Here is a 72089-nt window from a genome sequence, read left to right on the forward strand (position 1 = left end):
GGTGGCACACACACACCCTTTCGCAGCCAACCATTTTTTTAAGAAAGTTATTGGAGAGGCTTTCCAGCAGAGGCAGGCCTGCTATAGACCAGTTCATTTAGGATACAGAACTGCTGTAGACCAGTTCATTTAGGATCCAGTCTGGTGTTCACACTGAGTCTGAAGTGAAACTCCATAGCATTCCCTGACTTTGCTTAATGTGAAGCTTAATGTGAATCTTATCTTGGTTTACTCTGCATTAATGACATGCCCACAGAGAGGTAGATTTGCCTTTGTGTCCTGCGTATGATCTCTGTTTAGCTACTGCAAGTAGCTCAAATTGTGTATTTGATCTGTGGTTTGACTCAGTAGGGCTCTCATTCTTTTCTCATTCAATGTAAAATTTATCATGGGTTTAATATGCATTTAAGAGTGTGTTCCATATAAATCACTTCTATCTAGTGTGCCTTCCCAGAATAATGACCCCATAGCACTTTCTCCTCCAAAGCACTTTACATTTCTTTAAGTCTGCTCATATGCCCTTCCACAAACACCAGTATCACCTTCCGTTCATGTCCCAGCATTATTTCCAATTTTAACTCTACATTTGGCCTTCCCACTGTTTTTAATTATGTGTTGTTTTATTGATAATATTGTGTATCTTATTGTCTATGTGTTTTTAATTGCTTGTACTGTTGTTAGTATTGCTTGTATTGTTGTGTTTGGGCTCGGCCTCATGTAAGCCGCACCGAGTCCCTTGGGGAGATGGTAGCAGGGTACAAATAAAGTATTATTATTATTATTATTATTATTATTATTATTATTATTATCACCGGATATTAACTCAAACCCTATCCTTTTGAAATAACTCACACTGTCAAGAGGTATTCAGTGATTAACAAAATTCCTTACAACCATTTTATTCTTAATTCAAGATACTACTACTTTTCTATCTTCCTTTGGTCCCAGTAGGAACATTAGTCCCATTTAGGGAGCACTTGAATCATGCATCCCTTTATGAGAAAGATTTGCCCAGACATTGAGCTGTTTATGTAGTTTGCCCAGGCCAAAACAGGCAGTTTGGGAAGAATCTTTCAACCATGACACTTACGCCTACCTGAAATGTTATGTATATTTCACCTGATACGCCTCTTTCTCTTCGAAACCAACTTTATCTTCATCTCTTCTTTCTGCAAACAGTGGGAAATCCCATCCTGCTTTACACTTCCTATTGGCTGTACGAGATTAATAGCAGACATTAGCTCTATAGGGTTGAAAATCCATTGTTCAATTTCTTATAGGCCATGTGATTTAGAAACTAGAGCCTGCATTATGTAACTCAGAGCCTATAAAAGGAGGACTAAACTCCTAGTAGATTATTCACGTTAAGGTCTTTGTAGAGCGAGAAATTGCAAAGAAAGTGAGTGGATTTTTAATTTGTCTTTTAATGATGGATATCTGAAAGAAACTGACAAATGATATGAAGGCTGCTACCAATTCCATGTAAGAACTGGTCAACTTGCATTATGCTCAACAAATTTGATTAATTGCAAACAGGCCAGATCTTCCTACTTGATTCATTCTTCACTGATAAGCTATCTTTAGATATTAAGAGCTTTCTTTATCTGATGTTCTCATCTTTCTGTGCTTATCTTATAATTACCTCCATCTTTAACAGCTAGGTTTTTTTTTCAACAGCAGTATAATTCGTTAGTCTCTTGATCTCTTTTGTTTAACACTTTCATTAAAATGCATTTGGAAAACTATCCCCTTGAAGGCATTGTTGAAGTGTCTTGTTGACAAAAAGAAAGTGGAATTTCTGCACTTTAAAAATGATGCAAAAGAAGGGGAAATTTTGGCATGTCCAGTTTGCTATACAAGTAGGAGGAGATCTGTATTGTGATACCCTTTGCTATGGAAGTAGGTTTGCAGTTCTTTCTTCCTGGTGATACCATCATCTTCATGTTTGCATAGCATTGGATCAACTGAGTTTAGCATCAGGACAGAATTGCAAAAAGACGTTTGTGCTGGAGTACACATTTTTAATGGCATTTTTAAGCAACACTGGGAAACATTATGGGTTTTTTTTTGTCTGCATCTGTTGGAATTCTCAAGACCACATAGTCACTAGTTGGGTATTCATTCAAAAAAACAATCTTTCCAAGGACTCTTTTAAAGTAGAACTAGAAGACATGGTTTCACTGAAATCCTAGAAAGTCAGTGCAAGTCTAGATTGTTTTAGGTTTTTTCAGGCCGTGTTCTAGAGGCATTTTCTCCTGATGTTTCACCTGCATCTATGGCAAGCATCCTCAGAGGTTGTGAGGACTAACCCTAACCCTAACCTCACAACCGGTCATGAAAGCCTTCGACAATTCAGTGCAAGTCAATAGTTAGCTTTCCTTTCATTCCAATGCAAGGCAAATCAATTTGTGTAAGCTAAGAATGTCTTAACTTTTTCATTTCTGTTCTTTTAATTCTTTCCACAGAACAAACCACAAAACCATGTTGGAGTTTCTAACATTTTGTGCTTTAGTTTTGTGTGTATCACCGGCAACAACCCCCAGGCCAGTAGCACAGCAAGTTGTACAAACTTGGCACCGGAATGCCTGTTCACTGGTTGTTTGTGCACCAGCTGAGAGAGGCTTACCAGGGACAGATGGGAAAGATGGACTCCAAGGACCAAAGGGAGAAAGGGGAGAACAAGGTATGGACAAATATAACATTGTAGTGGTCTGTACTGAGATAAGCAACTGTAGTGAGATTGGGGGACATTTGGTCAGTGCATGAGAACATTGTCCTTCTTGAACACGGATCTCCTCAATAAATGGACAAATTATGATGGTGGTGGTGGTGATTGCATTCATTTATATCCTAGCTTTTTCCTGACAATGCGGCTCAAATTGGCTAACAATAGGTTGTTGTGAGTTTTCTGAGCTGTATGGCCAAGATCCAGAAGCATTCTCTATTGTCATTTCACCCATATTTATGGCAGGCATCCTCAGAGGTTGAGGGGTCTGTTAGAAACTAGGCAAATGAGGTTTATATATCTGTGGAATGTCCAAGGTGGAAGAAAGAATTCTTGTATGCTTGAGGGAAGTGTGAATGCTGCAAGCAGCCACCTTGATTAGTATTTAATGCCTTGAAGCTTCAAAGCCTGCCTGGTTGCTGCCTGGGGGCAATCCTTTGTTGGGAAGTGTTAGCTGGCCCTGATTGATTCTTTCTTCCAGCCTGAATGCTTATGGGACATGGCCATACAGTCTGGAAAACTCACAGCAACACAGTGATTCCGGCCATGAAAGCCTTCAACAACACATGGCTAACAATACTTTAAAAATAATGCAGACATTTTTAAAAAACTATACAAGAACTTTGGTAAATGTAAAAAAATATACATTTTAATTATAAACAATTTAATATATATAGTTAAAATATTAACAATAAAACACTGAACTTCATTAAAAGGTTATACAAACTCTAATTGGGTCAGAATTTAGTGTGGGTGAGGGGGCAGTCCAACAGGAAGAGATAGTGGGTCAGAAGGATGAGAACCATTTCAGCAGTTCATCATGGATACTACATGGGTACTACTTGCTACACTTGTGCAAAATGAGAAGGGGCAGTGGAGGTTCCTTGTAAAGGCTATTTATTTATTTATCTATTTATCTATTTATTTATTTACAACAATTATATGCCACCCTTCTCACCCCAAAGGGGACTCAGAGCAACTTACAAGATATATATTCATATAATATATTATATTATTTGCATAGTACAATATCAGTATTATATATTACTATATTGTACTATACCATTATATTGTAATATTATTAGTAATATTACATGTAATATAAAATATATAATTATAATCGTTTCAAGACAGGTTTGGATGACATAGATAAGGAAATACAGATATGATTTGCATAGTACAATATCAGTATTAAATATTACTATATTGTACTATACCACTATGAACTAGTTGTTAAAGAAGAGTAAATAAGAAAAAAATAAAACCTTCCAATTTAGCTTTTTTTTGTAAATTTGAAGCTGCTGCTGTTGGGTGCCTTCAAGTAATTTCCTATGGTAACCCCAAGGCAGTTTTTATCATAGGATTTTAGAGGCTACAATTGTGCGACTTGCCCAGAATCGATCAGTGGGTTTTCATGACTGAGCAGGGATTCCAACCCTGTTCTCCATAGTTCAACCCTCGAACTGCTCCTCCTTTTCTGTAGTTAATGACTAACATTTTCTCTTTCATTAAATATGATATTAAACACATATAATGATAATACAGCTGACCAGACATTTTAAAACAACTGCACAAATTGCCTCTTTGTTTAATAGGCATATAAAACAGGAAACACTACTATATTGGGGAGAGGATGGCGACAACGCAAGTTGATTCTAGTGACAAGTGTTGACTGAAAAAAATATCTAGAAGTTTCTACCTTCTCTTTCATTTCCAGCAAATAATATTTTTGCCATTATTTTTCAGGGGTGGGGTTGGGATCACTTGTAACTTTTAAGATATACCAGTAAAATCTCTACTCCAGTTTAAACTCTAACAGTTCCAATTTCAGTTAATGTTAGAATATTGCAAACCATGAAATTCCACAGACTTTGCACATAAAAGATATTGTTGGGATAACTCCTGCTCCAAGGGACCTGCAATTTCAGCCCTAATTAGATGGTTAATCAGACATCAGTTTTGCTTAAAGGTTAGTGTTTGGGGATCACTATCTGAAGGATGAGTATATTTCCACAATTTTTAATGATACATATATTCTAGGTATGGTTTCACTTAGTTGTATTTAACTGACACTGGGGTAGACAACTACCCAATCCATCAATTGATATCGAAATATGTCAGCAAGTCTATCGTATTCACATTATTCATTATTCAGGAGTCATGCCTCAAGTTACTTAATATCGGAATGATTTATTAATAAAAAGTGTGGTGGTACGGCTATACCAGGAGCTCCAACTTTATTTTCTTTCTGTTAATCTGTTTGCAGTCATAGGGCAGGTCTCCTGTCCATCATAAATAAGCTTTGGTTCCACCCCTTGTTCAGGGCTCTGGGAGGGAAAGGAACCATTTTTTTGGTCAGTCTCACACAAGGAAGCTAAACTATAGGACGTAGACCAGCTCGTCCCATAGAAAAGCTTCTTTTCTCAAGACTATTCAGGGAAAAAGGAGCATCCAGGGAAAAGTAACATCCGGGGAAACAGAAATTCTAGGGAAAAGGTCCCAAGGCTCTGGCTGAGAGATCACAGCCTCTCAGCCTCACAGCAAATAAAGGAAAACAGCCCTGAAGTTCTCAAAGAATTCTCTGAGGGAGGACAGCACTACAGATCCACGGAACTCCAGCTGAAATATCTTCAAGCCTCAGCTGGTAGGTCTACTCGATACCCAGAGGCATTTGGACCCACACTGATGAGGCATAGATAGTAAACAGCCTGGGAGAGGTTAAAAAGGGTTTTTTTCTACAGAGAAGGTTCAGTTAATCAAAGTCAGGTACCGGCCCATTGAGGACTAGACTAAGAAAGCCTTGAAGTGTTGTTTGAACCATTGAAAATTTGTTGTTTGTTCCATAATAAAGACTTTGCTGTTAAAGACTCTAAAGACCATCACTTCAGAAAAATCCCTGGGAACCTCTCTTTGAGGCACCCCTGGCTTCCCGCTGGGCTTAAAGTATACGCCCTATAGAAAAGTACTGCTGTTACAGGCGCAGGGTGCGACAGAACAAAAAGCCCAACACATTTGGATCTGTATATGTTCTCAAATACCTTCTTCAGGAACTTTAGAAAGCCATAAACAGCGACAACACATTAATACACAAGAAAACAATGCATAATTTTACAGTGTATTAAAAAATTATTACATTTTAAACTGCCTATGCCCTGGACATATACATTTGAAATTTTTTAAAGTCGGAAATTTCTTGACCTATTACTTACTAGAGAGAGAGAAAAGGTTTCTTACACCAGTAAATGATGTGGGGAAGGGGATATGCTAGACAACATTCAAGGGCACTTTGAAGCAACTGGACTAAAGGTAAGGAGTTCACCAGAAAAACCAGAGGAAATTTATTCTGTTATTCAGATGTGCATCAGAACAAACTCTTAGACACACAGTCAAAAATTATTGTAGGAAAGTCTACCTGTCCTCTTTAACAGTTGATAACCAAAGGATGGAAAGAATATTAGAAAATATTTTTAAAATTGTTGAATAGCAAGTTTCTTAATTTTCATGACTTACTGGGAGCTTGTTTTCAGCTGCTCTAGAGACTAGGACAGGGAGCTATGTTTTGATGGTGTGTTCCTGACAGAGGACAGATTATACAGTATGATGGACTGGCGTGTAAAGAATTCTAGAACATGAATATGATAAATTATCCATCATTATATTTTGTCTTTAATGTTTGTATTCTTAAGTTAAAGAAAGCATACATGTCAGCTTTCTTGCAATGGGTTACACAATTCAATAGACTTTCTATTTCTCTTTGCCAACTTACGGTTTTAATGATTGCTTATGTATTGTTTTTAACGATGACTTATGTTCAATTGTGATTTTATTATTGTAATTGCTATGTAGTGGCATTGTAACGGTGCCCATTGTAAGCTGTCCTGAGTCCCCCTTTGGGGGTTGAGAAGTGACAGGATAGAAATACGGTAAATAAATAAATAAATAATCTTTGTCTGTAATTTACCCATCTTGTGTTCATGTATGAAATGTTTATTGTTGGCCCATTTAATAATTCACATCTTAAATATTTTCTCAAACACCAGGACTGCAAGGACCAAGAGGGATACCTGGTCCTCCAGGAATAATGGGTCCAGTTGGACCAGCAGGACAAAATGGGTCCCAAGGGGAGACAGGACCAAAAGGAGATGTTGGAGAAGTGGGTAAGAAATACATTTGATAAAATGATTTCTTATAACATAGCACTTTAAGTTACAGTGTATGCTACTACTCTTGATTTAACCACTAGTCTTCCTGTAGCTGTTTCAAGTTGAATCCAAGCTCTCCGGATGATGAACCAGACAATTCAGAGGTTCCTCATGATGGAATTCTGGGATTTGAATTTTAAAGAGAATGATTTATCTTTTACTGTATAGTGTGCTTATTTTATGTATCGTTCCAGGCACATTGTGCCATATGTAAGTCGCCCCAAGTCCCTTCGGGGAGATGGAGGCAGGATACAAAAATAAAGTTGCTGCTGTTGTTGTTGTTATAATTATAATTATTATTACTATTCTGACACAAAAACACAGTATGACACAGCAAACGATATATATATGCTGGATTTCGTATCACATAATCACAAGTCGAACACTTCCCAAACGTTTGGGACTGTGTGATGTATTTTTGAATGATGCGTGCAGATCCAAGTAAGGTGGCCTTTTGCAGTTGACAGATTGTGATTTTGTCGATGTTTATTGTTTTCAAATGCTGGCTGAGAACTTTTTGCATGACACCCAGTGTGCCGATTATCATTGGGACCACCTATACTGGTTTATGCCAGAGTCTTTGCAATTCAGTTTTGAGGTCCTGATAACGGCTGAGTTTTTCCTGTTGTTTTTCATCAATTTGACTGTCACCTGGTATGGTGATGTCAATAATCCAAACTTTTTTTTACTCTTTTCCACAATCATGATGTCTGGTGCATTGTGTTCCAGAACTTTGTCAGTCTGCATTCGAAAGTCCATCCACATCAACCACAACAGGCCGAGATACCTATATATTCCTCATCAGTTTATATTTTGCATTTTTGTGTGTTAATTTTCCACTACCTTTGCAAGTTCAGGATCCCACCAGTTCTTTACAACTGGCAGATGGTTCTTGTGACATTATTATTATTATTATTATTATTATTATTATTCAGGTTTTTTTCCAAATAGTTTTAATGACTCAACAAACTACAAACCCCAGGAATCTATGAGATATTGCTATGGCAGTTAAGTGGACTCACAGAGTGAAGGAGCTTTTAATCTGATATAAATCAATCTGACACTTTATTGTGCAGAACATGCAAAATATAAACTGCTAAGGAATATATAGGTATCTGGTCTTGTTGTTGATGATGTGGATAGATACATCTGTGAATGAATACATGTGGATGGGCTTACCTTCTGAAAAATATATACTGAAGCATATTAATTAAAAAGAGAATAATACAGAATACTAGGGACTGGTTCTTTATACATTTCATTCCATGGAGAGATAGGATGAATTCTGGTGGTTCTTGCTATGTACCTTACAAAGGGATTGCTCAGCCAGTGCACTAGATTAGAAATTGGGTCTCAGTTGAAAGAAAGAAACCGAGAGGGAGGACAAAGGAAAATATAAATTGTTGAAGGCTGGGCTATATAATCTTGTCACACTGGGGACATTATTACAGAGAGAACCCTATTGGAGACTCTCTAGCCATGAATTACAAATTATCACCTCATGACATCATTGTAAATTCACTGCAAAACAATCTTCAAGTTGTATTTAAATAGTCAGTTTTGAATTGGGGCAAACACCCATTTTAGGGCTTTTGAACATGTGTGCAACTAGTCTTACAAAGCAATTCCAGCCATACAGTAATATGCTCCTGCGGTGACTTCAGGCCAGTGATGTTTATTGTGTGTACGTTGTGGCTATTCTTCTCTCTGCTGTTGTTGTTAGTTCCCAATCCGCTGTCATTGGCACTTCCAGTAGACAGACAAAGAAGAAATCTGGCTGCAAAGCCCAAAGTTTCTCTTTTCTTCATGAACATTTCCTTCTGAAAATGAAGGGAGGGAGGGAGGGAGGGAGGGAGGAAGGGAATAATTGTACAGCTCCACGGCTGCATCAATCTGCTGGTATGAATTTCCTCCCTTAATCAAACATGTCCTTTTCTTGCAAGGCAATGCCATGTTGCAGAACTTCCTAAGGTTGCATGGTTTTGTATCACTGAAAAAGGCTTCAAAGACAAAGCTCCCACTTGCAAAACAAACACAACAGGAAAAACTTTAAAATTTTAAGTTAATATTTTAAGTGTTCATATGGATGGTGCTTCAGTACTTTGAAAACCAAAAAATACAAGGGTATGTAGCACCAAACCTCTGAACTCTTGGAGTGCCACAATTCTCACAGGAAAAAAAAGAAATATTAAAAAGGGGGTGTCTGGAGAAAGATGTGGAATGCATGGATGAGAAGAGTAATGTCCCATCAGCTGAAGTAAGCTAAATACACTGGGCAATCTAAAAGTGCTTTCAGATAGCTTTGGTATGATAAAAAAGAGGACCTAGACAGGCATGCTATAGTTTCAAGCAAGGTTTGCGATGGCAAAAACGATTTTAGGAGACTTGTGTGACAACATCTTGGAACAAGCATATTCACATAAAATATCAAGAGACGTAGGTGCTGTTTTTTAACTTTCTTAAACATACAACAATAGGAGTGATTTTTGGGATCATCACTATAAAGGTCTCATCTATTGTGTCTGCTAATTTATTATTTATTTATTTATGCTAACCTAAGAGATCTTAACTGTGGGCCTTCAAGAAGATAGAATTGTGTGGATGAAGGTGGTCCCAAGCTGTTTAGGATTTTTAAAGATCATTTATCTAGTTTTTCTTCTCAGGCAAGAAGATCCAAAGACCTGATAGAGCAGAGCTATATCACACTGCAGACTAGAGAAACTAATGATCTACAGCACACATTCATGTGCCCCTAGCTTTAGCCTGAGCAAGTCCAAGCTCATTGCAATGTGGCATAATGAATTCAGAGCTTGGGAAACTAACCTTGTTTGGGACAAGATCTAAATTGGCTTGTCTTGCTTAGTGCTTTGTTTCGCTCTGCTCACATAATGTATTTAATTTCAACAGGACCACGTGGAATTCGGGGTCTGCAGGGTCCCCCAGGAGACATAGGGCCTACTGGAGCAAAAGGTGACACTGGACCACAAGGTGAAAGAGGTGCGATGGGACAAATAGGTACGTCTGTTTATTAGGTAGTTGGATAACTGAATGTATAATTGGAAATTTAATAAAATAGAATGTCTGGAATTTGAATCACTCCAGAATGGGGAAAAGATAAGTGATAGTTAGGGATGAAGGTAATCAATTACACCCTCAGAGGGTCAATTAGCTGCCTGCTTCCCAGTATTTGTTTATTTATTTATTTATTTATCGTGTCATCCGCAACCAGAACATTGTATTACATTTCTAACAGAACAAAACAAACAAACAGATAAAAAAACCCACAAATTTTGCAAACTTGATAGCTGATTAAATGTCCTTTGACCAGTATCTGGCCACTTGGAGTTCCTTTGGTGTTGCCGCAAGAAGGTCCTCCATCGTGCATGTGGCAGGGCTCAGGTTGCATTGCAGCCAGGTGGTCAGTGGTTTGCTCTTCTCCACACTCGCATGTCGTGGATTCAAATTTGTGGCCCTATTTCCCATTAATGCCATTTGAATAATTTTACAGCCCTCTTCTGGAGACTATAGTGTGTTTCAGTGGAGGTGGGTGCCTACAATGAACTTTGCATTGTGTAGAGCTGAATTTGTCCTGAATCTGGGATACACTGAGATCTGCTGCAGTACATTATTCAGTTGAAATCAAACGTTCCAGTGATTTTTTAAAATGTGTGGTATAACCTTAGATGTCCAGTGCAATATTCATTGGAGACAAGTGTTTTGTAACTGCCACAGTTTCAAACCACCTTGAAGCTGTATTGTAGTGTCAGAGTAGATGGGGCCTATGAAGCTCGTCATGAAGCCACCTTGAGTCACCATATCATTGAGAAAGGCAGGCTATAAATGTCGTAAATAAATAAATAATGAAAAGCTGGTGGCTTAGATATTTTAGAATACAAGAAAACCATTTGATAATGTGTCTTGGCCATTTATGTGGGACATTTGGAAGATGAAATTTGGAACAAACTTTCAAAAACGAACTGACTTATGATGACCAATGTGTTCACATTTTGATCAATGGAGAATTGACAACTGTAATATTTATAAATTAGTAGAGTGCTGTAGAGATGTGTTCATTATAAAGTGTTATTTATAATGTGTTTAAACTGTATTTATAATGTTTATTATAGAGTGTTTAATGTACTGTGTTTAAACTGCATTTATGTATTACATTTATTGCCATGGCCTAGCTGTGAGGGATAGGTTGCCATGGTGACAAGACAAGGCAGAAGAGGAGGTGGGCGGAGCTTAAGGAGAAAAAGGTTGGAGTGTGGCAGTTAAGCTCCAGTCCGGTGGAGGAGACCCGGAGAAGAGCAGAGCCAGTTAAGGGCTCTGGGAAATAGCAGAGTCAAGAAAGGACTCTGGGGAAAATAGTTTAGTCCGGTGAAAGAGACCCAGTTAGGGCTCTGTTGTGAAGCTGTGAGAATTCAGCAGTTCTTAGAATTTGTGAATATTTCTTCAGCAAGAGAGCTGAAGGTGTTACCTTGTTAGATTACTTAGGTTAAAGAATCTAACAGAGGGGGTTTTAAGGATCGCCAGTAAGGAAAGACTGGTGATCAGTGGTTTGTTCCGAGTATAGGGCAAACAGTGTGGACATTCACAATAGGGAACTCTGGAATAGTATAAGCACTTCACTAAAGAAGGAGTTTGTAGATTTGTAACATTCAGAAGCCTGAAAGTATCTCAAACCAGCCATTTTGTAACATCAAGCCTTGTGCCAAGTTCAAACTCTCAAAACTGCAACAATTACGTTCTGTTAACAATAAATCTTGTTCTCTTTTTATTTCAAACCTGCCTCCTCCATTGCTGTTATGCTTGGTGCATTCCACACTACCAAAATCACCTCACAACCCAACTAAAGATAAACAGAGACATAAACCAGCGTCTCTAAACATATTCGTGGCAGTTTAATTGATATTTAAAAGAAGGTTCCTCACAGAATATTGGTGGCATTAAAGAAGATTAATGCTTCCTCACATAATTTTTGGTGGCATCTAGTGAGATTAGCACTGCTTCTTTACATTTTTGGTTGACAAGCGGTGGGATTAACGCTTCGTTACATTTTTGGTGGCAGACGACGGGATTCGAGTAACAACTAATCGAGTGCCTTAAGTTTGATTTTAAAATAAGTTGTGAGGTAAAAGTTGCTGAAAAATGGCTACCAGGCGGCAGAGAAAGCTGGCTGAGGAAAGAGAGGGAGACATAGGGGAAAGCTCGAGCTCTGAGTCAGAGACAGAGGCAGTGCCTATGTCAGAAATGGCTTTTAAGTACAAGTTAGAGATGAAACGATTGGAGATGGAGAGAGAGGCAAAACAAAGAGAATTTGAAGAAAGACAAAGGGAGAGAGAACTAGAGATGGAGGAAAGACAAAGAGAAAGAGAGAGAGAACAGGAGTTAGAATTGAAAAGAATGGAGTTTGAGCTAGAAAAACAAAGGTTGGCTTTGGCACAAACATCCAGTGTTGTCCAGGAAGGGAGATCTGGAGTGGATACCCCAGATTTGACAAAGAAATTCCCAAAATTTACCAAAGGAGATGACCCAGAGAAATTCCTTATATCTTTTGAAAGATGTTGTCGAGATTTTGGGTTGGCTAAAGACAAATGGATGATATACCTAAGGCCTCAGATAAATGAGAAGCTTTTACAGATTTATGGACAGATGCCGGAGGAGTCTTGTAGAGACTATGATCTGTTTAAGAAGCAGGTTCAACAGGAATATAGATTGACTCCTGAATATTATAGATTTAAGTTCAGGACGTTGAAGAAAGATAAAACACAAAGTTTTGCTCAAGTGGCCTCTAGATTGTCTCAACTGTTCGATAGTTGGATAAAGACGTCTGAGGTAGAAAATTATCATCAGCTGAGGGAACTTTTGAAATTGGAACAATTTTTCCAATTAGTTCCTTATGAAATTCGTTGGGTGATTCAAGATCGCAAGCCATCCACGATTGTAGAGGCAGCGGGTATGGCGGATCAAATAACAACCTTGAAAGAAGGATTCAAAGGGGAAGATCTGCCAAATGACAAAAGAATAAACAGGCAGCCATTTTATTCACAACAAAAGCACCCACAGCAAGAAAAGGGTGCTGACATAGAAAACACCCCCTATAGGAGGCAGAGTGTAATAAGACCAACTGCTCCTGAGGTAAAACGACGGTGCTATCTATGTGGAGAATGGAATCATTTAAAATATCAATGTCCCTTGTTAAGGAAAGAGAAAACAACCCTCTTTGTGAATAAAATGAAAGAAACACCAAGGGCAGAAGCAGATACTGTTCCAAAGGAGAGTTCAAGCTCAGAGCCTCAAGAGAAACAATGTCTGTTTATCCTGTCAGGCAGCCCATCTAAAGACTACTTAGAAACCATTTCTATTGATCACAAAGACAGGAAAGCACTCAGAGATACAGGTTCCGAAATATGCATAGCGCATCCCGAAATAATACCTCAGAGATTTCAGCAACCAACCTCTGAAGTAAGATTAAAAGGTTTAGGTCCCGCGATCCCGACACCCGTGGTGACCTTGCCAATAGAATATAAAGGATGGAAGGGTGTGTGGGATTTTGCAGTCAGTCCTGACATACCATATCAATGTTTAATTGGAAATGATTTGGCTGAAGAGATTAAATACTGTAAGATGGCGTATGGGGAGAAAGAATGTAACAATGAAAGCCCTGAACAGAAAGCCCTGTGTTTTGCCATACAACAAGATGGGGACGAGAAGCCAGAATCTAGCACTACGGTTGCTGAGCTTATTAAGAAGACAGGAGGAGTCAGAGAAATTCAACAGGAACAAAGAGCAGAAGAACAACCCTATAGATTTATTGCTGAAGATGGTGTTCCAAATATAAAGTCAGAAGTGTACAGCCAGAAGAGACCATGCAAACGAGGAACAAGCCCTGCAGCAGAGCCGATTCCAGTGGCTGATTATTTGAGAGCCAGTGAAGAGAGTATAGAAACAATAGGTCTGGAAAGACAAGTGATAAACTCTGAGGAGAAAGAGGAATCCTTGACCTTAAAAGATGTATTTCCTTCAGCGCCACATAAAGAAATTACCTCAGCCGAACTTTTTGACAAAGACAATAAATTAAAAGTAAAAGAGAAAGCTAAAGGAAAACAAACTCTGGATGTGACAGTAGAAGCTGATGCGAGTTCAGAATATCCAGGGGTCTTCTGTGAAACAAAGATCCATACATCTGAAGAGAAAGTGAACAGAAAAAGAAGATTTGGCCATGTGTCGGAAGAGAGATCTCCTTTATCCTTGAACGGAGAGGAAAGAGAGAATAAAAGCCAAGCTGATAGACTGACAAGAAAACTAATATACACAGACTATATTGGTGATGATAAAAAGAAAAAGCTGCAATTTCTAGCTTTGGAAGTTTGTCCAGATAGCAGTGATGAGCTTGCCATGAAGAAGGACAATATTCGTGTTCGTTCTTCCAAGGACAGTGAGTTCTCTTCAGTGCCAAGAAAAGATGCTCGAGGAATTCCAGATTATTCACCACAACCTGATGCTTCATGGAAGCAAGCCATTGTTCAAGCCCTGAAAATCGATGGAAACAGAACTGTTCCTGATAATTGGAAGGTCAGACAAAAGAAGAAACCTAAAAAGAAGAAACGAAGAAGTGGAAGAAAGAAGCTAAAAGATCATCATAAAGAGACATTGCTGTGGACAGTTGGTCCAATACAACCGAGGTTGTGTTTGAACCATGGGACATTGGACACTAAGACATGTCAATGATCAAATGTGGGAGTTTAACTATTGTGTGGGCTATTAACAAAGTGGGACCATATGTATGGAAAAAAGTTGTGGTATGGTATATAGATAAATGTCTTATAAATTGACCAGACTAGGTAGAAAGTCAATTATATATGTTAATGGGATAGAAACACATTTAGACAAGGATAGTTTTATTCAGGTAAGCTATATAGATATAGGTTTAGTGTTAGCCTGTTAGTTTCATTGGAAGGTGTTTCATCAATACTGATTCCATGGAAAAGGATTTAGCTTTTAAAATCTAATGTATGTGTAAGGTAGTGTAATATTAAAGTGTGGTAGGTATATATGTTTTACAATAGGCAATAGATATTTACGAATATATATATAAGTATAAAAATGTGAGACTTTGATACCACATCCATAGATGATACTAGAATTTCATAGGTTAAAGGTTTGTATGTATGGTAATTAAAATATACTTAACCATAATATGTTTCCCTTTCAGAATTGATGTATATGTATATTTATTGTTAAATGATATGTGAGATTATTTTTGCTATTCTAGGATTAAGAAATATACAAAAATAATATTTCTGGGGAGGAAGGTGTAGAGATGTGTTCATTATAAAGTGTTATTTATAATGTGTTTAAACTGTATTTATAATGTTTATTATAGAGTGTTTAATGTACTGTGTTTAAACTGCATTTATGTATTACATTTATTGCCATGGCCTAGCTGTGAGGGATAGGTTGCCATGGTGACAAGACAAGGCAGAAGAGGAGGTGGGCGGAGCTTAAGGAGAAAAAGGTTGGAGTGTGGCAGTTAAGCTCCAGTCCGGTGGAGGAGACCCGGAGAAGAGCAGAGCCAGTTAAGGGCTCTGGGAAATAGCAGAGTCAAGAAAGGACTCTGGGGAAAATAGTTTAGTCCGGTGAAAGAGACCCAGTTAGGGCTCTGTTGTGAAGCTGTGAGAATTCAGCAGTTCTTAGAATTTGTGAATATTTCTTCAGCAAGAGAGCTGAAGGTGTTACCTTGTTAGATTACTTAGGTTAAAGAATCTAACAGAGGGGGTTTTAAGGATCGCCAGTAAGGAAAGACTGGTGATCAGTGGTTTGTTCCGAGTATAGGGCAAACAGTGTGGACATTCACAATAGGGAACTCTGGAATAGTATAAGCACTTCACTAAAGAAGGAGTTTGTAGATTTGTAACATTCAGAAGCCTGAAAGTATCTCAAACCAGCCATTTTGTAACATCAAGCCTTGTGCCAAGTTCAAACTCTCAAAACTGCAACAATTACGTTCTGTTAACAATAAATCTTGTTCTCTTTTTATTTCAAACCTGCCTCCTCCATTGCTGTTATGCTTGGTGCATTCCACACTACCAAAATCACCTCACAACCCAACTAAAGATAAACAGAGACATAAACCAGCGTCTCTAAACATATTCGTGGCAGTTTAATTGATATTTAAAAGAAGGTTCCTCACAGAATATTGGTGGCATTAAAGAAGATTAATGCTTCCTCACATAATTTTTGGTGGCATCTAGTGAGATTAGCACTGCTTCTTTACATTTTTGGTTGACAAGCGGTGGGATTAACGCTTCGTTACAAGTGCTATCAAAAATAGAATTGTGGTTATATAATAAAATTTAAAGGGAGTAGACTAATAAAGTATAAAAGCCATCAGACAGTGAATGAAACGTCTGTAGATCTATTTGTTTGGAATATATGTATGTATTGGTGTGTTTTGTTTATGTGACAATGTTCTATTATTTTAAATAGATATCTAGTGATAGGTCTGTAGTAGTAGATAAAATGTATTTCTGTCATTTTTAGTGTAATATATTAAAAATCAGCTTGTTTGTTCTATCATTGGTGTTCTATCTTGTTTTTTTCCTTCTTCAATAAAATTACTTACATAACAACAACAACAACAACAACAACAACGGAAAGTAATGGCTTCATATAACTTAAGCTTGACTCTCCATTGTAATAGTCTTAAATCGCAAGTGTGTGTGACCTGCAACAGGGTTGAGTTCATGTTGATATTTTTTGGGTTGTTATACAATAGGGTTAGGGTGAAAGTGTGAGTCATCATCTCTTGGAGACTGATTGCAATCAGATCAGTTCAGCAAAAATTAATACTTTCTCTTTCCTTCATTAATTACTAGCTTAGCCAAGTCTTGATCACATCAGCAAAAAGAGCTGATCTTTTCCACATACCTTTTCATTGGCCACCCCAAGACTGTGGAATGACCTCCTGGAAGAGCGTTACACAAAGTATTTTTTTACACAGATAATGTTTTTTGTGCAAAATGCCTTGTTTTATGTGCAAATGTTGACTCTGCAAAACCATTTTTGTGTAAAAACAAGTTTTAAGAGTGAAATTTCTCAAACAAATTATACAGTGTGAAAAAAAAACTGAATCCCTAATGGCTTCATGTGGCCATGATATTTAGGGGTGATAGGAAGTGTAGTCCAGAATATCTGCAAGGTACCGGGCTGTAACAATAAAGCTATCAAATAAAGCTTATTTCAAATTAACTGCAGTTATTTATGTGAACTGCACTTAATTTGAAGTCATCTAATTTTGTTCCTGTGACAATTAGAAAGCATTTCTCATTTGATTTCTGTCCCCATATGAACATAACTGCAGGTCCCAAAGGAGACACTGGAGCAGAAGGTCCTCAAGGTAATCCAGGGGCCCCTGGCCTCAAAGGCGATCAAGGGTCAGTCGGTGAAAAGGGAGCAAAAGGAGACGTAGGAGCCAGAGGTAAGTGGCGAAAATATATTATCATATTAAGGGTAGAAAAATTAGTTAATCTTCTTTACATCCCAAATACATAACAAATTATTCATCAGACCAAGCATATTTAGTAATGTAGAAAGCTCTAGAACAGACAAAAGAAAGCAAAACAGATGTCTTTCAATGATATACAGTAATATTTGCAGCCATTCAGATTTAGCTCTTAGCTTACAGGACTTTTTAAAATAGGCCATTCAGATTCAACAAACACAGAGAATATCAGTCTTTTCCTCTCTGTAGAAAATGAGAGCTAAATACTTTCTACCTATAGAATTTGTTGTTGATTTTGACTTATGGCAAGCCTGTGAATAAGAGGGCTTCAAATCACACTATCATCAACAATAATGTTTCCATCTTTGCAATCTCAGCATCTTAACTGAGTCTATACATCTTGTGGTCTTCTTTTCTTTCCTCACCAAACATTATTGTCTTTTCTAGCAAATCATGTCTTTTTGTGGTATGGCTGAAGTACAGCAGCCTCATGTCCATCTACATTGCAGGATTAAGGCAGTTCAACACCACTCTAAAGCCATGAATCAGTGCTGTGTAATTGTGGGATTTGTAGTTTGGTGAAGAACCAGCACTCTTTGGCAGAGAAAGCGGAATACTTTCTGTGCAACTGCAACCCTCATGATTCCATTAGCACTGAGTCATGGCAGTTTAAGTGGAGTCAAACTGTGTTACTTCTACAGTGTAGAAGCACCCTTAGGGAGAGTTTAAGGTCAGTTTGCTCTAGAATCCATTTAATATGCTTTTTAGCAATCCATTGAATATTGTGGATTTTTTTTCCAGTACCACACTTCAAATGAGTTGATTTTCTTCCTGCCAGTTTTTGTCACTGTCCAGCCTTCACAGTCGTACTTGGAAATGGGAAATACAATGGCATGGACAATTCTAGCTTGAGTATTCAGTCTTATATCTTGGCACTTCATGATCTTGTTGACTTCCTTCATAGCTGCCCTGCCACATCCTAGTATTCTTTTGATTTCTTCATTCCATTGATTACCTACTTTTACTTACTTTTAAAATCTTACCTAGGATTGCAAGGTGCAGCAGGACCACAAGGACCTGTGGGGAACACAGGCCCTCCTGGATCAAAAGGAGATAAAGGTTCTCCAGGAGAAAAGGGGACAAAGGGTGACAGTGGTCTCTCGGGTAAGGTTAAGAAAGTGCCATTTGAATGGGGGGAAAATCAACTTTAATATCTAGGGAAAATACCTGGGGAAAGTTCAATACTGTTCCTTGGTTACTTGCTTTTGGAGCCCTCGAGTACACTTTATGCTAGAGTGGGCTTTCACTGTCCATGAGATTTTAAAAACTCAGACGTTTTACAGAATTGGAAATGAACAAATACATTTTATTTGCAAGTTGTTGCTGATATTATCTGCTTACCCTAATATTCTTTAAAAAAAACTAGACCACTTCAGTAAAAATACCATTATATACAGTCTCAGGAGCAAAATTATAAATCCCAGTGTAGACAATCCTTGAATACTTAATATCAGGGATACTATGTGTTTCCAAGAAACAAAAGTTTTCTTTTGAAAGATATCAGAGGCATAGATGTTCATGCAGAACCAGGTTTACAATTTAGCTATAGGCAAAAAAAAAAACCCCAATAACAATTATTTAATGTGTTGGTATATTTTGACCCTGAGGATGGTTTGGAGTATTTCCCTATATCACTATATTTATTGTGAGTGTATGTATGTGTGTGTGTGTGTGTGGGGGGGTGCCATTTGAGTGGGGCGGGGAAACATGCTGGGACAGCACTTTGAAGAAGGTGTTTGCTACTACACAGTACTACAGTACTACTTTTTCTAGAAATATATCACTCTTTTTTCCCATAGAGGTCAACCTGATGAAAAACCAAGTCACTGCCCTTGAGGGACAGCTAAAAGCTTTACAAGCCAGTTTCACCAAGTATCAAAAAGGTAAATATTAGGGATGTGCAGTTTGGTAGAAATCTGTGTCATTTTCGGTGTGCGATGTTTGGCTGCCCCCCCCCCCTCCTCCAGTCTCATTTCAATTTTAGGGAAGTTCCCCAATTCAGGAGGGGTTTCTGTTTTCATGCCAGAAATATTTGGAACATTGGCACCAATGGGGAAACTTTAGAAGCTCATTTCTCTGTCATTTTAGGCCAATCAGCAAGAAACTCACCTCATGTATAGGCCACATCTTCTACTGCAAGCCGGATAAGTTTCAGAACGTTTCACCAATCCGCTAACTTTTTAGAAATTATTTGTACCAGAACCTTTTTTAAAAAAACCACAACAGGGGGTTCTGGGAATAGAAGTCCCCAGAGCATCCCAAAAGAGGGTGGGAGAATGGACACAGTCAACCAAGACTCTAATTGGCTGAGAAAAAAAAGTGAGAAATACACAGAGAGAAAAACCTTGACTTCAACTCCCATCGTGCCCCGGGAGGGAACACAAGGCTCCTTCAATGCTTGCACTGTACATTTGCCTCAAGTGAGCATTGGGTGGGGGAGGACCTTTGGGAAGGGATGAAGAGGACTGCTAGGGAGGAAAACAAAGGAGGAGTTGCAGCTTTCCTGATTAGCGAGGTTGCTGGGCCCGTACACCACCACTTCCACCTCAGGTAGAGGGTTGCTCAGCCCCATTGGTTCCCATCATTAGCCCCCAGTAGCCAAAAAGTTCCAGCTGCTGTGATCTGTTTTGGGTAAAGTTTCGGCTGCCCCACACCAGGCTCATTTTCATGGATTTAGCAACAGAATTCACCAAATCATTTGAATCCGGTACACAAAAATCAAATGATACCCATCCCTAGTAAATATTGAGCATAATAGCAGAATAGACATGAGGAAGTTAGTATAAGGGGTCAGTGCATTTAATTAATCATCAAAAGGCTTTTAAAAATCCTAATTCATTTGTGGAGCTTGTTTCCAAAATGTATTAAATCCATTTGAACCAATTTGACTGGAATTGAAAAGAAACATGCTGAGGATATGCATTCTTTAGCTATAATATGCAATTTTCCAAGCCCTATACAAAAGTGATTGAATACATTTTCATAGTTGTGATATTCTCATCCTAGCCAACAATGTACTGCCACCTATAACTCATTTTTGTTTCTTTTCATTCTTAATTTGGTATCATTTAGAAACATGATTCTGTTAGAAGGGAAAATAAACTGATGGGTTTATGAGCTCATCCATGTTACCTACTTAAACTGTAGCTGGTCCAGAGTATCAATACTCTAGCCTGGCTATGGGGTTGGCTACACTATCCATCTCCATCCTACATTAGTGGCGAACAGTGTCTAGCGAAAACCCTGCATGGAAAGCTTTAGTTGACAAAGTTAGAAAATGCATCAGTAATTTCAATACCTTTGTGTTTATCCCTGTACTGCATTTGGTGCAGAATTTTGGCTTTTCCCTGACTTTGGCTAATATGAGCCATTGCGTGCCTGTTGGAGAGATGTTTGGTTACACCTCAGTAGTCAGATGTGAATTGATCATATCATTTGCCAAGAATCTTCTGAGATCCTCCAGGCATCTCACCAGAAGAAGTTATGTCTAGTTATGGGGGAATCGCAATCTACAGTATAGAGTAGCAGCTCTATAGTCAATCCACCGGGAGAGGGGTGTGCTTGTGTTGTTCAGTGCAGAAGCAGGAAGGGTATGCCAAACTCTGCATAACAATATATATGTATAGCCATGTCATTTATTTATTTATTTATTTATTTGATGCATTTATTAACCGCCATTCTCAGCCCTTTAGGGCGACTCATGGCGGTGTACAACACATATAAAAAGGCAATTTACAAAAAGGCAATTACAACAACATATTAACAATACAACAATTACAAAGTTACACTAAATCCGCTTCGTCTCATAGTAGAATCATAACCAATCTCATATTCCTTGTTCCATTCCAGTCATCTTACCACATTGTTATAGCACTTAATTAAATGCCTTCTCGAACAGCCATGTCTTAAGGCTTTTTCGGAAGGACATAAGGGAGGGCGCCTGTCTGATGTCTGCAGGGAGAGTGTTCCACAGCCGGGGGGCCACCACCGAGAAGGCCCTCTCTCTCGTCCCCGCCAGGCGTGCCTGTGAGGCAGGCGGGATCGAGAGAAGGGCCTCCCCAGACGATCTCAAGGTCCTCGTGGGCTCGTAGGCCAAGATGCGGTCCGAAAGGTATTTTGGGCCGGAGCCGTTTAGGGCTTTGTAGGCCAAAACCAGCACCTTAAATTGGGTCCGGTAGCAAATCGGCAGCCAGTGGAGCTGGGACAACAAGGGCGTTGTGTGCTCCCTGCCTCCCGCTCCAGTTAGTAACATGGCTGCCGCGCGCTGAACCAGCTGAAGCTTCCAGGCCGTCTTCAAGGGCAGCCCCACGTAGAGAGCGTTGCAGTAGTCAAGGCGGGATGTGACCAGAGCGTGTACCACCGTGGCCAAGTCAGACTTCCCGAGATACGGGCGCAGCTGGCGCACGAGCCTGAGCTGTGCAAATGCTCCCCTGGTCACCGCTGAAACCTGGGGATCCAGGCTCAACGATGAGTCCAGGGTCACACCCAAGCTGCGAACCTGCGCCTTCAAGGGGAGTGTGACCCCATCCAGCACAGGCTGTAACCCTATAGCTGGCATCTCTTATTAAAATGTTTTCCAACATTTTTGTTTCAGTTGCAGCATTCCCAGGAGGCCGAATTGTTGGTAACAAAGTGTTTATAACCAGTGGCTATGAAGGCAACTTTGATGATCTGAAGCAGAGGTGTCAGCAAGCAGGTGGCCAGTTGGCTTCCCCCAGGAATTCAGCTGAGAACACAGCAATTAAAGACATTGTTGTTCTCTATCAGAAATCAGCATTTCTAGGAATAACTGACATCCAGACAGAGGGGACATTTAGATACTTGAATGGTGAGACCATTGTTTATTCCAACTGGCAGACAGGAGAGCCCAATAATGATCACAATCAGGAGGACTGTGTTGAAGTCTATGTGAGTGGCAAATGGAATGACAAATCCTGTGGGGAAAAGAAGCTAATAATCTGTGAATTTTAGACCAGCCATCATAATATGTCCAGGCTATAGGCCCACAAATTTTAATCACCTTTTTATCCATAGGAATTAAGATAAAATAATCACCAGTTTATTCATCTTCACAAAGTTTTTGTGAAGTGAGTTGTTGGTATATCTGCATGATTAATATAGCCAATGATGACTACAACAGTAGTAATACTCATCCATGCACAAATCCGGAAAACTGAAGAAATTCCAAAAATGGGAATTTGGATAATTGAAACAATTGAGATGGTACAAATGCATAAGCTAACCATGTTTCTGAGAAGAAAAACAATCAAAGGCATTATAGCAAATTGGGAACTTTTCATCATTTTTTTCTGAAAGATTTTTAAAGTTATTTGATAAAAAAATTAAATTTAAAATAAATATTTAAAAATTACTATAAAAGTTGGAGGGTTAATAAAACAATATGTACCAGTAGGGATTTGGATTAATCATATGCATAACCGTCTAGTGAGAGAGTAGGAAGTTACTTTATTTTTAAAAATCTGTTAGGATAAGTATATATTTAGTTAATTAAATGATTACTTGTATACCAGTGTTTCTCAACCTGGGGGTCAGGACCCCTGAGGGGGTCGCGAAGGGGTGTCAGAGGGGTCGCCAAAGACCATCAGAAAACACAGTATTTTCTGATGGTCATGGGGATTCCATGTGGGAAGTTTGAGCCAATTCAATCGTTGGTGGAGTTCAGAATGTTCTTTGATTGTAATGAACTATAAATCCCAGCAACTACAACTCCCAAAAGTCAAGGTCTATTTTCCCCAAGCTCCACCAGTGTTCACATTTGCGCATATTGAGTATTTGTGCCAAGTTTGGTCCAGATCCACCATTGTGTGAGTCCACAGTGCTCTCTGGATATAGGTGAACTACAACTCCCAAACTCAAGGTCAATACCCACCAAACCCTTCCAGTGTTTTCTGTTGGTCGTGAGTGTTCTGTGTGTCAAGTTTGGTTCAATTCTATCATTGATAGAGTTCAAAATGCTTCAAATCCATCACTGGTGGAGTTCAGAATGCTCTTTGATTATAGGTGAACTATAAATCCCAGCAACTCCCAAATTACAAAATCAATCCTCCCCCAACCCCACTAGCATTTACATGTGGTTGCATTGGGTATTTGTGCCAAATTTGGTCCAGTGAATGAAAATACATCTTGCATATCAGATATTTACATTATGATTTATAACAGTAGTAAAATGACTGTTATGAAGTAGCAACGAAAACAATATTATGGTTGGGGGTTACCACAACATGAGGGACTGTATTAAGGGGTCACGGCATTAGGAAGGTTGAGAACCACTGTTGTATACATTTTGTTAAAAAATCATATATTTTGTAAGGTGTGTCTTTATGTGATATGTTTGTTATGCAAAATAAAATAAAAGTAATACAATCCAGCATTATTATAATATGTTCCTATATTCTTTAGTCTTGAGAAGTTGCAACAGCATGGTTACCAAGCCTAAATCTAATTTTTTTAAAAAAATCCAACAAAAATATTTCTATTGCATTAATGCTATCTTCATACATCAATGCTTAGGTGCGTTCCATTGGTTTACTTTAGTTGGGACTAATTATTGAACTAAACTTAAATTATTTTTGGATGAAAGAGGACTGAAATGAAATTGCATTAGTTTTATAATTAATTGAAAAAGAGCAGCTCATTATAAGTATGCATCAACTCTCCAGAAGAGAAATTGTGCTCTGCCATACAGCACCATCTTGAGGAACCAGGAAGAACATCAGCAAGGGGCTTGGAAGGACGAGGCAACACTTGCTTGTTGTGAGATGCCTCTGACCTCAGCTCCTAGTGCAGAGGACTGGCTCTTCACAGACTGAAGGTCTAACTAAAAGCAAGGTCTGGATTCTCAGCAAAACACTGGCTTACCTCCAGAGGCTGGGGGACAAAAGGAGGACGCGTTGTGGGTGTGGGGCTGGGACCAAAGGGGCAACACCGAAGGGGTGATATCGAAAGGGGTTCACTCAATTGGGGGACCCACTTTGGGCATGGCATGAGGGCAAGGACCTGTCCTTCAAGTCTATTATTTTGTTTTTAACATCTGCCTACCCGATTTTATATAAAGTTGTTTTTATGTGCCATCTTTTAGCGCCCTCCCTCTCATGTGGGAAGGATGTGATTTCTACAGGAGGGAGTCACCAGATTCATGGGGAAGCAATTGCTGTCATACAGGGAAGGGGAAGATGCAGAAGGAGCAAACAGTCTCATTACCAACAAAATGGGGACTGAAATAGAGTACTTATTGCTCCCAAACATTGTCCTATATCACATTCCCAAGGAATCCAGGACGGCGTCCTCCCTGCTGTCCTTCCGGCAGTAGGTTAAATCCTTTTTATTTAGACAGGATTTAAAATATGAAGGTGATTAAGACCATTTCAGGGGGTGCTGTGGTTCTGAAATTTAAATTTGTTTTAATGATTTTGAACTGGGAATTTTAAAATACTATTTATACTTAATCCTGTTTTATTGTTCTTTTATTTGTAGATTTTAAATGGCTATGCTGATGCTTTTATGTTAAGCATCTTTGAGTCCTTTGCAGGGGAGATAAACTGGGGTATAAATTATTATTGTTGTGTTGCCCCTTTGGTCCCAGCCCCACACCCACAGGCGTCCTCCTTTTGTCCCCCAGCCTCTGGAGGTAAGCCAGTGTTTTGCTGAGAATCCAGACCTTGCATTTAGTTAGACCTTCAGTCTGCAAAGAGCCAGTCCTCTGCACTAGGAGCTGAGAAGAACTTCCTGACTGTGAGAGCCGTTCAGCAGTGGAACTCTCTGCCCCAGAGTGTGGTGGAGGCTCCTTCTTTGGAAGCTTTTAAACCGAGGCTGGATGGCCATCTGCTAGGGGTGATTTGAATGCCATATTCCTGCTTCTTGGCAGGGGGTTGGACTGGATGGCCCATGAGGTCTCTTCCAACTCTTTGATTCTATGATTCTATGATTCTATGATTCTATGATTCTATGATTATTATTATTATTATTATTATTCCACCTGACATCTGCAGGGAAGTAGCAACCAATAGTGAAAGGACCAAGGGAGAGACATCTCCAGCTCATCCCCTGTTTGGGTATCAGCCAGCATGCCAAAGACTTAAATCAAGAAATAGTTTTCTAAGATCTACAGAGACACTCGCTGGAACACCTCAGTAAGCGAGAGTCCAAAAGTGGCAGGCTAAAACTCAGAACCTCAATCAATGGCTGATACCAAATGAGAGACTCCTCCCTGGGCACACAGAAAACTGGGTGACTTGGAAGGCGCTGAACAGACTGCACTCTGGTACCACGAGATGCAGAGCCAACCTTCAGAAATGGGGCTACAAAGTGGAATCCATGACATGCGAGTGTGGAGAAGAGCAAACTACAGACCACCTGCTGCAATGCAACCTGAGCCCCGCTACATGCACAATGGAGGACCTTCTTGCAGCTACACCAGAGGCACTCCAAGTGGCCAGCTACTGGTCAAAGGACATTTAATCAACTACCAAGCTTGCAAACTTTGTGCTTTGTTTGTTTGTTTGTTAAAAATGCAATACAACTGTTTGGTTTGCTCCTGATACGATAAATTTATTATTATTATTATTATTATTATTATTATTATTATTATTATTATTGATCAATTACCCCAGCCCAGATGATTCGACATAATGTGTCCTATACAATGACTTCACATTGATGGGAAACTGCTTTGGTTATTTTTAGGTCAAGAGGGAGAAGAACAGTGAGTGGAGTTAGGACTTGAGCTTTGCCCTATACGTTTGCTATTGGTAGACCTAATGGGTGGGATCAAAAGCAGAAATGATTCTTTTTTTAGAAAAGGACAGAGAAATTAAAGAGTTACTCAAATGTGGCAATTTTCAATTGGAAAACTATAACTGGGCTCATAGAAGGCAAATTAGATCCTGCAAATAACACTTTTTCGTGAAATCTGGTGTCTATTAGCAGCAAGGTAGGAAACAAACTGATCTGTTTATTTTTTAAAAGTATGCATTAATTTTACTTCATCTAAATTTTCACCAGCCAATTGTAGATGAATCAGACAGCCATATGTCACAATTCTAGAAAGTGAGTTGGATCTGTAAATTCACCGTGCAATTTTGTATTTAAAAGTCCCCATTTATCTCAATGGATCTTAGTTCTAAATATCCTAAAAGGTGTCAGATTGTTGACTTTGCTGCATAACTGACACATTTAAAGACAATCAAATATCAACAGTTGTTTTTTTTTACAAACACCCACAAAACATTGATCGTCCAGCACATTTGAAATGACATGCCTCCCTGTAGTTTTCATATAAACCTTTTCTGTGGTGGCCCCTCGGCTTTGGAATGCCCTCCCCATAGAGATAAGATCAGCCTCCTCGCTGATGGTATTTCGAAAAAGACTGAAGACATGGATGTTCGAACAAGCATTCGGCTAATCCGGTGCAATGAAATTGATGATCAAGGACTGGTAATCACAGACGATGAAATTGGATTATGATTTTAGTTAAGAGATGCATCGGTTTGTATTGGTGGCCCAATATTGTGTATTGTGTATGTGTTTTTATGCTTTTTAAACTGGATATTGTTGATTATTGTAGTGTTGTAAACCGCGTTGAGTCGCCAATGTAGGCTGAGAAATGGCGGTATACAAGCGCAGTAATAAATAAATAATAAATAAATATAATATGGAATTTACCTTTTCATACAAGATTTAAAAATGCATTTATCTTGGCACTAAAGTTCACCTATAACAGAGTTTTCATGACATGCTTCACTCACAGAATGGTTTTTAAAGCTAGATAAAAATTCTTTCACAAGCAGATTTCCAGAAATGAAATTACATTGTGGCATTTTCTGTCTTCTTTTGGAAGTGACAGTGTCACTAACTGCAAACCTAGATCAATACAGATGTGAAGAGAAAGTAAATGCATGACCTTTTGTTCTGGGGAATTTTTGAGTTGCCAGACAGAAAGGTGATCAAGGTACAGCTACACTAGGGTTATCGGGATGTTGTTTGTTAAAAAATTGGGCAATATATGTAGTAAATTTCCTGATTAGGGAGCAGATTTACTGGAAGTCCATTATGAGGAGAAAGTGAAAATAGTCATGTCAGGAACGACCCCCCTACCCTCCAAATCTAGAAACCTTCCTGAATCCTTTGTCCTGATACCACCTGCTCTTGTGAGTACCTCTCTTGTCTCGGTTGTGAGTTGAAGAGACAGATCTGTTGCCAATTCTTTAAAAAAACCCTAAAAGACCTTTGGGGCACAGCATAAAATAAGTTATTATCACTCATTCTTGTTTTGTTTTTGTTTTTAAAAAAACCTGCAACTCATTAGCCAATTATTATGAGAAGTGAAAAATTCCAGTTTTGTATACTATCAATTTACCATAACTATCTTCAATGAAAGATAAATTCCATGTTTATTGATCTATAATATTTTGTTTTAGATTTATTTGTTTTTGTTGTTGCTTTATTTTAGACTAGGAGAGTTTGGGTGGCTGAGAGTTTTTCAGGCTGTTTGTCCATGTTCCAGCAGCATTAGGAGTGATCCTGGACTCATCGCTGAGCCTGGAACCCCAGGTCTTGGCGATGGCCGGGAGAGCTTTTGCACAATTCAAACTTGTGCTCCAGTTGCGCCCGTACCTTGGGAAGTCTGATCTGGCCATAGTGGTCCACGCTCTTGTTACATCCCGAATAGATTATTGCAATGCGCTCTATGTGGGGTTGCCTTTGAAAACTTTTCGGAAACTGCAGTTAGTCCAACGGTCGGCAGCTAGATTAATCACCGGAGCGTCATACAGGGAACATACCACCCCTCTGTTATGTCAGTTCCACTGGCTGCCGATCCAGTTCCGAGCACAATTCAAAGTGCTGGTTTTGACCTATAAAACCCTATACGGCTCCAGCCCAGCGTACCTGTCCGAACATATCTCCTTCTATGTCCCACCTCGGAGTTGAAGATCTTCTGGGGAGGCCCTGCTCTTGGCCCTGCCTCTATCACAAGTGAGGTTGGTGGGGACGCAGGACAGGGTCTTCTCAGTGATGGCCCCTCGCCTGTGAAACTCACTCCCCGGGGAAATTAGGTCATCAACATCCCTCCTCTCCTTTAGAAGGAAGCTGAAAACATGGATATGGGACCAGGCCTTTGGGTAATCTGGCAGACTGACAAGGTAATGACAAGCAGAATTTTGGGAAGGACTATGACAATGCTGAATGGACTTACGGATTTTAGAACTAGGTGAACATTGGCCATTAGATTGGCTTTTTAGTTGTTATTGTATTAACTGAATGTTTTAACTATTGTGGTTATTGTTGTTATGTATTTTATCTGTTGAATTATTGGCATCGAATTGTGCCGGTTGTAAGCCGCCCTGAGTCCCCCCTAGGGGGTTGAGAAGGGCGGGGTAGAAGTGCCTGAAATAAATAAATAAATAAATAAATAAATAATAAAAACCAAAAAACTCACAGTAATCCAGTGATTCAGACCATGAAAGCCTTTGACAATACACTAGGAAGGTTGTTCATAAATAGAGTTCAACTGTGCCCCCCAAAACCTTTCACCACCACACTTTACTTTGGGAATTCACTGATAGGTTTCAAAGGCTTCCTTGTAGATTTTATATGCCAGTTCCTATTTTTTGCTTTCATGTATCCTGGTTCTTCTCATCCATCTAATCCCTGATTTGGTATAAGGGCTCCAAGGACTACCTGGCAAAACAGGTCCTAAAGGAGACCAGTGCTTTAAATACTGAGGAAACCCATTTTGTATATATCAAACTATATGAATATCAATGACATTAACATTGAGTTTATGTTATGAAAACACATTCACCAACATTACTTTAATGTTATCTAGTGAGGGCTCCAGCCATTCTGGGGTTCTTCTTTGGCACAGCTTTGGCAAGGGTATCCTTCCCTCATGGTAGTCATTGGTAGGAACCTGTTCGGTGGAGAAAGCAGAGTGGAGCGCACACATTTATTCACCAGTGCCAATGTAAACCTTCATTTTTTCACTTCTCTCATGTAAGAATGAATATTTGAAAATGTTTTCTTCCTGACAAAAGAAATTACGGGAATATTAGCACATGAGGACTGTATTTTTGAGCATTTCATGTTTTTGTTTCCAAATCACTTATGCAAAAACTTTTTTTTAGAAGCACTGTGCACTTTCTGTATAGCTGCTTGTCATGAAAACTCAAGGTTTTGGGGTAATCTACTATACTGCATAAAATAATTCCTAAGATACAAAAAGGAAAGGAAAGGGGAAAAAAGAAAGAAAGGAATCTTGTGATAGCCTATGAGTCCTCTTTTGTATCAAGACACCTTTTCCGATTAAGGACAAGTAAATTTAGTATGATTTAGCTTCTTCTATTAGTGTTAATTGGAATACAAGTTTATTTATTTCAATAATAGTTTTGTATACAAAATTATGTGGCTGAATCTATTGTGTTTTGCTAGTGAATTGTGATAATTATCCACCTTATAAACATAACCTGAAGGAGCTTTCACACAATATTCTTTCAGAATTTTGAGAATTAACTAAGTTTGTGTAAACTGAATTATCAGAAAGTAATGGTGTCACTATCTCAGTCACTCAGGTGGACAATTTTGGAGCATTTCAGATTTCAGAATTCTGGAAATGATGCTCAACTTCTATTACACAACAAAACCTATAGTACCAACACCAGATCATCCTACCTATTTCAAAATTTCTAGTACATAAGCTTAATTAGAAAATCGTAGGTGTTTGTATTGTTTCCTTCAATCTACTTGAATTGGATCCTTCTGTTTTCTCTTTAGATCAAACCCCTTCACCATGCAATTTCTTCCTTTGCTTTTTGTTGTTGTTGGAGCATCCATAGTGAGGTCAACAGACCTGGAGACAGAAAAGTGTGAAGAAAAAGTAAATACTTGCACAATCTTTTCTGGGAACAATGGACTGCCAGGAACCCCTGGGGTCAATGGATTACCAGGGAGCCCCGGAAGTCATGGATTACCTGGAAGGGATGGAATACAAGGTCCTCAAGGTGAAAAAGGAGAGCCAGGTACAACACAGATTTCTGAGAGTGTCATCCAATTTAAGGAAGAGATGTTAGACTGGTTTTAAGCCTTAGAAAAGCTGGTAAAATGATACATTTAAAAGAAACTGTCAATTAATGACTTAGAATTTTGTTTCAATTAATTTTTTTAAATGATCAAAATGAACCAATTTTATTATATTCTCAGTTTGAAGATTTTCGATTTTTATAACATAAATGTGGAGAAAATAGAAATGGGTAGATATTAGGCTTGGGTAAGCACGGAAAAATTTGGTTCTAATCTCGTTTTGTTTTTAGGGGGCCCTTGCGTTTCGTTTTTTAAAATAATTCTGAAATTTTCCTTTAAATTTTTTTGAAATTTATGAAATTTCGTTAAAATTATGAATCGATTCGTTAATGGCGGACGAGATTGCGCAATATGCTAAAAAAAACCTCCAAATGGGACAGGAGGAACTTTTGAAGCTTCCCTCTCCCTCTGTTGTTGACTGTTGGTGTGATAAAACAAACAACAACTATAAAACTTGCACCAGACATGCGAAAATAATTACGAAATAATTACGAAATAAATTGAAAAAATTGTTTCAAATCTTTATTACTCCTCACACAATTCCTGCATGGCTCAATATTGGATCGTAAGCTAATTTAAATACGAATTAATAACGAATTACGAAATTAACGAATGAAACCGCCCAAGCCTAGTAGATATACTGTATCATTTCATGTCCAGAGCACAGAGTGATTAACTTATAAAAGTTTAGATGTGAATCTGTGGAAATGCAGCACTTATAAATTAGTATAAAACACTTGGATAATTTATACTGTTTTTTAATTGATGGCATTGAATTATTGTCAAAACTGTGAACCACCCTGATTCCCCTTCGTGGTTGAGAAGGGCAGTATATAAATACCGGAAATAATAAATAAGATTATTGAATCTGTCTACTTCAGTTTGGGGGCAGTTTGGTTTGTTTTATTATTGTAGAATTTACCCAAGTATTAAATATTAAACTATTACATATATTTAAAATTCTGTATGTGTGCCTTCTAATCATCTTTTGCAACTTATTGTGATCCCTCTGAACTTCAAAGCATTTATATTTATGTTTGATTTAAGAAAGTAGTATTTCACTCAAGAATTTCTATTTTGCTAAATTGTTTATTTATTTACTTAATTTCTGTATCGCTTTTCTCACCCCCGGGGGGGGGGGGGGACTCAAAGCGGTTTCCAAAATATTCATGGCAAAATTCAATTCCTAACATGCATATAAAATCTAGTGAAATATAACTATAAATTTCACTATTAGACCATATTAAACAGAAAGACAAAACAACATTTAGACATTTAAAACATGGAATTAGAAACATATTAATATAAACATTAAAATCACATAATCCATGTTCATTATTGATGCATTTTCATTATTGATGGGCTTGTCTTTTGTGTGTCCATAATTCCAATGAACTTGCAGGATCACAAGGGATACAAGGACCCCCAGGAAAAGCTGGACCTTCGGGTCCTAAAGGAGATCAAGGACAAAAAGATGACAGGATAACTAAAGGTAAGAGATAATGTAGAGAAAGATTATGGAAAAGGAAGAGAGGAGAGATTGTACTGAACTTTCTTGCATGGTCATGTGCAATTTTTCACAACTTTTTCAACTTAAATAGCTTCTTCCTACCCTCCCCACTGTTGTAAAGCATTCAACAATTTCTGTACTCTCTACATGCCCAATTATGTCTTTGTTGAATTATGACTAATATAATAAAGATGTTGCATTTTAACATAAGAGGAGTAACACTATTGCTTTATTTTTTTAGAACTAGCACTTCTTAAAACTTGCATGAGTGATCTCCAAACACAGTTAAGCATATTGCAAGTAACTGCAAGGACAACACAGAAAGGTAAGCAAGATGAAAAGCTCTGCACTTTCATAGATCAGAGGAGAACATCAGGGTTAATTTGAACGCTCTTTCAGTCAGAATAAACACTGTGCCCTAGGCAAGTCTTAAATCTTGATTAAAGGTATATCTCAGTTAACAAAGTAGATTTGTTCCTAAACATTACTATTGTAATTTTTAAAAATTATACCAGATGCATCAATTTACATGTGCTTATCTGCTTATATCCAAAAACAGCAAAGGGCAACCATGGAGTCACATAAAGCATTTTATAATCACCACCACCCCCACCCCCTTTTCTTTTCTTTTTTTTGCCAAAAAGTGTTCAGGAGTATTTATTTATTTCAAAGTTTTATATACCGAGCTTCTCACCTCATAAGAGGGACTCAGCCCGGTTTCCAACCATAAAAACACATACAATCGGTAAAATATCAAAATACACATTAGAATAAAACATTAAAAAAGCTACAGTGGTCAGTCATCATACTAAAATCGAATATACACCACCTTCCATCCAGATCATTGTCTCATTCTTGGAAAGCCTGTCTCCATAACCACAACTTCACCTGTTTCCTGAATGTCAGGATTGTTGGGGCGGTTCTAACCTCTGGTGGGAGAGAGTTCCAGAGTCGCTGGGCCACTACCGAGAAGGCCCTGTCCCTTGTCCCTATCAGCTGTGCTTGTGAGGCCGGCGGAACCAAGAGCAGGGCCCCTCCAGACGATCTTAGTAATCTTGATGGTTCGTAGGGGAGAATACTTTCGGAGAGGTAAACCGGGCCGGAGTCGTTTAGGGCTTTATAGGTTAACACCAGCACTTTGAATTGTGCTCGGAAGCTAATTGGCAGCCAGTGGAGCTTTTGTAACAGCGGGGTGGTGTGCTCCCTGTACCCAGCACCCGTTGGTAATCTGGCTGCCGCACGTTGTACTTGCTGCAGCTTCCGGGCAGTCTTCAGAGGCAACTCCACGTAGCTATTCACTTTTTAAACATGCCACATACTTCCAGACAATTTTAATATTTAAAATGCCTATTTTTTTCAAGACACTCAATATTTTTAGAGGCAGAAGGGGCACTGGCAACACTCGAACCCACCAAAGTTCTCTCCTCTTGGCTTGCATGAATGACCTGTTCATGTGAGATGTCCAATCATGGTCTTCCATGAATCTAAAAGAAACAGGTTAGTTTCTTGCAAAACTATTGGGCAGAGACAAGGGTTAGGACAGTTTAAAATATAAAAGCTTAGAATCCAGGCATCACCATACAAATGACCACAGAGAACATGCTTAGAAAGTGAGTTAAATCTGGCAAAGCTGGGGGTTCTAAATGCTTCCCACAAACTCAAGGGGTAGGAACTTGTCTACATGTGCACAAAAAAATTAGGCAAACTCCAAATGGAAGACTCGTTTGCCCCACAATGAACAGCAGCTTTGCATGAAAGTTGCAGGCGATTTTGCCCAGTTCTCTCTCAGGTCAGGAAACTCTGGAAGTATCCAATGACTTTGGGGTTGTCTGCTGAAAACTCTGGAGTATTTGATGGCTTTAGGGTAGTCTGGAAAGCAATATCAGGTCTAATTTGCTCTCATCCACTGTCCAGGTTAGATACTGGCACCATAATTCTTTCCCAGTGCTCTTCAGTACAGAGAAAGGTGGTGCATCATGCCACATCATTACCATAGCTGTTTCTAGCTGGCCATGGAGCTCTGTCTGAGCACTGGTCATTACTGTTGCCTCTGTCAATGTTAGAACACAGTTACAGCATAATCAAGTCAGAAGAGGAACAATGTCCTTTCTATCTTCCTGGTTGTTTGGGCAACCCATTGTGATATCATCAGATGTACTAGTGATGCCAGGATTCTGGATGGAATGTTGTGATCAGCTAGAAGTGATGGTGGCAGTAATACAACAGAAGTCGATAATAATAATAATAATAATAATAATAATAATAATAACCATAATATTTATTTATACCCCACCACCATCTCCCCAAAGGGAACTCGGAATGGCTTACATGAGACCAAGCCCAGCTATACATTACAGCAACACAAAATAAACAACAAAATAACATCACATAAAAATAAATAAACCAATCAAGTAAAGTAAACAGTACAAAATAACACTGGAAAATAAAACACAGTGGGTGGGCCAAATGCATGACACAAAATGATAAAACACTGGGTGAGATAGCAAAGAAAAGGTACATTTGTGGGGTAAGAGCTCGCAGGGGTCTGAACAATGGAATTAGACTTTCAATAAGGTGGGGGAATGTGCAATATGAGGGAAGCAGTGTAGGTGAAGCAACAGGACTGGAATATATGGTCCCTCTCCAAAGGCACATTGGAAAAGCGAAGTCTTTAGGTCTATCTTAAAGCGCTACTAGGGTAGGGGCTTGCCTAATCTCACCAGGTAGTGAGTTCCATAGCTGGGGGGCCACCGTGGAAAAGGCTCTCTCCCTTGTTCCCACAAGTTGTGCTTGTGATAGAGGAAGAGGTGAGAGGAGGGCCTCCTCCGAGGATCAGAGGGAACGTGCAGGTTGGTGGTAGGAGATGCGGTCACAAAGGTAGGCGAATCCCAAACTGTTTAGGGCTTTATAGCAGAGTGGATGCACTCCTGGGCCACCTGAACAAGAGGCTCTGGGGCTCTGGGGCTCCTGGATCTTGGACTCAGGGCATATTTATATTGGGCTAAAATGAAAAGAGAAACAGAGAGTGATTAATTTTGGTTGTACCTGTTTTCCAGTAATCCTAGGACACATTTTCCCAAACATCGTGAGCACAGGAGAAAAACTATTTGCGTCCAGTGCAGCCGAAGGCAACTATATTGCTTCCAAGATGGCGTGTTCCCATTTTGGAGGCCAGATTGCTTCTCCAAGGAATGAGGCTGAAAACAATGCAATTGTTAAAATAATTTCAAAGCTGGGGAAATCTGCATATCTTGGAATGAATGACATAGATACTGAAGGCATCTTTACCCACCTAAATGGTGAACAAATCGGATACACAAACTGGGCATCAGGGGAGCCAAATAGTGTACAAGAGGACTGCATAGAAATATATACAAATGGCAAGTGGAATGATAAGTCCTGTTCAGAAACCAGAATAATAGTCTGTGAATTTGTATCCAACTGACTTTGATATTCCCATGAGGAATGATTCATCCATCAATTTCCATTATACTAATTTTTCTCAGTTGGTATGGGTGGAGATCCAAATGAAATCTTCAGTCTTATATGGAAAGGATCCCACAAAGACTCCAGAATCCCTATGAATAGCAAGAAATGTTTGCTCAATGTCTCTTGATTTGTGTTATGGTGAATTTAAACTCACAATGAACAAAATGAGCAGCTCTAGTCTCACTAACAGTTTTTTTTATAAAAGAGAAGTTAAAAAAAAGAAGATGAATGGTGCTATAATGTGTACTACTAGATTATAAGGCAGAAGTCACAAAGATCCTAATCTCAGAAACATATAAACTAAAAACAAATTGTGAGCATGTGAACATGTTGTAGAAAGGCTAGCCTTCCTTTTACAAATAGCCTAAATATTTAAAGTTTTCCAGCTCTTTTTCAAAATGGAGAGATTCCAAAATTCTGCAATATGCATTCAGAATGAATAAGTGGTCCTAATGTAGTTATGTATCGGGTACTCAGTTCTGTTTCTGCTCAGTTAAAAAATAATAAAATCAGTGTTTTCACACCTTCCTATTCATATTTTTCCTATTCCTTTGTTCTTTTAAAGAATATGAAGTCATTTTAACACTAATTCCCAATCAAAGTAACATATATTCATGAAAGAAAAAAACAAAAGAAGGAAAGAATCTGAAATGAAGAATATATATATATTCTGAATGCCTCAATACTAAAACACTGAACTAAAACATGAAACTCTGAAATACATAAGGGCAAGAAATCAAAGTATTATTCCATATTTACTGTCCAACATATTAACTATAGTATCCAGTAATAACATTTCTAGTAATATAACAAAATCTACCTTTAACATTTTGAAGATTAACATATAAACCTTGGGCAATTTTCTTTTCATTATTGAACATAATAGTTAATAATAATAAGAAGAAGAAGAAGAACAACAACAACAACAATCTAATCAGAGGCGATTCTACCAAAGTCTGAATCAGCAGGTGGCAGTGAAAAATGAAAAACCAGAAAAAACAGCTACAAACGCATTCCGGAAAGTTCTGTGGGAAATGGAAATAAATTACAACAAAAAAAAGGTGAGTGGATAAAAGACTTTGAAAATAACCTTTCAGAGAATAAAATGAAATTCTTGGAAAGAACAAACATAAATGATCACTGAAAGAGTGAAGAAAGTCAAGAACAGGACATTAGTTGGCAATGATCAACTGCATGGATTTTGGCTTAAATATCTGATTAGCCTGCACTCAAAAATGGCTGAACAATTCAATGAGATGCTGCAAACTGGAAACATTAGCAAATGGATAAGAACTGGGAAGACATATTTGATACAGAAAGATCCAGCAAAAAGGATGATACCTGGAAACTACAGGCCAATAAAATGTCTGCCTGTCAGCTAAAACTGCTGACAGGCATAATTGCTGATCAAATCCAGGATTACATCTTGCCAGTAGAAATAACATCTTGCCAGTAGAACAAAAATGCAATAAAAGAAGAAGTAGGGGCACGAAAGATCATATTCTAATTGACAAAATGATACTGGAGAATTGCAAAAGCTGCAAAACAAATCTCTATACAACTTGGATTGATTACAAAAAAAAACATTTGACTCACTGCCACATTGTTGCATTTTCAAATGTCTAGATATCACCAGGGTTTGTGAAAATATTAGAAAGTTCACCGAAAATGTAATGAAACAATGGAAAACTGAGTTGTTTGTGGGCAACAAAAGCTATGGAACCATTAACATCAAAAGAGGAATTTTTCAAGACGACTCACTGTCACCACTGTTGTTCATCATTGCAATGAACAACAGTGGTGACAGTGAATCGTCCTGGAAAATTCCTCTCTAGGTGAATTTTGCACACCTCTAGTAGCTATCATCTTATATCTTTGGTGCACTTTTTAAAATTTTCTTGATAGAAACCCATTATGGCATAAACTGATAGTAATACAGAACTCAAAGAACTCTATTCTGTCAGCTACTAGAATAAGAGTTGGTATTTCCAGCTGATCTTCTCCCACAGACAAAGAAGTAACACTACTTCTGCTTAATTTTATCTGAATGATATAATTCACACATTGTCTGGAGCAGAATTTTTTCCATCCTCAGTAGTGTCAAAGAAAGTGCCTATTATTTTATATGTGGATGATATCAGTGACTTTAAGAGTTGAACATCAAAAGGGAAGTGATGATACTGATGGGAAATATTACTTGCTACTCCTCTGTAAACTGCAAAGAATTTTGGGCCAATTCAATTCTTCAGAATGATTGTGAGAACAACACCAGATATTTGTGGGAATGTCAGGATAGAAAAGTGTTAATAAAGCTGAGCAATGACTTTCTGGGTTATTGGATTAATCTTTCTCTTTCCATTCCTTTTATATTCTGTAGAGGGAATCCTCCTTCAAAAGATCTTTCTCTAAAAAATCCATGGCATCTCTGAGTGTTTCATCCACCAGACAATAGTTGCTCAGACTGTACATCCAGCTTAAAAAGATCATATTTATTTGACAAAGGTCAAAAACGGATATTACTTACTGGAACTGCTTGTTTGTTTGTGATGTATCTGTTGATTTTCTGCTGTTTCATTGGCACAACTGAGTTGTGTGTACCAGATTAAGAGCATTAACTCTTTTTTTCTGCATGATCATGAGAAACAAGAGCCTAATTGTTTGATTATAAGTAAGTTTTCCTTATGAGTTCTAGAGGAGAGCGTAGGTAAGACTTACACAGTAAAACATAAAACTATAAAACAACAAAATACTACAGTAACAAAAGGACTCCCATGCTTGGTAGCAGGCTAGTGACAAAACAAACCAACTACAAAGATTCTGGAAACAGCAACCAAAAAGCCCACGATATGGTTCAGATATGTGGATGACACCTTCACCATTGGGAGCCATGGAGAAGAAGAACTCAACAGGTTCCTGGACCATCTTAACAGCATTCACCCAAACATCCAGTTCACCATGGAAAAAGAAAATGAAGGAAGACTGCCTTTTCTAGATGTCCTAGTCATTCGTATACCAGATCAACAATTGGGTCACACCGTCTACAGAAAACCCACACACAGAGATAGATATCTACATAAAAACTCCAACCATCACCCAAGTCAAAAAAGAAGCACCATTAAAGCCTTGGCAGACCGTGCAAAAAGAATCTGCGAACCCCACCTCCTCCAAGATGAACTGAACCACCTCAACTGGGCTCTCCAGGCCAATGGATACTCCACCTCAGACATCAGAAGAGCTGCAAGACCAAGAACAAGCCACGAGAGTAAAGATGAAGATCCACCCAGAGGAAAAGTGTTCCTGCCATACATCAAGGGAACCACTGATCACATAGAGAAGCTGATGAGGAAACACAACATACAAACAATCTACAAACCCACCAAGAAAATCCAACAAATGCTACGTTCAGCAAAGGACAAGAGGGATCCTCTCACCTCTGCAGGAGTCTACCGTATACCATGCAGCTGTGGACAAGTCTACATAGGGACCACCAAACGCAGCGCCCAGACACGCATCAAGGAACATGAAAGGCACTGCAGACTGCTTCAACCAGAGAAGTCAGCCATAGCAGAGCACCTGATGAACCAGCCTGGACACAGCATATTATTTGAGAACACAGAAATGCTGGACCACACCAACAACCACCATGTCAGACTACACAGAGAAGCCATTGAAATCCACAAGCATGTGGACAATTTCAACAGAAAGGAAGAGACCATGAAAATGAACAAAATCTGGCTACCAGTATTAAAAAAACTCTAAAATTATAACAGCTAAACAACAGAGAGGAAAAAACCAGGCACAGATTAACACCTCCCAGCAACAGATTTTCCCAGACTCAGGCAGGCCTTCAAATGCTAATGAAGGTGATCAGCTAAACATTCACACCTAACTGCTGCAGGGAAGAGCTCCTTGCCCCACCCCAGCCATTCCACAGATATATAAACCCATTTTTCCTACTTCCAACAGACCTTCTCAACCTCTGAGGATGCTTGCCATAGATGCAGGCGAAATGTCAGGAGAAATGCCTCTAGAACATGGCTCTATAGCCCAAAAAAAACCCACCAGAACCTACAAAGATTCTGCCAGTGCTCCCGTTGCTGATGCCATCTTGGCTCCATCTTCTTAAACAAGATCTACATTGAAAATAGAATTCTGCCTTTATTTCTGTGCAAATGCCTCCTGTTTTTACATTTTGAGGAAAGTGAGGGCAAACATTTAGGTCTACCTTATTATAACTGCCAATTCAAAAATGTTAATTTAGTCATGTACTTTTCAGTAAAATTTGCACAACATGTGTTACTTTTTTCACTCTACAGAAGAAAATATGAGGCAATATTTTTTCCCCAAAAGACTAATAACTTGCTCTTCACACTTGTAACAGATAAAACAATTGTTTAAAACTCAAAATATAGACTTACAGCTGCATTTAGTAAAATTAACTTCCTTTGTGGAATCAAAGTTTTATTCTAATGATGAAACCAAGTTCCAGGTCTATTGCCCATTGCCTGAAACTGTAGATATACTATAGGCTTGCATATAAATCTCAGATTCATCCTTGAGCATCATTAGTATTAAATCACTTTTCATTCACTTTCATGGGTATTGAATAAAACCGATTGATTTCTCTGTCTTAGGTATTCACCAGTACAACTGAAATGGGTCCATATGATTCTCCTAAACAACATTTTTCTGTTTTGTCTTCACTACACTTTGTTTCATATATCCCTCACCATATCTTAACCCAATTATATCTGGTAACTATATGATCTTGCTATGTACATCATAATGATATTGGACCTGATGACAGTACAAATGGTCACAAATAAAGTTACAAGCAGATTGAGCTTGTGACACCAAGGACAGTAGGGGCGGGGTATGTAGGGATGAAAATGGAATGAAAAGCATTGAAGCTTGTCCCCTGGCCCCCTCTCTCTTCACTCTGGCCCAGAGTGGCAGTTGGTGCTGGGGGGAGGGGTCCCCAAACTGATGACATATGCAGGAGACAAGGTGGAACTGTCCCCTGGCCCCCTCTCTCTTCACTCTGGCCCAGAGCGGCAGTTGGTGCTGGGGGTAGAGGTCCTCATATCTAGCCTCCTCCTCATATTGGGTGAGCAAAGTGGATCCTTAAAAGGACTGCTCGGTCTTGGATACAGCTGTCAAACTACTCTACTGTATCAGACTTTGATGTAGAATGAGCAGATCCATATCCACCACCCATGTGCCAGTTTGTGATTATGGGCTTCCAGATTTCACAGTCCTGCCCCGTTACCACTCGCTAATTGTCATGGGGCTTTTGTTCTATTTTTCTTGGAAGACACCTATGCATGAATTTGATTTATGTGTGGAGATCAATGCACAGCCAGTCAACACACAGTCTTCACAGAGTAAGGGTCCTCATTCAGTGGCATGATTAACACAATGATGGTGGTTTCCCATCTGTTGCAGGGTTCTTCTGCCTTCACAACCATTGTATTATGTTCCATTTTGTCAAAACACTATTTTGTAATGCTTTCTTTTTAAAAGTTCGTTCTGCTTTAATAAACAACATATTGGGTCTTCTCCAGTCTTGCTTCCTTTGCCCACTTCTTCAGCAAATCCTTGCTGAGTAATTTTAGGGGCTGTGGCCAAGAATTGGCCTCCACTGGAATTGACATTGGCAAGTAAAGAGTTGGCAACAATTTCCTTTTTATAAATAAAGGCTAGTCCTTACTAAAGAGAAACCGAATGTTAAGGGGAGTCTTTTTTTTTCAGTGCTTTCAATTCAATTCACTGCTGTCAATTTAATTCAATTGCAAGTGTTTTTAAAAAATCATTTTTATGTTCCTGTGATGCCAAAGAACCTTACATTTAACTCAATTAAACCAAAAGAAGGCATAGAAACACAGGTTGGACATGAAGATATGCCTCAATCACAACTGCAGACGGGGGTCCATGTTGTCTTTTAGCTTATATTATTTGGCCATGTTCAAGATTCATTGTTGAATTTCTGGTAAGTCATGTGATTTAGAAAAGCAAAGCCTAATTATGTAACACATAGCCTATATAAGGAGGACTAAACTCTTAGTATCTTATCCCTGGCTTCATAGAGCACCTGAAATTGTGCAGCAAGTGAGTGGGTTTTAAACTGATCTTTTAATGATGGGTGTCTGAGGCTGGATCTACATTGCCCTATATCCAGGATCTGATCTCAGATTATCTGCTTTGAATTGGATTGTATGAATCTACACTGCCAGATAATCTGGAATAAGCAAATAATATGGCATCAGATCCTGTGATATAGGGAAGTGTAGGTCCAGCCTAAGAAAAATTGCTACCAGTTCTGTGTAAAAACTGGTCATCTTGCATTGTGCTCAACACATTTCATTAATTGAAAATAGGCTAGATCTTCCTGGTTACCATTTTAGTCTTTGATTATTAAGTGCTTACTGTATCTGATGTTCACATTCTTCTTTGCTTTTTTTCTAATTTCTTCCAGCTTTAATGGCTAGTTGGTTTTTGTTCAACAGTGGTATAATTTCTTATTCTCTTGATTGCTTTAACACTCATTTAAATGAAGCTGGGAATGCATCGTTGTGGTGTCTTGTTGCTAAAATGAAGGTGGAATTTCTGTACCTTTTAGAAGGATGCAGAAAAAGAGGAAAACCTGGCAAGTCAAGTATGTTATACAAGTAGGGGAGACCTATATTGTGATGCTCTTTTCTATGGAATTGCGGGTACAGTCTTTTCCTTACAGGTGATACTATCATCTTCATATTTTCCCAACATAGCTCTGGATCAAGAGAATTTAGCATCAAGACATAATGGCAAACGAAACACTATTCTGAGCTAGAATGTGGATTTCTAGGCAACACTGGCAAATATTACTTTTTACATTTGCTTGAATTCTTCAGATGGTATGGTCACTAACAAGGAATACTGTGAATTATAGTTCAAAAAAGCAACTTTTCTAAGTATTTTTTTTCAAAGTAGAATTAAGAGATTTTATTTAAACCCTAGAAAGTCAATGCAAGTCAGTGAATAATTTTCATTTTATTACAGTGCAATACAAAAAGGCTTGGCCCGACTTACCGGGCTGAGCAGGGTTGTGGCGCAAGGATGTCCTCGCCGCCATCTTCCTGGGGGGAAGATTTAGGCTGCCTGAGGCCTTCTAGCAGGCACTGGGCCTGCTTCAGGATTGCCATCCCTCCCACCCTGCATGCTATTGTTCTGTGTTTTGTTAGCCTTTTTTGTTGTCAGCTTGTTATCCTGCCACAATTCTGCATTTGGCGTGTGGCATGGGCCCTGGATCTGGTTGGTTTATCGCCCCTTGGTGGAAAGGGGGATAAAACATGTGGGCCTTGGGGTGCCAAGTTTTCGTTGACCGGTGTTGGGACGGTGGCACCCAGGCTAGTGAGCAGCATCGGGCAGCATCATGCTGCCCAACCTTTGATCCAGGACCCATGCATGACTGCCAACCCTTGTTCCGGTTACCAGTAAATGAATTGTGGCTATTTTCTACTCCAACCATTCATGTATGTGCCTTCTTGGGGTAACTGGAGGGAGGTGTATTACCCATGCACACGCAAACACTTTGTATGCACTGATTCTTTCATTTCTCTTCTTTAAATTCTTTTCACAGACTGAACCATTAAACAATGCTGTTGCTTGTAACGCTTTGTGCTTTAGTCCCCTGCGTATTGCCAGAAACAACAGTGGTACCAAAGCAAGTTGTTCAAACCTGCGACCCAAAAGCCTGTTCGCTAGTTGTGTGTGGACCCGCTGAGAGAGGGTTACCAGGAAGAGATGGGAGAGATGGACTGCAAGGGCCAAAAGGAGAAAAGGGAGAACAAGGTGTGAAAAACATAACTTTGTAATGGTCTATACTAGGAAAGCATTTTCAGGTTCTTAAGTGTTGAATGTTTTTGAATTGATTAAAATTAATTGTATTAATTAACATTAATTCTTCAGTAAAGATTAATTAAATTCTTCATAAAATAAAAGTATTATAACAATGACCCCCACCCAAATTTGTGAGTTAAACAAAACTAATATCTTCTTTATGCTCACCAGTACAACTCCATGACCTGCCAGAAGTTGATTAAAGAATCATGCTGGAGTATCTAGGGCAGGGGTCCAAACTAAGGCCCGGGGGCCGGATACAGCCCTCCAAGGTCATTTACCCGGCCCTTGCTCAGGGTCAACCTAAGTCTGGAATGACTTGGAAGCACACAACAACAACAACAACAATCCTATCTCATCAGACAAAAGCAGGCCCACACTTCCCATTGAAATACTAATAAGTTAAAATTATTCTTCATTTTAATTATTGTATTTAAGTGTTTTTTGAACTACAAATAAGATATGTACAATGTGCATATGCATTCATTTTTTTTCAAATTACAAATCCAGCCCTCCAATAGTTTGAAGGACTGTGACCTGGCCCTCTCTTTAAAACGTTTGAGGACCCCTGATCTAGGGATACCTAAAAAAACACTTCTCTAAGAAATTCTGGATTTTCCAGTACATCAACTTCCTGTAGAACTTGACCATAGAATCATATTGGAGGATCTAATGATTTCTAGAGGAATGTTCTTTTGTTCTTTCATAGTTTTTCATTTTAGTATGGGCCTTTGACTGCTAATTCTAGAGACTATGGAGGGCTGACTATAGTGTGTCTTCTCCAAGCTCCTTTCCCTGGCTTATGTACTCTATTGTGGATTCCCCCTCAGTACTCCACCTCAGTACTCCACCTTCTTCCTCTTCTCTGGTCAAGAATGCATCCATAGAAAGTGCATGAGAACATTGCCCCTCTCAAATAAAAAAAATCCCCTTCCTCATGAAATGTTCATTGGGCCCTGAAGTGTTTAGCCCAGGGGTCCTCAAACTAAGGCCCAGGGGCTGGATGCGGCCTCCACGGTCATTTATCCGGCCCTCGCTCTGGGTCAACCTAAGTATGAAACTACTTGTAAGCACACAACAACAACAATTCTATCCCATCAGCCAAAAGCAGGCCCACAGTTTCCATTGAAATACTAATAAGTTTATATTTGTTAAAATTGTTCTTCATTTTAATTATAGTTTTGTTTTTAAATGCTTTTTGCACTACAAATAAGATATTTGCAGTGTGCATAGGAATTCATTCATGTTTTTTGCTAATTATAATCCGGCCCACCAACAGTTTGAGGGACTGTGACCCGGTCCTGTGTTTAAAAAGTTTGTGGACCCCTGGTTTAGCCTAACAAAACTTAGGCTGTGCACTTCAAAATAGAATTTAGGCATTCAAAGAAATAGTGGGCAAAATTATTCAGGGAATGTGAACGCAGAAAAAATAGAGGTCTAACTCATTTTCAATGTTTAATTCTTTCTAATCCTAAAATTTTGGGGAAGAAAGAAAAGAGGAAAAGGTTGTGAGGGAAAGAATGGAAAGAGAAGGAAGAGAGGAAAACAAAAGACAAGATGACAAGAGAAAAGAACAAAGAAAGAACCAAATAAATAGAAAAAGAAGGGAAATTAAAGGAGAGGGGAAAGAGGAAGGAAGGAAAAAGAAGGGAAGAGAAAACAAAGGGAGAAGGAAACAAGAAAACAAAGAAGGGAGGGGGGAGCAAAAAGAAAAGGGGAGAGGTATGAAGGGAAAGAAGCAAAGAAAGATAAATGAAAGATAAATGAAAGAAAGAAGTTGAGAAAGTGTATGAGGGAAAGCAATTGAAAAAGAAAGGAAAGAAAGAAAGGAGGGAGGGAGAAGGCACATTAAAGAAAAAGAAAGAATCTGCATCCTGACATCATTTGACTGTCAGAATACTGGAATACAGAAGCTGAAGGGAGCCATCACCTTAAAGTAGGTGTCAGGAACATTATGGGATTAGTAGATATTAATAGCTGAGGGTGGGATAATCACAACGACCAGCACAGATCATGATTCAATTGGAGCCATCAGTAGCTGCCAACCAGTTAGCCTGCCTTGTTTATTTATTTATTTATTTATTTAACTTGTATACCGCTACTCCCAATTTGGCTCAGAGCGGTTTACAGAAGCAGATTAAAACAATACAATTAGCTTTAAAAATAACAATAACAAAACAATAGGCGGCGAGAATAGGCATAGTGCGGGTTGTTCACCCGTCGAAAGCTTGCTGGAAAAGAAAAGTTTTACAGGCTTTCCGAAAAGCAAGTAGGTCTCGGATGGTTCGAGTTTCAACCGGCAAGGCATTCCATAAATAAGGGGCGATAATTTTGTGTGATAAAATCCTATAATTGAAATAGCCAGAATTATTTTAGTCAAATTGACATATGCAGACAAAGGAAAAAAGGAGCATGTAAATCAGGCATGGGCAAACTTCAGCCCTTCGGTGTTTTGGACTTCAACTTCCACAATTCCTAACAGCTGGTAAGCCCACTGGGATTTCTGAGAGTTGAAGTCCAAAACACCTGGAAGTTTGTCCATGCCTGCTGTAGATGTTCATTGATTTAACAATAATGGTGACCATGAGAGATACCATTCATCATTATACTTGGGCTTTAATGTTTATATTCTTAAACCGAAGGTGGGGGATAAGGTTCAACTTTCTTGCAATGGGTTACAAAGTTTAATGGGCTTTGTATTTCTCTTTGCTGAGTTTTTTCTGTAATTTATCAGTCTTGTATTTATCTTTAAAAACACCCATAGTTTACTAATCCAAATATTTTTTTTATCAAACACCAGGACTGCAAGGACCAAAAGGGATACTTGGTCCTCCAGGAAAAATGGGCCCAGCTGGACCAGCAGGAATGACAGGAGCAAAAGGAGATGTTGGAAACATGGGTAAGAAGTGTCTTCAGCTAAATGAATTTGCCACCACCCTTGATTTTATCACTGCTCCTCTTGTAACTGCTTCAAATTGAACAAAAGATCTTCAAATGCTGAACCTGATAATCCAGAAGTTCAGATCTATGGAATTATGAGATTTGAAGTCTAGGGAGAACTTGTAACAAACCAAACTACTAACCATAGAAAGAAACCCATGGGATGCTTCTATGGCAGTTAAAAAGGAATCGTGGTGCTATAACTATGTAGCATGAAAGGGTCCTTAATCTGATATAAATCAACCTGATACTTTGGACTGGCCTTGGATTCCACTGAGGTGTTTACAAGATTCACTTCCAAATCATGGCAACAGTGGGAGTTGAGTCTCAACTCTCCAGTTGGGCCAAACCTAGTTAGGCCTTGCTGGATGGTTACCTTTATGTTTGTTACTGCTTGTCACCACAGTAATGGCCACAGAACTTTGGAAAGCTCACAAGGGGGCTTTGTTTATTTCAGCAAAGGCACCCGCAGAACTTAGCAAAGGAGAGGAGGAAGGCAACCCCCTCCTCCTTTCTCCAGGTCACAGGGGTGACAGCCACAAGCTCTCCCAAGCTCTGTGGCTATTGTTGCAGTGGGAGGAAAAAAACAATAGAAAATGTGTCATCCCCTTTTCCTGCACTAAAGAGCACAGGAAAGATGGGATGGCAGCACTGCCCAATATCAATCACTGGACTGGTTCAAATTAAGCCCATTTGTTCACATCATCCCCACAATGTGTGGTTGTTCTAGAGTTCCCTGATTTCTGCTATTGCAGGATTACATTCAGTTAACCGGTTTTACCTTGTGTTAGGAGCCAGATATCTCTGAACATTGTGTGGACATCCAGACGTGACATCTGACCCAATTTGAATTTTGTGGCCCAGGGAGACATGCCCAGAAAGTGACTGTCATTTTGAAACTGACCACATAGGATTATGCAATAATTTTGATTTCCCATGAGTCTTTTTCTGATTTATTCATTCCAATAAATACCAACTTCTATCTAATTTTTAAAACTCTTACACAGGGTTACAAGGAGCAACAGGACCACAAGGACCAGAGGGGAGGACAGGCCCTCCTGGATCAAAAGGAGATAAAGGCTCCACAGGAGAAAGGGGGACAAAGGGTGACAGTGGTCTCTCGGGTAAGATTAAGTGGGGTATCTTTAACATCTAAGGAAAATATCTGGGGGGAGGTTAAATATTGGTCCTTTGAAACTCGGGTGCTTTACAGAATTTGAATAAAAGAGTTTGACTTACAAGTTGTAACTTATATTCTCTGCAAGGCCTAACTATTTTTTTAAAAACTGTTCCACTCCATTGATAATACACTTATGTACACCCTCATCAGTAAAATTATAGATCCCAGTGTAGACATCACTTGAATATCTGGAATCATGGATACTGTGTATCTCCAAGGTACAAAAGTTTTATTTGAAAGATAGCAAACATATAGATGTTCAAGCATGATGAGCCCTACCAAACAGGCAGAAAATTGTTTAATTTGCTGATACATTTTGATTGTAAAGATGGGTTGGAATATACACCTATATTACAATATGTATTGTGAGTTGTTTAAACAACAATATGTATTGTGAGTTGCCATTTAAACAAACAAATATATGTTGAGGCAGCACTGTGAAAAATATATTTACCACCTCAGGATGCTACAGTACTATTTCTTCCAGATGTTGATTACTCTATCCTTCCTCAGAGGTCAATCTATTGAAAAACCAAGTCATTGCCCTTGAGGGACAGCTAAATTCCCTGCAAGCCAGTTTCTCCAAGTATCAAAAAGGTAAAGTATTAAACATAATAGTGGAATGGAAATGAGTTTGTTAGTAGAATAGGGTTACTGCATTAATGTAATTATCAATACGGTTGGAAAAACCTAATTACTTCACATTTCTTTAGAAGGGGAAAATAACTCTATGAGTCTATTGGCTCATCTGCACTAGCCACTCACCATCTCATCACACAAGATGATTTTAGCATGCCAGGATGCTGTCAGGACGCTTCTTCCTTGGGCTCCATGCTGCCATTCTCACAATGTATGGCAACTTCTGGCAGGGCTCCATGGAGGAAGCTCCCTGACAGGATAGCAGGATGTTTCCCTTGAACTATGGGGTCAGTGCAGGAGGGGGGAGGGGGAGCCACATGACAATGGCTTCCCATGTGGGATGGGGAACTGTCAGATGTGGGTGAGGTGAGGTGTCGCCCACTGGAATTGCCCCTCCTCCCACCAATTTACCATGGAGGGTGGCAAATTGTCCATGCAATGAGGTCCTTATTCTGAGACTGGTCTGGAGCAGCAATACTACAGCCTGACTCCAGAGGTGGGCACACTGCTTATCTCTGTTCCATATCATCCAGTGAGATGAAACCAATTTGGCTCTGCTGGATATTCACCCTTAACTGGCTAGTTGTCCCTGTCAGCAATGAAGATAACCAGAGAGCTCCAGAAAATGCCTGGCTTTTACCTGACATCTTTGCTGACATCAAGAAAAGCACCCACCCTTTCTCCTTGGCCATGCAGGTGCCTTGCTGGTATCAGTAAAGGTGCCTGCCAATGGTCATGAGCTCTCCAAAACTCTCCAGCCAGCTGCCACTGCGACAGATATGACACAGACCCAATTTGTGGAGTGAAGGAGAAGGGGCATGATGCTGCTGAGCCATGGAGACTGGTTCACATTACAGTCTAGCTATTGGCACTAACGCAAGAGTACTGTCAGGCACTTTGCTCAAACTCTGGTGCAGTCCTCAAATTTTCATGGTGGGGTAAAAATGGAAGTCCCTGGCCATTCTCTAGATGTCCTGAAGCAGACCATAGGGCTCCTTAATCATACTCTCATTCCAGGGCCTGTCTAGCCTGCCCAAAACCAAAAGTTCAACCAGAGGTTACTCCTGGACATCCAAACGATGTCCAAGAAAATCATATTTCCCAACTACTTTACCATCTTCTCTTTCTCTAACTCTTATAACCTCATATATCCCCTCCTGGATTTATATATATATATACTTTTCTTTATATTATTGATACCAAACAGGAAGCACCTTGTTAAAAGCTACAAAATTCAGTTTCCCAGAACAGATTGGCAACTTCTTGGTAGCTCACAGAAAATGTGAGACCTGTGAGCTAAATGTGGTGCTCTCTTGGCAACCCCAGGGTCTCCCAATGCTTAAAAAGAATATACAGCGCAACAGAAAATATTTTTTTGGTATATTAGTTTGGGACACTGATTCAGAAAATGGTATTGGATAGACTGCATCAGCTGGGTGATGTAAATGACATACAGTCTGTATCTCAAAAACTAGAGCTGATAGGGGACAACTGGTGCCATGTTTGGAACCAGCAGGCCAAATGTGTGTTGCCCAATGGTAACGGTGATTCTCAAACAATGTTTTGTTATCATCCCCACCTCCAAAAAATGCCGTGACCACATCAGGAACTAGCCACATCCATGCTATTTGTAGCCACAGCTATGAAGTGGTTTGCAAACCTCTGAACTCAGTTTTGCATCTCTTCCTTCTCCATGGTGGATATATTTCAGAATCAATATATTGCTACAGAGCATTTTTCAAAGAGACACTGATATCTTTATTCCATTTTTATCTATTGCAAACTAACAGTCATATCAGTCTTCTCAAGCTGACCACTTACTCAAGTTCTGTTTTTCGAATTGCTTTTATTTTTTGCTGTTACTATATTTTCTAAAATTAAAATGCATATAGGCAAGCTACAGATGACTAAAAATGAAATTAATTGACAAAGGTTATCTAAATGGAATTTTACAATAAAATGGAATTAATGAGCTCGAAGATGTTCGAGCATAACAAAAAGCCAGAATTCTATGAAGTACAACCAGGTTTACTATCACGTAAACACCTAAACAAAGACTGATCATCCCTCCTGACATAGAAACTCCCACTTTTTTGTTTCAGTTGCAGCATATCCAGTTGGCCAAATTGTTGGCAATAAAGTCTTTGCATCCAGTGGCTATGAAGGCAACTTTGATGATCTGAAGCAGAGGTGTCAGGAAGCAGGCGGCCAGCTGGCTTCCCCAAGGAATGCTGCTGAAAATACAGCAGTCCAACAAATTGCTAATCTATATAAAATGCCAGCATTTCTTGGGATAACCGACATTCAAACAGAGGGGACATTTAAATACTTGAACAGTGAGACCATTGTTTATTCCAACTGGTATCCACGAGAACCCAGTAATGGTTATAATAGAGAGGATTGTGCTGAAATCCATTTGGATGGCAAATGGAATGACAGATATTGTATGGATAAGAACCTAATCATCTGTGAATTTTAGGCCATTGATCTTAATATGTCCAATCTATTTACAATTGACCCATACATGTTAATTTTATTAGTAGGAATCAAAATAAAATAATTACCATATCATTTATCTTCACACAATTTCAGTGAGGTAGGATGTTGGCATGTGTACATGTTTGATGTAGACATTGAGGACTAACAACAGTAGCAGTACTCATCTATGCACAAATCTGGAAAAATGAAATGGATAAGCTAACCAAAATGGAAAATTGAGTAATTAAAACATTTGAGCTTTCAGAAATGGATAAGCTAACCATGTTGATGAGAAGAAAAACAATGAAAGGCTTTATATAAGACTGGGAACTTTAAATCAATTTTTAGTATGAGAACAGAGAAAAAATGCTTGCAAACACATTTTTTAAAAAAACAATTAAAATTAAACAATTAAAAAGTTACTATAACAATCTGGAATGTTAAGTATCACCAGACTACTGCAATGTGCTCTACATGGGGCTGCCATTGAAGACTGTTTGGAAGCTTCAAGTAGTCGAATGGGCAGCAGCCAGATTGCTCCCTGGAGTGAAGTACAGGGAGTGCACAACACCCCTGCTACGGCCGCTCCACTGGCTGCCAGTCTGCTACCAAGGACAATTCAAAGTGCTGGCTTTAGTCTATAAAGTCCTAAACAGTTCTGGCCCAGCTTACCTGTTCGAACATATTTCCCTCTATGAACAACCTCAGAAGTCAAGATTTTCTGAAAAGAACCTGCTCTCAGTCCCACCTCCTTCACAGGTGCAGCTGGTGGGGATGAAAGATAGGGCCTTCTCAGTGGTGGCCCCTCAGCTATGGAACTCCCTCCCTAGTGAAATCAGATCAACCCTCCCTCCTGACCTTTCGAAAGAAACTAAAAACTTGGCTATTGACCAAGCTTTTGTAGAACATTTAGTGCATTAGCCAGCTATGAAGTAACTGTAACACAATTTGAATGGCTCCTGGATTATGACCAAAATTTGTGTGGTTTTAATAGTTGATTTTAATGAATAGAAATGCTTTGATTTTTAATTTAATTATTTTAATGTATATGTTTACTGTATTTATATGCTTATGTTTGTATGGCATTGAATTTTGACAATTTGGAAGCCGCTCTGAATCCCCTTTGGAGGTGACCAAGAGCAGCATAAAATCATAGTCAATAAATAAATAAAGTAACAGTGGAAATTTAACTCAATCATACCTGAACCCTCCTAGACAGTGTGAAGTTGCCTTTAAAAATTGTTAGTGTGCAAGTTAGTTAAATGAATGTGAACATTCAATGGTATGCTTGCATAAATTTCATGAAATGTCTATATATTTCATAAAGTATGTTTCTGTATGATATATCTGTTATGTTTTCAAAATAAATATATATACACAATCCAAAATCATTATAACACATTCCCATTTTTTTACTCTTGAGAAATTGCAAGGCATAGTTACCATGAGCTCCTGTAGAAAGCTTCATCTTCTACAGCTTGGCCAGGGAGAAAAGGCCCCACAGCTTGGCCGGGGAGAAAGGTCCCGTAACTTGGCTGGGGATATACAGCCTTACAGCTTCTTTGCTGAGGAAACCCAGTCTCACAGCACTTCAGCCAGCCATCGCTGAAACCTGAACTCATTTTCCCTTGGAAGTCTACAAAGCTCTGCTTGGTAAGGGTCACTCGCGGAAGCCAGAAAGAGTTGGTACCGGGTGCAGGGGCTCCACGCCAACAGAGGCAAAGACAGACTGCCCAGATTAGAAGATAAGGATTTCCCTATTAGCTAAAATACAGTTTATGAAGATAGTGCCTGTTCCCTGTGGACAAGATTGAGAGAGAGCCAATAGACTGTTAAGAAAGCCTTAAAGTACCTGTTTGCTTTCATTAATAAAGAACTTTGTTGAACCTTTAAGCAATCTAAAACTCTGTTTTAAGGAAATCCAAGGGCCTTTAATCTGAGGCAGCCTCGGTGTCCCGTTAGGCACATGGAATTGATGTCCTGTCTACAGTCTTATGCACAGGCCCAGTGAGCGACAGCACAGCAGCTCATCCCATTATCAGCAGTAAAAATACAGCAATAACAAAGCAAATTACTAAGAAGTTGCCACACTTTTATGACACCTAGATTCTCCTGCTTGAATCATTTTTTTTATTTTATTATTTATTTGTTTATTATTTATTCAATTTATACCCCAGCTTTCTCCTGGGATGGGATCCAAGGTGCCTAGTGGTAAAGGTGGACCTGTTTTGGCATCTCAAACTTTATGCTTGAGTGTTGAGGGAAATATAGCTCTTTTTCCTCTACTTCACAGCATATGCTTATTTTACTAACTGGAATAATGACAGAGAGTGCCACCTATTTTCTAGAACTCCATTTGACACAAGCAGCATTGGCCAAAGATAAGCTCTCTCCGGGTCCTTTCCTATACGTTGCTTCATAAATGAATGAATGATAATCTCAATTCAGTGAATCAATGTATCCCAAAGCTATGAGATGAATAAATTTCTAATCTCATAGCTTTGGGAGATTTAGGATGGTGATGGTGATTTTGTATGCAATAATAGCTGCATGGCTTGCCCAGGTCAGGTTTTACAATGTATTGTCATGTAATATAGCTGAGTCATGCACTGCTAATAGGCTTCTATTGGAAATGCTGAGTCATGCATTAACTGTATATAGGACATCATTTGAGGAATGTGTTCTGGCCTGGTCCAAATGAGTAGTAATGATGCAATCCTGGATTTGAGTTAAGTCAATGAGTTGAGAACCAATCAGAGATTGCTATGTGTAAATGTACAGAATTGTACATAAGGAAGTCATGTACAGTGTATTCTCTCTTCTTGTGCTGTGATGCTGTTTGCCGAAGGCTCTGTGTAATTTATTAAAGGGACCTGTCTGCTAAGACAAGATATAACCGTGTGCTGTGGTAAGTGAGGATCTAGCGATTCCTCAAGAGGTATTCTTTCTAGATATCTCTAGATCTCCAGTGTGATTCTATGAACAACTCTCAGCAGAAATTGCCCCTAGTGTGACTCTGCAGAGCCTAGAGCTTCCTAGAGAAAGCATTTTATTCAAATCCATGAATAATCAAATGGAGGGCTGACTATACTAGGCTTCCAAAATGGAAAAGATTTGCAAAGATTCATACTGGCAAAGGCTGCAACTTCAATCAGGCCATGTCTCTTTTTCTGCAGTATAAAATTGCTTGTCTTCCCTTCCTTCAGACAATTCCAAAAAATAATGTGTACTCTCAAAAGCGACTTAAACCTTATGGTTTCATATTTCTACTGGATTTTCATCATTTTTGTATCATCTTAAACTACCACAGGGTAAACTCTTATCGTACTGTTTGTATAATGGGCTCTTCGTATCCACTGGAGTTTGGTTCCAGAATAATCCTTGGATACCAAAATCAATTGATGCTTTAAGTGCCATTGTATATAATGGCATAGTAAAATTTTGTCTGTTATACAAAATGACAAAATTAACATTTGCTTTTTGGATTTTTTGGATTTTCTTTTGGATACATTTAAACCATGGGTAGTTGAACCCATGAATACTGTGGATATGGAAGACCAACTGTATTGGAATATAGTGTGCAATTCTGCATTTTGCAAAGTTTTATCAGATATATTGTGAAAAAGAATATCAGGTGGTGGGAATTTTTCCCTTATGAAAGTTGCAGTTTCTGTAAAAAAAAAAGTATAAATGTTTACTGCCAGTTTTCCAAACTCTTGGGCAGTTCTCAAAAAGCGTGTCATTTCCCTTGTGTTGGAATCATCAACAAAAAATTACCACAAAGTTGTATGAAGTTCTGACATTTAGCTTTTCCTCCTTCATGATTCCTTGAGAGTTGGGGAACTTCAAATTTGAATCACACTGGAAAATTGGCACATTTTCATTCTATCCCCAGAATGAAACCATACAGAATTGAGAAGTCAGATGAAGCTCTTAGTCCAAGAGGTAATCAGAATAGTTCTAGTGTGTGTGTGTGAGAGAGAGTAAGTGTGAGTACATTCAAGGCACTTATCAACTTACAACAACCTCACAAATTTTATATGGTTTGTTAGGCAAGGAATAATCAGAAGTAGTTTTGCCAGTTTTTGCCAGGTTGTTCTTCTAAAATGTATCCTACAACTCCTAATATTTGTTGGTGGTCTCCAATCCAAAATTAACAATGACTGGCCTAGAATGTGGTACCTTTTGGGTATTTACTATCCACATTCTGCTGTGTTCTATGATGCCAGTAAAGAAGAACATACAGTAGAAAAACTGTGCAGGAAGATTCTGAGATGTATAGTTCAAAATACGTTTTCTAAAGTTCACCAGAATAACACTTATCTATCTTTGAGATAACATTTTGTTGCACCCCAGAGTAGGAACAAGACCCTCTAATCATTAATTACACCACAGCGTGGATAATTTTATTTATTATTATTAGACTGACTCTAAATGGCTGATGCTGCCCGTTGGGGCTTTCTGATGCTGAGAACTACATTCTGGGAAATGTAGTTTAGGGCAGGGCCTTTTGCATTCTCTGCCACAGGGGGTCTTGCCTTCCCAAACTACATTTCTAAGAAGGCTATGTTCTCAGTTTCCTACCCAAGTTTGCTAGTCCCTCCCCCTTTGTGTCAAAGAAAAATGATTGGTTTTTGAAACACTTTATGTTTTCTTGGCTTTATCAAAGTTGCTTAATGTTTATACCGAAAATTAAACTGACCTTGGGAGATATCCTAATGTTACAGAATTTTAACAAAAATGATTGGTGAGTGTTTCAATTTCTGAATTCCCTCCTCCACACCTTCCCTGCATGTTTCTAATATCAATTTGTTTGCACACATTTAACAAATTTGATCCGAAAGCAAATTAAAAATGAACATTTGCACACACCTAGTATCTATATATCATCTATATATCATCTTATATCTTTGGTCCACTTTTTTCAATTTTATTGATAGAAACCTATTTTGCATAAACTAACAGTAATACAGATGATTTATTTCTAATCAAAGAACTCTATTCTTGCAGCAGCTAGAATAAGAGTTGGTATTTCTGGCTGATCTTTTCCCCACAGATTAAGGAGTAACATCATTGTTGCTTAATTTATATTCTGAATAATATAATTCGAACATTGTCTGGAGCAGAATGTTTTCCATCCTTAGTTGTGTCAAAGAAAGTGTCTATTATAAGTGTCTATCTTGATGATATCAGTGACTTCAAGAGTTGAACATCAAAAGAGAAATGGTGGTACTGATGGGAAACATTGCTTGCTATTCCATTGTAAACTGCAAAGTATTTTAGACCAATTCAGCTCTTCAGAGTTATTGTGAGAACAACTCCAGATATTTGTGGGAATGTCAGGATTGAAAAGTGTTAATAAAGCTGAGTGATGACTTTCTGGGTTATTGGATTAACCATTCTCTTTCCATTCCCTTTATATTGAGAGTTAGGGCCCTTCCATACAACCCTATATCACAGAATATCAAGGCAAAAAATCCCACAATATCTGCTTTGAACTGTGTTATCTGAGGCCGGATCAGGGCAGTACTTTATTTTCAGAAGCATCCGTGTTAAAATAATGCAGATGTTTTTGGGGACCTGTCCATACCCACTGCACTTTCTGGGGTGGGTTGTTCAGACATTCTCTTGGGACTAGGCCAAGAGAACATCTGGAGGCCCTACCCACCTCCCCCCAAGCCCCCAAACCCCTTAGAAAAGTTTAAAAAAAACCTTATCAGGCCTGCAGTATTCCCTCAGAGCAGCTGTCCTGCTGCGTACAAATGATGCACTAGGAGAGGGGAGAGCAGGGAATACTGCGGGCCTGATAAGATTTTTTTTTTTTACTTTTCTAAAGGGTCTGGGGGCTTGGGGGAGGCGTGGGCATTCCCATAGTTTACCGAGCTTATTTAGCCCTGAAAACTGTGGGAATGGTATCTGTAGTCCAGACACCGGAAATAGTGCATTTATCCCGCACCTTCCAAGAAGACGCAGAATAAATCCATGATCAAATTAATTTGCTACAAACCAGGTTTGTAGTAAATTAATTCGGGACTGTCCAGAACGTTGTCTGGACAGCCCCTCCTTTAATGTGGGAGTTTCTGCAATAAAGGCTCTGTCTGGACTTGGATAGTTTGAGATTTTCTGCCTTGATATTCTGGGATATAGGGCTGTGTGGGCCCTTAGATAAATGATTAGATAGGCATAATATTTTAGCAAACTAGCTATCTGCTACAAAACAAACAGCCCTTGCCTCATTCTTTGTTTATAGGTGGAGCAGAAATGGAAACAAAGTTGTATGTTTATGCAAATATATAGTATAAGCTACAGACCTAGTCATAAAAAAGGTATAATAAACCAAATGTGATGCACAAGGTCAGCTTCAATTTGAGAAAATAACACATTATTTTATTATTATTATTTTTAAATAGTTTTTATTGATTTCCGTTATAAAGAGACAACATTGGACCATACATACAATAAATACATTCCCCACAGACTTACAGATTTTGCAGACAGCATTACTAATTTCCCTACTGTTTTATATGATTACTACATTAGTTGATTAGGTACTTTCTCTCATATCTCTAAAGTTCCTGCATACTCTAGTCTTTCTGTTTATAGTTACCTTTATTACGTTGTGTCCCAGTCTGCCTTAATTTCCCCCCTCCCTCCCTCCCTCTATGCCACACATCCTGGCATGTCTATTCATACACGCACATTTACCTACATAGTTTACATAAATACAAAAAATATCTAAACACCTACATACATTAAAAACATTTACATTCCTCATGACTTCCAGGATCTTCAAACGAACATTTGCTTAGTTTCTTGTTCTGCTTGTTATTATTTTAGTAGTCTGTTAATTTATACTCACTTTTGGGATTATTCTTTCCTTTGTATTTTACCAATACTTTATATTATTTTTCTTTAGGAAGGTTATGAATTTTTCCCAGTCGGTGTTGTCCTTTGTCAGTTCATTTTTTCTTAGTTTCTGTGTTAATAGGTCCATGTTCATAATATCCATGGCCTTACCAATCCACTGATTAAAGCATGCTGTTTCCTTATTTTTCCATAACCGGGCCACGCTTATCCTTGCTGCAGTGGTGAGATAGAAGAGGATTTTTTCGTTGTTTTTGTTCAGGTTCATATTATTCATTACCAGCAGGAAATGTTCTGGTCTAAATTCTAAATCAATTTGTAATATCTCTTTAATTTTTTGGTGTACCTCATTCCAAATTTTTTTGACGGTCTTACACTCCCACCACATATGTCTAAATGTTCCTATTTTCTTTCTACACCTCCAGCATTTCTTATCACTCTGCCCCTTACTATGTTTTGCAATTTTTTCCAGGGTTTGGTACCACAAGTAGAACATTTTTACCCAGTTTTCTTTAATCTCAGTGGCATATGTGTATTTTAATTTTCTTCTCCATACCTCCTCCCACTCCGACATGGTGATTGTGCGTCCAATCATTTTGGCCCATTTAACCATAACCTCCTTTACTTGCTCCTCTTCCGTCGCCCATGCTATAAGTTGTTGGTATAGTCCTTTAATCGTTTTTACTCTGTTCTTAGTATTTTATCCCATGTTTTTTCCTTTGTTTCAAATCCTGTTCTTTTATCTTCTTTGAAGTTTTCGTTAACCTGCCAATAACACATTATTTAATAAGCTCCAAAATATAGCGATATTGGCCTTTCCACATAGCCATATAACCCAGAATATCAAGACAGATAATCCACAATATCTACTTTGAACTGGGTCATCTGTGTCCACGCTGCCATATAACCCTGTTCAAAGCAGATAATGTGGGATTTTATACAGCTGTGTGGAAGGGACATATGTAACACATTTTTTTCTGGGTTATAAATGTCATTTCCTAATTGGTTCTATTATACAAACATGGAAAAAGTTTATTAAACTGCAAAAACTTTGTTTTTGCCGGGCATCCTGCAGCACATCTATATAAGTAAAAATGTAACACTCCAGCAGGAAGGTAACGGTGCTCCATGCAGTCATGCTGGCCACTTGTCCTTGGAGGTGTCTATGGACAATGCCGGCTCTTTGGCTTAGAAATGGAGATGAGCATCCGAGAGTCGGACACAACTGGACTTAATGTCAGGGGGAAACCTTTACCTTTTAAATGTTCGTTTGTGGGATTAACATAACTCAAAAACCACTGGACAAATTGACACCAAATTTAGACAGCATGCACCTAACAACCCAATGTATGTTCTTTACTCAAAATTTTTCCATTTTGTCTTTTGGGAGTTGTAGTTGTTGGGATTTATATTCACCTACAATCAAAGAGCATTCTGAACTCCACCAATTATGGAATTAAACCAAACGTGGTATACAGGACTCCCATGACCAACAGAAAACACTAAAAGGGTTTGGTGGGCATTGACCTTGAGTTTGAGAGTTGTAGTTCACCTACATCCATAGAGCACTGTGGATGCAAACAATGAAGGATCTGGGCCAAACTTGGCACAAATATTCCATTTGCCCAAATATGAACACAGATGGAGTTTGAGGGAAATAGATCTTGACATTTGGGATTTGTAGCTACTGGGATTTATAGTTCACCTACAATCAAAGAGCATTCTGAACCCCACAAATGACAGAATTGGGGCAAACTTCCCACACAGAACCTCTATGACCAACTGAAAATACTTAAGGCCATCCAGGGCAAGAAAATGTAATCAAAGTCCTCCTGACAAAGAGCCATCCAGCCATAGATATAGATAGACATATATGATTCACACACAGAGAGCTATAGTATCATAGATTAAAAAGGGACCCCGAAAGAAGAACAATGATATGTTGCATGTTCCAGAGTAGGCAAAACAGGCAATCTCCACATCAACACTGACAAAGAAACAGCAAGAAATACTGTTTAGCCGCAAGCATAAAGAAATGACATATATTAGAAACCAACACTTTCTCCTTACTTTATTTTTCAGATCACCAGACTGGGCCACAGCAACACGTGGAAGGGGACGGCTTGTCTTGCTATAGATTTTCAATGAATATCTCATAGAGTCTCAACCAATTTGTGACAGCCACAAAAACAAAGTTTCTGGAGTATAACACCTACTTTCAAAGTATTGCCCAGTTAAACAGGAAATAACACTTTTAAACCAGAAACAGGATTTTTCCCCCAAAATTTGTTACATAGTGTAATAGAATACAAAATATAAAAATAGATGCTCAGGTCCAATACTTGTACTACCTAATGCATTTTAAATTGACGTAATATTTCCACAAAACAGTAAATGAAATCAACATATTATCAACCTTCCATTAGGCTGTCTAATAATCGATTTACATTGAAACCAATGTGCATTTTAAGACAGATGTCTGTATGGAGGACCTTATTTGTTTATTTTGCATATTTGTATCCCATCCTTCTCATCTCTGAGGAAGGAGCCCCCGGTGGCGCAAGGGGTTAAACCCCTGTGCCGGCAGGACTGAAGACCAAGAGGTCGCAGGTTTGAATCCGGGGAGAGGCGGATCAGCTCCCTCTATCAACTCCAGCTCCTCATGGGACATGAGAGAAGCCTCCCACAAGGATGATAAAACATCAAAATCATACAGGCGTCCCCTGGGCAACGTCCTTGCAGATGGCCAATTCTCTCACACCAGAAGCGACTTGCAGTTTCTCAGGTCGCTCCTGACATGACAAAAAAAATCATGAGGAGTGACTCAGAGCGGCTTACAACAGGCAACCATTTGATGCCAATTGCAATTAAAACAGTAATTCAAACATTAAATTGTTAAAACTTTCATTTAAAATCACACAAATTCAAATCATAGTCCAGGTCAAACCAATTGCCAGTAACAGTCTTGGCTCCATATTCAATTCTGCCGATTTGGTACAGCAGATTTCTCCGTTAATTATGTTGAACACTGCTTTGAGATCAATAAAATGCCAAGTGTTTTGGTGCTGGGTCTGGGGGCAAGCATGAAGGGTCTAATGTTCTCTGTGAAAGCTGACTGAGAGACCAAAAAAAAACTCTGGAGACCCATCAATCTCTATTTATTTAGAATTCACAAGAAGATCAAAGTTAGGATGTAGGTAACAATACTTTTTATATGCTCTTCTGCTCTGCTAACAAGAGGCTGCAATGTGTTCATTCTAGAACACTCCCTTCTTCTGGTTGAATCTTTTAGAGGTTGTAAATTCTCAGAGATAATATTTACAGGAAATTAACTCAATTAAGTCCTGGACTTTTTGGCAGCTGTGAGGTGAAGGCTGCTCAAATGACACATGGGTGGCATTCTGTAGAGAGAATCCTACTTCAAAAGACCTTCCTTTTAAAAGTCCATGGCATCTCTGAGTGTTTAATCCACTAGACTGTAATAGCTCATACTGTACATCCAGCTTCAAAAGGTCATGTTTATTTGGCATTGGTAAAGAACGGGTACTGCTTTTTTATTTGCAATATATCTGTCGATCCTCTGCTGTTTCATTGGCACAGCTGAGTTGTGTGTACCAGATTGGGAACATTGTGTCTTGTTCATTTTACCCATAATTATGAGAAACAAGAGCACAATTGTTCGCTTCTTCTTTTGTTAGGGGAATTTAATCCATTGATATTTTGATTGAAGCGTTTAATTGTTCTTTCCATGTTCTTCCTGTTTTTCCACCCTCACTTCTACTCTTGATGTTGACGTGCTTGGGGTCTCCTCGACTTTTTCTGGGGATTCTGTTCTAAATCTTTTGACTTGCATCATTTGTCCTGGGGTATATTGGTAATCTTGTCCCTCTTTATTCCTCTTGATTGTTTTCAGGAACTCATTTGCTTTCTCTTTCGAAGTTATCCATATTTTTTCATTTTTATAGGTCGCCATTAGTCCTTCACCTTTTTCCCATCTGAACCTGATATGCTGTCGTTTAAGTTCCTCTGCTAAGTTTTTGTATTTCCTTCTTTTCTGGATTGTTGATTATGTTCCTTTAGAATAATATTTTTTTTGTCTTTGTAATATGGTGGGGTTTTGTAGCTCTTTTTGAGAATTTCATCCCTGATGTATTTTCTACTGAATTGCACTATAACATCCCTCTCTACTTTGTATTTTTTGGCGTAATTCGTCGATATCCGATACGTCCTGTCTATATTGGTTTCTGCGTCTTCTTCCGGGATTTCCAGTAATTCCGCGGTCATAGCTGTGACTATTTGCCTCAGATTTTCTTGCAATTCTTCCTGAATATTTCTAAATCTTAAGTAATATTCCAGTTCTTTTTGTTCGGCTTGGTCTTGTCTAGCCTCCATCTTTTCTTCTCTAAGTTCTATGTCTTCTAGCTTTTCCTTCATCTTTTCTTGAGTTTTTTCCAATTTAATCATATCTATCTGATTTTTCTTCATGTCCTGTCTCATGACATCCATTTCCTTCTTCATCTCTCCGAGTTCATTAGTAATTTCTCTCCTCATTTTTGCCATTTCCTCTGTTAAATCATTCCTAAGGCTCATCCTTTCGTCTTCCACTATTTTCTGGTATGCGTCTTGTTTTTCTTGGTTTGCTTCCTGTTGTTCTAATATATTTTTTATTTCCTTTAATATTTCCTTTCCTGTTGGGTTTCCAGATGTTGAGCCTCTTCTTTGTTCTGTTTGTTCTACTTTTTCGATTTTTTCGATTTTTTCTGTTTTATTCTTCGGTGTTGTCATGGCTACCCACCTCTCTAAGACTTTTTCTAGATTAATTTTGGCTGTCGTTGTGTGTTCTTTCTTCTGCTCTTCCTCTTCTCCTCTCTTGGTTCCTCTTAATTAATTTATTGGTATTATTATTAATTTAAATTGTTTATTTGATTTTACAATAATTTTATTATGCTACAATTCAGTATTTCCAATCAGATCCAGAAATAAAATAAATAAATAAAAAAGCACTTTCAATTTCAATGTACACTTTCAATCCTGCACAGATCTCTATCTATTTCTCTATACTGTTAATATTATTCTGTCTTCCGTTACTGATATTTGGTTGTATTGTAGGTGTGGTGCTTGTAATAATGCTTGTAATTTATTGTGTGTGTGTGTTGCTTCTTTAATTACATATAGCTAATTGGTCAAGTGCTTCAGTGTGTCTTAATTTCCTATCTTATCTTCTGTGTAACTTAATTCTTTATTTAATACAAATAGTTCAATAGATCTACAGTCTTAAATCAATAATTAATTAGATAAATTAGATGCTTGGTTCCTTTTTCAAAACAATCAGTACCTTAACTCTTACAGAGACTCATTTAATCATTTATTCTTACTTTGGATCTTTCCGTGTAAAGTCTGTTGACCTTTCCTTCTTGCTTCTTTCTCTGGTTGGCCTGGAGCTCTGTGTGCGTCTCCTGTCCCTTCCTCCTGTTTACTTATTTGATTCATTTAATTTATTGATTATGCACGATTTTTTTGTGCATCTTCGTCTCTTCCTTCCTCTCTAGGCCTTCCTCTCTCTCTTCTCCTCCTTGCTGTCCACTTCCGCCTTCTCCCCCTTCCCAGAGTGCCCCGCAAGCTGCCACTTCCGGTGTGTCCTTTTTTCTTCTTCCCGGGGGGGGGGGGAGCGTGCCTCGTGGGTATTCCACTTCCACCTTCTCCCTTCCCCAGAGTGCTCTGCGGGATGTCCCCTCCTTCCTTTCACTTATAGTCCTTTCCTTGCTTCCGGGGGGAGCGTGCCTCATGGATTCTTCAGCGTCTTGCGAGAGAGGAGGCTGTGGTGTTCTCAAGGCCAATATGGCAGGGTAGGTTTCTTACTGTTCTGTCTTTTACTTTTAATTTTTTGGACCCTTCTTCTCTCCTCTCTCCTCTCCTCTCCTTTCCACCCCGCGATTTAGCGGCCTTTTTAAAATTTATTTTATTTAAATTCTTCTGTAATTGTTGTAGATGGTGGTATTTTTTATATTTAGCAATGTTCTTTTTCCCTTCTGCTTATTTTCTTCCTTCTCTCTTCTTTGAATTATTATTTCCCAAATTTTCTCTTTCTTTCTTCTCATTAACTACGGGTCCATAAGGGATGGTATGTTCTACTCACCGCTCTAGATCCTTCTCTCCACGTCCTTAAAATTGGTGGCGTTCGGTCAGCTGTTGTTCCCAAGTCCAGATCCCTGGATGAGATACCCCTGACACGAGCTGCTACCCTCAGATACCCCTTGAGGGGGACCAGCACTCGAGACTGTCGGATTGGGGTGTCCAGGGGTTTTGCGTTACTCAGGCTCTCGATCCAGCCCAAGGGAGAAGGCTTCTTTCGCCTCTGCTCGCAGGTTAGGGTTGACCCTGAGGAGTTCCTCTAGAGTCCAGCCAGCTGCCATTGACACCAAACCAGAAGTATTTAATAGAATTATACAAGGAAAATATGACTTAATAGCACTACAAGAAATTCACATTGCACAAAAACACTCAGCATACACTGTTCAGAAAAAATTAGGCAAAGAATTTTTCTCACTGGCACAAGAAAAGAAAAGAGGAGTAATCCTATATGTAAATCCAAACCTAGACCCACACCTCACATTCAAAGATGAAGAAGGAAGAATAATAGGAGTCACATTAAAAATCGACAACCAAAAAACGCTGGTGTGCAACATCTACGCACCTAACGGACCCAAATAGAAATTTACGCAAAAACTTAGAAATTTAATACAGGAAGAAGAATATGACCATTTAATATTAATGGGGGACTATAATGGGATCATAAATAGCAGCTACAATAAAAAAACAGAGACCAAACAACAGAAAACAACGAACGCAAACCTCCTACCTAAAACACTGGTCAACCTTCTAGAGGATCTAAATCTACAAGACGTATGGAGAATCCATCATCCAGGAGAGCGGGATTTCACATACTTTTCGGCGAGACACAGAAGCTGGACTAGAATAGATATAGTCTTGACCACACACTCACTATCCTCCAAAATAGATAAAATAGAAATATTAACAAGGATAGACTCAGACCATAGCCCAATGGAATTCATCTACAACCAGAAAAGAAGACAAGGAGAGTGGCAACTCAATGATAATCTCCTGAAAGATCAAGAGACTCAACAAATTATTAGAACATATTTAACAAATTACTTCGAAATAAATGAAACAGAGGATGTAGATATTCAGACAATATGGGATGCAGGAAAAGCAGTAATTAGAGGGATTTGTATACAGCAGACTGCTATAAGAAACAAGAAGAGAAACGAACAGATGAGAACAATAACAACAAAATTAAACGAGGCAGAAGGAAAACTGAAACAAGAGCCAAGAAACTCAAAATTGATATACGAAATAGAAGTATTACTTAAGAAAAGGATTGAAGCGGAATCAGAACAGATGGCAAAAAAATTAAAATATGCGAAGCAATCATATTTCTACAATGCAAACAAAGTGGGAACTTGGCTGGCAAGAAAGATTGGAAGAATGAAACAAAAGCAATATATCACGAAGATCATTACAGATAAAAGAGAATATACAAAGGATAAAAATATAATAAACCAGTTTAATGACTATTATGGAGCACTATACTCTAGAGGGGATCCCAAGATGGATGAAATAACTTGCTACTTGGGAAAGCAAAAACTGGAGAAGATCTCTGAAGAACATCAAGAAAACCTGAACAAAGAAATAACGACCCAAGAAATTCAAAATGCTATCAAAAAATTGGACATTTCAAAAACACCAGGACCAGATGGGCAGGACCAGCCGCCTTCTATAAGATGTACGAAAGAGAGTTAATACCCAAACTAAAGAGATTAATGAATCAGGCATTGGAAACGCAAAAAATCCCTAATACATGGAAACAAGCAAAAATAATAATGATCCACAAAGAAGGAGCAGACAAAACAGATGTAAAGAACTACCGTCCTATTTCGTTACTCAATGTGGACTACAAAATCTATGCAAATATAATTGCCGAAAGATTGAAACATTTCCTGAAAGAATGGATTGAAGAAGAGCAAGCCGGCTTCCTACCACAGTGCCAAATTAAGGACAATGTCAGAATAATTGTGAACATCATAGAATATTACGAAAAAAACATAGACAAAGAATGCGCACTGCTTGCACTAGACGCAGAAAAGGTGTATGACCGAATTAACTGGGAGTTCTTTTTAGCACTATTCAAAGAATTAGATATGGGATACCACTTCATCAACTCAATAAATGCAATATATAAGTATCAGGAACCCAAAATATGTATAAATGGATCCACAACAGAAAACATACAAATACTAAAAGGCACCCGACAAGGGTGCCCACTGTCCCCATTGCTCTTCATAATGTCACTCGAAATACTCCTCAACAACATCAGAAAGGATAGCAGACTTAAAGGAACAAGAATAAGAAAACATTCCTATAAGAGCATTTGCGGACGACATAATTTGTATGATAGAGGACCCGATAGAAAATCTAGAAAAGTGGATAAATAAAATTGAAGAATTCGGTGCACTAGCAGGATTTACTATAAATAAAAACAAGACAAAATTACTAACAAAAAACATAACGAAAGAACGCCAGAAAATGCTAGAAGGAAAAAGTGGTATACAAGTGGTGGACAAAATAAAATATCTCAGCATAAACATAACCTCAAAAAATTCACAACTACTGAAAAATAATTATGAAGCAAAGTGGAATGAAATCAACAAAGAGATGGAGAAATGGAAACATTTGAACCTCTCCATGTTAGGGAGAATCTCAGCTATTAAAATGATGGTACTACCGAAACTCCTTTTCTTATTTCAAGCTATCCCAATAATCAGGAATGCGCAAACGATTAAAAAATGGAACAAAGAAATTAGCAAATTCATTTGGAGAGGAAAGAAGCCCAGAATAAAATTTATAAGTTTGATTGACAGTAAAGGAAGAGGCGGATTAGGACTCCCAGACCTACAATTATATCACGATGCATGTGGCCTCATCTGGGTAAAAGGATGGGCTAACTTAAATAAACCAAAAATACTGGCATTAGAAGGTCATGATCTGCGCAGCGGCTGGCACGCATACCTTTGGTATGCTAAAAGGAAAATAGAAAAAAAATTGGCAATCACTTTGTCAGGTCTTCATTAATCAAAATCTGGGAGAGGTATAAAAACAAATTCTATCAAAAAACGCCCCTATGGATCTCCCCATTGGAAGCATCACAAAGAAGAGAGCTTGGATGGGAATGTTGGCCTAAGTATAAAGACATATTAAAAAAAGACAGAGAGGGAATCAAGTTAAAGACACTGGAAGAGATTAAGGTAACATATGGCGAAATCTCATGGTTTCAACATAGACAACCGAACAAAGCTTTTAATAAAGACAAAACAGAAGGATTCAAAAACAAAGAAAAATATTGGGAAAGGATTATGTCATCTGAGAAAAAAGGAATAACCAAATTATATAAAATCCTGCTATACTGGAAAACAGAAAGAAGCAACACAAACAGCTACATAACAAAATGGACAGCCAACCTAGGATATACCATAGGACTGCCGGAATGGGAAAAAATCTGGAAGACAAAATTAAAATGGACTAACTCTTATAGTTGAAGAGAAAACTGGATTAAAATGATGTTTCAGTGGTACCTTACTCCAAGCAAGTTAGCGAAATACTACAAAATCTACCCAAAAGCTGCTGGAAGTGTAAAGACAAGAAAGGCACCTTCTTTCATCTTTGGTGGACCTGTGAAAAAGTCAAAAAAAATTGGATAGAGATCCATGATATAACAACTAGAATATTAGAAATTAGAATAGAAATGAAAGCGGAATATTACCTATTAGGAATTCTAGCCTTTGAGGTGGAGAAGAACAAACTCTTTTTCCATATAGCAACCGCAACTAGCCAGCAAGTGGGAAAATGAGTAATTGCCAATGTTGGGTGACTGGAAATTAAAACTAATGGACATCATGAATATGGACACTTTGACGCAATATATGAGATCGAACCAGACGACTGGCGTGAGCAAAACCGACTGGTCTCCAATCAAGGCATACTTAGAAACAAGTTAAGAATTGATATGATAAGAAGACATTCTAACAGAAGATAACACTAATACTAACAAAGCCATAGGGGAATCAATAAGTAAACAAAAATGCTAACACACTCCATGCCCCACTTTCCAAACCGAGCACATCCCCCCCGTTCCCCTTTAGCTAGAGAGCACCCTCCCACTTTCTTCCCCCCTCCCATACCCCTCTATCCCTCCATAGGATAGGTATATGTCTTCCCTACCCTCTCTACCCTTACTACCCTGATTCTTTTAATTAAAAATAGATATGTCAATGATCTACACCCGTTTGATGTATTGCTAATACAAAACTGCAATAAAAATAATTCAAAAGAAAAAGAAAAAAAGAAACAAGAGCCCAATTGTTCGATTATAGGTAATTTTTCCTTGACAGCAGGCTAGTGACAAAACAAACCAACTACAAAGGCTCTGCTGGTGCTGCCGTTGCTGATGCCATCGTGGCTCCATCTTCTTGAACAAGATCTACATTGAAATTAGAATCCTGCCTTTATTTCTGTGCGAATGCCTCCTGTTTTTACATTTTGAGGAAAGTGAGGGCAAACATTTAAGTCTATCTTATACCTGCCAATTCAAAAATGTTAATTTAGTCATGTACTTTTCAGTAAAATTTGCACAACATGTGTTACTTCTTTCACCTTACAGAAGAAAATATGAGGCAATAATTTCCCCTAAAACACTAATAACTTGCTTTTCACACTTGTAACAGATAAAACAACTGTTTAAAACTCAAAATAGACTTACAGCTGCATTTAGTAAAATTAACTTCTTTTGTAGACTCAAATAAAGTTTTGGAACAAACAAACAAAATCCTTAATGTAACCAATAATTTCCTATGGTGTAATTATAGTTCAGGAAAAGAATGTGCTCCAGCTTTTGTTATAGATTAGATAGAGAGAAAAGCCGCATATAACCATTCAGATTACTCTTCAGGAAGACTTAAATTGTGGAGGTAATAACAGGTAAATACACAAGCCATCCTGCCACATGTCTTCCCAATTTCCTGGCCATTATACAGAACTGTTTTAACACACTGCACTGAAGATCCAAGTATATCCATCTATATTTATCTAGAACTCATGGTGTGATTTTGTAATCGAGTCTTATTAGAATTCTGAATCTGTTCATACAACATGGTTAAAACCCTTTTCAGATCTTTGGCAGTATACCTGTAAAGGTCTGTAGAGCATGTAGTTTACCCAGAGATGATGTGGGTAGGTGTACATATCTCCAGAATCTCAGAAAAGTGGGTTTGGACTGTCACTCTCAGAATCCACCATTAGTTGGATTTTCTGGGATTTGTAGCCCAAACAGAGCTAAAAGAAAATTCTATCCCAGGTTTCCCCTGGAATTTAGCTATGTCTGGAAGGACCCTCAGAAAAGCAAAGAGAGATCATCTTTCGGAAGCATCTTTGATGGAGATAAGGCATCCTTCTCTTTGGCTGCTCCTAGATTGTGGAGTGTTCTTGCATGCTAGGTCAGGTATTACCCCTCTTCATTGTCTTTATATCAATGGGAAAATTTGAGAATATGTTTGACAGCTTATTAGCTTCTGAACAGGCATGTAGCCGGGGCTCGGGGGGCTTCAGCCCCCCCCCCCCACGAAATTTTCATGGTGGTTCACAAAAAGGCCTTACTGGTGCATTATTTAAACTGTTGTGTTTATTCATATCATGATCTGATCACCATACTCAATATATCCCATATGCATGGGGGTATTGGGGTAATGATACAAAAGGTTTGCTAGGCTAGACCCTCTTTCACTCAGCCCCCCCAAAACTCAGCCCCCCCGAACCCCCCCTTGAAAAAAATTCACACCCCCCCCCCGAAACGAAATCCTGGCTACGGGCCTGCTTCTGAAGAAGGTATTTTAAAACATTTTCTTTTTAATTCAAGATATTACCACTTATCTGTTTTCCTTTGGTCACAATAGGACCATTATACAAGATTAATAGCCATTATCAGTTCTAGAGATCTATTGTTCAGTTTTTTATAGGTCATGTGAATGAGAAACAGAGGCTGCATTATGTAACTCAGGGCCTATAAAAGGAGGGCTAAATTCCTAGTAGATAATTTCTGTTAAGGTCTTCATAGAGCATCAAAAATTGCAAAGAAAGTGAGTGGATTAATTTATCTCTTATTTATTTATTTATTTATTTATTTATTTATTTATTTACGACATTTATATCGTATATTGTATGTCTATATATTCACAAGATATATAGACATACAATATATTATATTATTAGCATAGTACAATATCAGTATTATATATTACTATATTATACTATACCATTATATTATAATATTATTAGTAATATCACATGTAATATAAGCATATATAATTATAATATCATATTAGTAGTAGTAGTATATTGTATTACATTATAATATTATAAATATTATATGTATACACAATTATTATGTGGCAGATATTGGAGAGAAACTGATAAACAATATGGCGGCTGCTACCAAATCCATATAAGAATGGATCAACTTGCATTGTTCTCAACAAATTTGATTAATTGCAAACAGGCTAGATCTTCCTTAATCCAGTCTTTACCATCTTTAGCTGATGTTCACATCTTTCTGTGCTTACCTTATAATTACCTATGACTTTAATACCTTGTTGTTGTTGTTTTTAAAAAGCAGTATAATATGTTACTCTCTTGATCTCGTTATTTAACGCTTTCATTAAAATGCAGCTGGGAAACTATTCCCTTGAAGATTTTGTTGACAAAAATAAAATTGAATTTCTGTACTTTAAAAAATGATGCTAAAAATGGGGGGAAATGTGCATGTCAGGTTTATAACACAAGCAGTTATGAACATGATAGGTTCTGTAGGTTTGTTCTTAAGTTGAACTTGTGTGTTAGTCAGAACAGGTACATTTTTAAGTGTAACTCCAAATACACACACACAAAAGATTTGGATAGCATGGGGAAGGGTTAACATCCCTATGGTGTTTGTGTTGTTGTCTGTGCCCCTGCTCAGAAGATTTTATCTCACTTTCTGTCCCAGTGATCATTGAATTTTATCAAATGTGTCTTGTTAAGGAAATCAGCTTCAGTTGAAATACGTTTTCCCCATGATAATTCTTTCAGGGGTGAATTTCTCTTCCTAGAGGTAGATTTCTCTCACTTCCTGTTGTGTTCTCCCCCCTCCCCTGCCTATTTGTAACTATGAGTCATTTGTAAGTCAGATGTTTGTACCTCTGGGACTGCCTGTACAAATGGGGGGAGACCTGCACTGTGATACCCTATTCTATGGAAGTGGGACAACGGTTTTTCCCCCTGGTGATAATATCCTTTTCATATTTGCCTGACATAGCATTGAATCAATGGAATTTATCATCAGGACAGAATTGCCAAAATACATTCTTTTTTTTTTTTTTTTAAAGAATTTTATTAATTTTTATATAGATTACAATGAAAGAGTGAGGACAATAAAGTATAGGAAAGCGAGGAAGTGAAGAAAAAAGAAGAAAAAAGAAGAAGCAAAGAAGTATGCTAAAATCCCAAATAACCCCTAAATTTTTTTAAAAAAAATTAACTACAAAAATACACAAAAAATCCACAAAAAAGAAAAAACCAAAAACAAAACAAAAAAGTGACTTCCATTCCATCTTCTTGGATCATATCTACTTATTATTCAAAAATTTAAAATAAGTTCAAAAATAAATTGTCTCTCTTGTTTCTTATTTTCCCAAATTGTCCAGATATTCATGGAGATTATCCCAATTCGTTCTTCTTAGTATCATACCTGTATTTTTCTTCAACAAAAAAGTCAATTCATCCATTCTTTGCACTAGAGCAGGGGTCTTCAAACTTTTTAAGAAGAGGTCACAGTTTCTCAAACTGTTGGAGGGCCGGATTATAATGTGGAAAAAAAGAATGAATTCTTTTTTGCATGTATCTTATTTGTAGTGCAAAAAAAAACCCACTTAAAAACAATACAATAATTAAAATGAAGAACAATTTTAACAAATATAAACTTTTTTTAGTATTTCAATGGGAAGTGTGGGCCTGCTTTGGCTGATGAGATAGGATTGTTGTTGTTGTTGTTGTTGTGTGCTTTCAAGTCGTTTCACTTAGGTTGACCTTGAGCGAGGGCCAGGTAAATGACCTTAGAGGGCCGTATCCGGCCCTCAGGCCTTAGTTCAAGGACCCCTGCACTAGAGTGTACAAAAAATGGAGTCCACTCCCTAGCTCTTTTAGGCAACATTGGGGGGGAAAATTGTTGTTTCTTTTGGTCTGCATATGTTCAAATTCTGAAACAGCAATAGTCACTAGTTGGGTGTTCTGGGAATTATCATTCAAAAAGCAATTTTTTCCCAAGTAAAACTAGAAAGTCAGTGCAAGTCAACAGCTAGTTTTCATTTCACTGAAGTGCAAGGCAAATTAGTTTGCATAAGCTAAGAATGTCTTAACTT

The 72089-nt window shown here is 38.5% G+C and overlaps 4 protein-coding genes across 6 annotated transcripts in view; all 4 read left to right on the forward strand.

Moving 5' to 3' along the window:
* The first annotated feature begins 2480 nt into the window (after nt 1–2480).
* Nucleotides 2481–23080, forward strand: LOC137096747 (pulmonary surfactant-associated protein D-like). Its single transcript, XM_067466973.1, has 7 exons — nt 2481–2683; nt 6766–6882; nt 9835–9942; nt 17294–17410; nt 18482–18598; nt 19294–19377; nt 22089–23080. The coding sequence occupies exons 1-7, from the start codon at nt 2482–2484 to the stop codon at nt 22463–22465; spliced, it is 1122 nt and encodes a 373-aa protein (XP_067323074.1). The 5' UTR covers nt 2481; the 3' UTR covers nt 22466–23080.
* A 3219-nt stretch (nt 23081–26299) lies between these two features.
* LOC132771265 (pulmonary surfactant-associated protein D-like) lies at nt 26300–38085 on the forward strand. 3 transcript variants are annotated; one of them, XM_067466976.1, is made up of 5 exons: nt 26300–26444; nt 30284–30528; nt 31992–32081; nt 32341–32424; nt 37966–38085. In XM_067466976.1, the coding sequence occupies exons 2-5, from the start codon at nt 30300–30302 to the stop codon at nt 37995–37997; spliced, it is 435 nt and encodes a 144-aa protein (XP_067323077.1). In that variant the 5' UTR covers nt 26300–26444; nt 30284–30299; the 3' UTR covers nt 37998–38085. The 3 variants fall into 3 exon arrangements, with proteins under 3 accessions (XP_067323077.1, XP_060625012.2, XP_060625011.2); XM_060769029.2 differs by lacking the exon at nt 37966–38085 and adding an exon at nt 35156–36123; XM_060769028.2 differs by lacking the exons at nt 26300–26444; nt 37966–38085 and adding exons at nt 27547–27660; nt 35156–36123.
* Nucleotides 38086–41656: 3571 nt separating this feature from the next.
* LOC132771264 (pulmonary surfactant-associated protein D-like) lies at nt 41657–52424 on the forward strand. Its single transcript, XM_067466975.1, has 6 exons — nt 41657–41696; nt 43207–43418; nt 46267–46365; nt 47414–47530; nt 48100–48183; nt 50328–52424. Exons 2-6 carry the CDS (start codon nt 43223–43225, stop codon nt 50702–50704), a joined length of 873 nt encoding a protein of 290 aa, XP_067323076.1. The 5' UTR covers nt 41657–41696; nt 43207–43222; the 3' UTR covers nt 50705–52424.
* A 10713-nt stretch (nt 52425–63137) lies between these two features.
* Nucleotides 63138–72089, forward strand: part of LOC132770187 (pulmonary surfactant-associated protein D-like) — a 13421-nt gene continuing 4469 nt past the window's right edge. The window contains exon 1 of the mRNA XM_067466251.1: nt 63138–63413. Coding sequence (XP_067322352.1) covers nt 63352–63413 — 62 coding nt within the window. The 5' untranslated portion in view covers nt 63138–63351. The remainder of the gene's footprint in view (nt 63414–72089) is intronic.

The sequence above is a fragment of the Anolis sagrei genome, chromosome 3 (genome assembly GCF_037176765.1).
Source record: "Anolis sagrei isolate rAnoSag1 chromosome 3, rAnoSag1.mat, whole genome shotgun sequence".
NCBI lineage: Eukaryota > Metazoa > Chordata > Lepidosauria > Squamata > Dactyloidae > Anolis > Anolis sagrei.

What these genes read in the sequence shown, in the direction of transcription:
- LOC137096747 (XM_067466973.1), top strand. Translation starts at nt 2,482, where the DNA reads ATGTTGGAGTTTCTAACATTTTGTGCTTTAGTTTTGTGTGTATCACCG. An exon ending in AGGAGACGTAGGAGCCAGAG is followed by an intron (nt 17,411 to 18,481) that starts GTAAGTGGCGAA and finishes AATCTTACCTAG; the next exon opens with GATTGCAAGGTGCAGCAGGA. An exon ending in GGGTGACAGTGGTCTCTCGG is followed by an intron (nt 18,599 to 19,293) that starts GTAAGGTTAAGA and finishes TTTTTCCCATAG; the next exon opens with AGGTCAACCTGATGAAAAAC.
- LOC132771265 (XM_060769029.2), top strand. Translation starts at nt 30,300, where the DNA reads ATGCAATTTCTTCCTTTGCTTTTTGTTGTTGTTGGAGCATCCATAGTG. An exon ending in AGATGACAGGATAACTAAAG is followed by an intron (nt 32,082 to 32,340) that starts GTAAGAGATAAT and finishes TTATTTTTTTAG; the next exon opens with AACTAGCACTTCTTAAAACT. An exon ending in TGCAAGGACAACACAGAAAG is followed by an intron (nt 32,425 to 35,155) that starts GTAAGCAAGATG and finishes CCTGTTTTCCAG; the next exon opens with TAATCCTAGGACACATTTTC.
- LOC132771264 (XM_067466975.1), top strand. Translation starts at nt 43,223, where the DNA reads ATGCTGTTGCTTGTAACGCTTTGTGCTTTAGTCCCCTGCGTATTGCCA. An exon ending in AGGAGAAAAGGGAGAACAAG is followed by an intron (nt 43,419 to 46,266) that starts GTGTGAAAAACA and finishes ATCAAACACCAG; the next exon opens with GACTGCAAGGACCAAAAGGG. An exon ending in AGGAGATGTTGGAAACATGG is followed by an intron (nt 46,366 to 47,413) that starts GTAAGAAGTGTC and finishes ACTCTTACACAG; the next exon opens with GGTTACAAGGAGCAACAGGA.